Source organism: Sphaerodactylus townsendi, linkage group LG12, assembly GCF_021028975.2.
Source record: "Sphaerodactylus townsendi isolate TG3544 linkage group LG12, MPM_Stown_v2.3, whole genome shotgun sequence".
NCBI lineage: Eukaryota > Metazoa > Chordata > Lepidosauria > Squamata > Sphaerodactylidae > Sphaerodactylus > Sphaerodactylus townsendi.
Genome location: NC_059436.1, coordinates 36,332,125 through 36,391,542, shown reverse-complemented (window position 1 = coordinate 36,391,542; position 59,418 = coordinate 36,332,125). Strand labels below are relative to the sequence as shown.

The following is a 59,418-nucleotide window of genomic DNA, read 5'->3' as shown; positions in this document are numbered from 1 at the left end:
AGAATAGGGTCTCTGTGTTCAGAGGCAGTTTATAACAGCTTCTCTGCTGGGGCAAGCAGGCAGTTACTGACAAAGCTCTGTCTGACAGACCTGTAATCTCACAATTCTTACGTGTTCATTCAAAATGTGACCAAGTGCTTATTTTGCCACAAATACATAGACCAGAGAGCCATCAAATGCAGTGACTGCCAGATCCACGGCAAAATGCATACAAATGGTACTGCATTTTGTGTTTATGCTTTCATGTTTTCAGACTGCCTTGATGTATGGAAAACATCACGTATCAAAATGCCCTCGAATCATATCAAACCTCCACCACTGCACTTCTTTGAAGAACTCTTGGGTCATGACAGAACTTATCTGGCATTGTTTCCAGTGGTGCACATTAGACAAGACCGTATCACTTGATCACATTGTATTTAAAAATCTTCTGTACAATTATTTGCTCAACTGAGCCTGCAATAAACATTGGAGCCTTTTGCCTCCAGCAACAGACAGCAGCTACCAAAACCATTCCATGGGAAGGTGTTAGCTTTACAAAATAAGCTGATTGCCCAGAGAATTACAATTTCCCATTATTATTTCAAGTGACTGCCAATTACCTCTCGCTGAAGTGGATTTTTAAGGAGTAATTTTTAAAATGGTCTTCACTCAGGTGTTGTGGCAAAAATGTATATCAACCTACCAAGAATTAAGTCAGCTTATTGAATGAAGAATGCTGTTGGATTAAAAGGCTACTGAGAAAGACACAATGTAAACAGTTGGAAACTAGAAGATTAATTCTGAAACAAGACAGTTTTGACAAAAGCAAAAAAAAAAAGCTTTTAAAAGCTTCACAATTTTGGAATTTGGGGACCAAAATATCAACATTGTAAACTATGAAGTGTTAAATTTTAGTAACAACAATTTATGTATGCCAAATCATGAATCTCATTGTAATTCTCACCCCACACTGATTTAGAAGCTCAGGCAAGGTTTGTGGCACAGAAACAGACAATGAAAGTGTTAATGTTCAGCAGTCAGTGCTGGTGGGCTGGCTATCTATGGTACAAACAGCAAGAAAGTATGAAAAGCATTAGCACAATGAAGGGACCATGGTTATGGATTTTGATATAGTGGGTCTGTCACTTTAACACAAAGAAGATTCATAATGTATACTTGTTTTCACTTCACAATCTTCTCAGAAAACTAAGAATACAGGGAAACCTCCAGATTTGTTTCCCAAACATTTCACCTTTTTTTTGTCAAGAACAAACAGCAAATTCCCACCCCAAACAACCAGAAAGAGTACATCTGTCTAGGAGAGCACAGCCTCCACGGATATTCATGTCACCTGAACAGGAAGGTGACTACAAAACAAAACAAAAAAACCCACCCAATGTACCTATCTCAAAATATCTCCTCAAAAAGTGTTAAGCACAGATCTGGATCATCCAGCTACAATCACACACAGACCACAACCACACACTTGCTTTTTCTGGAATGAGCAAAGTTCACTGGCAAATCTTCCCGTCAAATAGATCACGGGCAACTTTTCCGTGCCAACACAAGAAAAGGGTATGTGGGGAAGTCACAACTCTCTTCATTGCTTCAGCACTACACATGGAGGACTTTCCCTCTGACATTAAGCCGCCATAGCTAATGTACCCAGCTCCCTATAGCAGCCAAAAAATTAACACCCGTCTTTCAGATTCCCCTCACTTTAACTCCAAAAAAACCAGCAAGATCAAAATCAGTAAACGTCCGTTAACATGGCTATTCACTTCTAGTTGGTTGTTATATATATTCATGAAAACAGACTGAGATTTCTTTTGGCTATGTTGCCATATTTCTAAAACTAAAAATGTTAAGACAAAACTCTAGTTTTGCCAAGCAGCAGATAAGAATGTGGATTGTTCTTCCAACATAGGAACAATCTCCTTAAGGGAACCTACAGTTAAAGTGTCCTCCCAAGCTAGATTGGAATCCAAATCAAAACTGCAGACATGCAGGTCTGCGAATTAGCATGTGAAATACCAATCCTGCTGGTGATTACATGTATATATAAATATACACACACGCACGCGTGCACACACATATATATGTCTACAGAAGATATATTACTATTTCAAATATATTTTCAAGCAGACCAAAAATATTTCCTCTATTGATTACTGATGTGTGTTTACGTCGATAACTAATTAAATATTCCTTCTATTCATATAAAAATTGCACTTTTTTCCCCCTATTAAAATGAGCGAGATTTTTAAAGTCTGAATTTCCTCTGATCGATGCGAAGGCTTTGGACCTGGCAGCTGAAAGCACGCAGGGTTGAGTATGGCGTTCCTTGCCTCCAAAATAGAGGCGGCTGCGCATGAAAAACAAGAGGATGTTGCACACGGATGCTCCCCCTTTATTAAGTAGCGCAAAGAAAAAGATTGTCATTTGAGTTCTTTGTAGTTAAGAAAACCTGAGCTTTAAGTGTCTTTTAAAAAGGACCTGCAGATGAGTTTGGCCCTTTGTGAAGTAAATCAGCTCAGTTCCATCCTGGCCCACTCCAGTGCTCCCTCCAACAGGCATACATGCTGCTCTGCCCAGTTGCAGTAGCAAGCCAACCTCTCCAAAGCTCTTGGTGTCCCAGCAATGTTCCCTTCTAGCTCTGCAGTGGCACAGCCACCACCAAGGGGCTCCAAAGGCCTCTCCGGTGCCTGTGGAAAAGGTCTCTCAGCATGAAGCTCAGCCACTTGGACTCTGCTGAACCCAACCACTCTTGGGTGATTTCTGGCTGCCCTCATAAGATGTCGTCATAGTCCAGCAGTTTGGAGTGCTGGCGGGTCTTCCAAAGGCGATAAAGGCGGAAATCAAAATAAGTTTCGATCATTTGCTTCCCTAGAAAAAGAATGCAGAAAAAGTCAAGTCAAGTCTGTGCAAGATAAGATGCCAAGCCTTAACCAATTGAGATGCAAAGCCTTAACATATTGTGATATTATATTCTGAGGTAAAATATGGATTTAAAAACAATATATATCATTGTTGCTTCCATATGGAGATTTTGCAGTTTAGCATTCAATACTGGAGTGATTTTGGGGAGAGTGGGGGAGGGGGAGAATATCTAAACTGCCTAACTGTCCCCTATCCAGGTTTCCCCTGTTTTGCTCCAATCTTTCCCAAACATAATTTGATATGATCTTTTAAAAAATAATAATAATCAAAGCATGTTTGCCTGCCATCTGGGTGGGAAGAGGCACATTTCTGTTGATCTCGCCCTTATCAGTACCATTTCCCTTGACTCAGTCCCTGACCATCTGTCACACCCATGGACCAATGGAGGAATCTTTTCCGGCTTTTGAAAAATCAGTAATGGCTATATTGCTATACTGTTAGCAATTGCCAATTTTAAAAAAAACTTGAAAAGGGTTTGGAGTGATCCAGAGGGGATGGCACTGAATCAAGAAAAACACAGGACAAACTGCCACATGGATGCTCCATTGCTAGTGAGAGTCCCACCGAAAATTGTTGCTGTGTGCAAGCAGCATACATACATATCTAAGGAGGAAAAAACTTACAGCAATGCAAGGAGTAGTGGGAAGAATGAGGGAGGAATGCATTACCTTACTCAGTTCTACAGGGCCTGCAATACAGAGATGTTCCACTGTGCCTTTGGTTTAGGCCACCCAGGCGTCCGTTTAATCCGACTAATAAGCTGGTCTCCCTTACCTAGCGCATTGCCAACTTGTGCAGCCCCTCAACCTTCCCCTTCCTGATAAATAGGTCAGGATAGGGGTGGGGGGTGGAATGATTCCTTAGGCTGGGATTTCACTGTACAGTGTGCCATCAAATGTTAGGTCTTAACGTTAAGTCTGTTTTTATGTTACTGAGATGATGTTTTTAATCTTATTGTAAGCCACCCTGAGCATGGCCTTGAGTGGGAATGGGTGGGGTATAAATATGAAAATAGGGAGGGAGGGAGGGAGGGAGGGGGAGAGAGAGAGAGAGAGAGAGAGAGAGAGAGAGAGAGAGAGAGAGAGAGAGCATGAAAATGACCATCCACTCTCTCAGAACAGGGACCAGTAGATTAAGAAGGCTCCTAAACTCCAATTGTGAATTCTGGTTGAGTGGAATTCATCTGCATAAGGAAGGGTGCGGTGGGCAAAATCCAGCAGACAAATCCTCTCATTTTGGTTCACTGTTACATATGTGTTCTTGCTCTGAATGATGTATCTGGTCTGCACAACAAAAGGGGATAATATGATGTAATGTTCTTAAGAGATCTGAAATGTTCTGAAGAATACAACTTTCATAGGCTTGGAACAAAATCCTGAGTACTACAGACATCCTTGCAAAAATAAAATCAGCATCACAATATTCAAACCCATAGCTTGCCTTTATTTTTTTTCCGAGCAAGGGGGAGTGAAGAAATTGGGACAACTAGGTCCAAGACACAGGTATGTCTGAGTAAGTTACCCAAACCAATGTGCTGATCTGAACTTTAAAGGGGACTGTAGGTGAACTAGCAATCACTGCTATGAACTGGTCAGAAATAAGGTGTACATTTGCAGAACTACAGCATACAGATGCATAAGATTAACCAAGCTGCAGCATGCATTTCCGAGCTTTTGGATATGCACCTTCCCTTCCTACTGCACATATTCTTTATACACCTGCTGCAGTATATAAAGAATAATCTAATTTTAAAACAATTAATTATGCAATCAAAGGGTGGGCTGAAGTCACACTGGAAGTAGCAGAAGGGTTGCACCAGTGTCCATGACACCACCCCTGTGCAAATTGGAATGGACACCAGTGCCAAGGGATTTACCGCTGCAAAACCTGCAGTGGATGGCTGTCACCACAAATCCCTATGCTGGCACAGAGGAAGGCATTCCAGAAAAGGTGGCATAATTGTTTGGGAGAATGGGCTACCTGAGGAGAGGTGAATGTTCTTTCCTCCTCTGACACTCATGCCGCCAATTCCCCCTTTGGAGGCAGTGCCGCAGCACTGTCCCCAAATGCCACTCTACTTCCCCCTTTGGATTGGGCTCTAACAAATAACTTACCTTGAGCAGAGAGTTCTAGTGGAGATTCAAAGGTAACTCGGCAGGGACTCATTAAATTTTTCAAATTTTGGAAAAGCTGAAATACAAAGACATCCCAGAGTTATCCCCCGGAAATGCTTGTTATCTTGGGTTTTATCTTGGGCGTGGACACTGAGATACATCACTTCACAAAACAGCTCTCTAGGTTACTTTCAACCATCAGGAAGAGCAGGAGCTCGCCGGCCAGAGATAATGGTTCCACCACTTAGACAAAGGGGAAGGCACACTAGCAAAGGGGCCCAAGAGGAGGAGATGTATCTCCTGATATGGTAAGACTCAAATGTCTCATATGATGTGGAAAAGACCGCATAGCTGGTTATTTAACACAAGGCACACCCCAGCCAAGGACTGCCTCTCAGCTCAAACAGCCAAGGGTCACAATGTATAATAGAAGAGGAAGAAGACAAAGCCACTTTTATCAGAAGGTTTGAGGGGAAGATGCAGGTGGGTACCAGAAACACTCCCACATATTCACTCAAGACCCACATCAGGATTCTACGTCCATAGGCTGTAGCATTTCAGTCACCTCTCGTTTTTTCAGTTGCCATACATTTCCAAAACATATGCATTTCCTCCTCACCAGGACTGTAGCCAGTGGTGGGATTTAAACAATTTAACAACCGGTTCCGGTGATGGGATTTAAATAATTTAACAACTGGTTGTTTACAAGCACCATTTTAGCAACCGGTTCTGCCAAAGTGGTGCGAACCTGCTGAATCCCATCACTGACTGTAGCCATATCTTTGAATCAGTTAGCTTCTTATCTAAACACAGCACTGGGCACATCCCCGTCATCAGTGGCAGAGGACATGAGAATTTGAGAAGTCTCAGGAAGGCAATAAATGAGTCAGAACTGTGCAAGATCATTCCCCCTACCCAACTGACACAGAGGACAGAATTAGTCTTCATCAAGAGGGCTTAAACAGCTCCTCTACAGTGAGAAATAATCAGCTATGGAGACCGGAAGTGGATCTCACCTTCTCTCCATTATGGTTTCCAAGTACGTAGCACCCCATGAAGTGAATGACATTTGGCTCAGGGTTCAATTTGCTCATCAGATGGCCCAGCCGCTTCCAGAAACTGAAGAACAAGATGACAGAATGCTCTAACAAACCCAACAAGAATGAAGGCTCAATGCCTCTTTCAACATGGCCTGAGCATACAGAGTACATACTGATGAGAGGTGGACATGGCACCCATTCACATTAGAGCTGAGCAGACATTCAGACTCCCCAGAATAGTTGTAGACAGTGGTGCCCTACACAGGAAGAGGTATTCCTCCATCAAATACACCTCAATTGATAAAATTACTTATTCTTGTGGTACCTTAGAGACAAACAGATTTATGATGGGAAGAAAATTCTGTGGTACAGGAGCAGGAAGTGAACTCTATGGAAGGACAAAGATTTCCAAAGAAATGGAGTGGAAAGTTCACAAAGAATGGCAAACTACCACCACATGCCTCGCTATCAAATTCTGGCATGGGTGACAGCTGTTCTTGTGCTTTTCCTTGATGGACCAAGTACGTTGGTTTTGAGTGTAAGGCAGCAGGGAAAATGGTTAAAAAAACATGCATTTGAAATTCCACTGAAGATATGTGGCGACTTAAATGGGCTTAAGAGGACTCTCTGAAAAATTTATTAACTTTAGTACAGGCTGGGTTTCCTGCCAAGGGAGACCCAGTAAACGGGCAGAAGGCCAAATTGCCACAAGGCGAGGTATACAAATCACAATGGAGGAAGATGGTTCACTCAAGGAACATAGCACAAAGAATAAAGCCAATCTTTTCAGCACTGGTGATGGCTCCAGAGGGAGTTTTGAAGAAGAAATGTTTATTTAAGAGTATTAAATCATTTATATGGTTCCTTCTCTGGTTCATTCTGTGTGTGATAATTATAAATATTGTCCTCCACTGTATGATTAAGATTGCTCAGGTTATTTGTGTTGGATTTTGTATTGGTGTTTTTATACTGTAGTTACTTTTTTCTCTTTTTATGTTTCTCTTTTTATGTAAATAAATATGGCTGTTTGTTTACATGGCACTTTTAATTTTAAAATCATCTCACTTACATTACCTTGATGTAATATTAAAACAGCTGGTACTGTTCTCAGCAAATTGCAAATGTGGGACTGAAGTATGGCTTGTCTAGGGTCATCCCAATGAGTTTGTGAGAAGAGGCAAAACCTGAACGAAACCTCAGGATCAGAGCTCATTCTCTTTGGGGTTTTCTGCATCGCATTATTCCATCAGTTCTGGCCCCGTACTGCTTCAGTTTCTCCCATGTCTTCCCTGAATTCTCTTCAGTCATTCGCTCCACCTTACATTTTTCCATTTTGTTGTTCTTGTGGACCTACTTTTACCCTGACCTTTTCCTAGCAATCAGATTTGAATTGCATATGTGTGTCCAAAAAACAAGAGTGACAGCACAGAGGAAGACGGCACACTTGGTCAAAAATCCTGATATTTAAAGGCATGTCTGTAAGAAAATAAATCAGTGTGACAACTGGAAAAATTAGGAAGGAGGGAAGATGGGTGGAAATCCTTATCTCAGTGCCATTCTGATGCTAGCAGATCAACTGTTAAGAAAGACAAGAATAAGCTGCGTGGAAATCCCTATGACTCTCCAGCACACACAAAAAACATGAATGCTCTATCATCAGGAACCAAGTAAGGAGCTTATATCGGAGAGCCACGTCCCTGGGACACCAGTGTCTGTTACTGGGATCTATCTTGTCAAGAGGTAAAATCTGTAACATGATCAACTAAAGGTTTTTGTTTAACACCATGCTAATTGAAAATTTCATTTCTGAAAACAGACTGCCCAAAGCTGTTTTCTCTGTCTAGACAGACACTTTTGCTGAACCATTCCTTGGTGCTCAGTATGATGGTACTCCAAGACTGTAGTGGTGCCATTCCCTACATACATATAAGACATAAGGTAACTTCCACACTGAGGTTGTGCTTCAGTTTGTCATCCAAACTGGAGTAGGGATTTTTTCCCCTTGGGGCACTCACATAATCTCACTGAAGAATTGTCCACTTCTCAGGTTTTCCCCTGCTTTACTCTGATCTTTCTCAAAAATGGTTTGATGTGATCTTTTGCAAAAAAAAAATTGCAGTTGAAGCATATTTGCATATCATGTGAATAGCAACGAGAACCAGTGCCGTGTGGAAGCAAGTCCATATTAATTCTGATTTGGATCTCACAGGGCCATGAAAGCTTATCCCACAATAAATGTTAATCTTTAACGCACCACAAGACTCTTTGTTTTTGCTGCAACAGATCAGCAAATTCACTTGTGAGATCACTATTAAGAGAGAAAGCACAGAATGCAAGAACCAATTCCATATGAAATGAGAAACTAACTACAAAGTTTTAGGCTCTCTTTGTGGTAACTGAGTGAAGGTAACCCCTGCCCTGTGAAGTCAACTGTGACTGGATGGACTTCTGATCTAACACAGATACTGACATGGGACAAATCCTGCCCTCCATATCAATTTCCCATCTATTCCCTTTGCATTCCAAGAACAAAAGGATTATAGGACTATATAATACTACCCTATACAGAATCATACCACTGGTCCATCTTTCTTATTATTGTCTGGCTTTCTGGAATCTCAGGCAGAGAACAAACTTGCTCAATATCTGATACCCAAGATCTTTCAGATACGGAGGACTGAATCTGGGTCTTCTGACATGCAATTCCACTGAACCTCAGCCTTTCAGAGGGCAGCAAGCCAGAGCCAGACACCCTTTTCTAAAAATAGTCCACTGAAGCCTCTCACTCACTGGATCATGTCTTCCTCCTTCTCCACTTTTGCAAAAGTGGCGACTTTGTTCTTCAGAAGGTACAAGTGACCTGGGCCACCCTGCAAGAGGAAAAAGGTAGAATCTGCAGCAATCAGGCAAAGAACTCCCATAGCCATTCTGGGCTGTGGCAGTATAATCTGGCCAACCACACCGCCCCCAACCTGGGCCACCTGAGTCATGTTACCCTGATAAATCTATACACACACAACCACCTCTGTCTCTGTTATGGCACACAGGACAAAGTAATAGTTGGATTGACTGGCAAAGTAAGAAAATCCAAACTCTGAATGTTTCTGGCGCATTCCCTGCCTGCCCCAATGACAACAGATGCAGCAATGTGTATAGTTTACAGCACACAAATGAGAGTTGGAACGAAAAATTCTACCATTAACCTAGGCTGCACCCTGCTGGATCAAATCCACAAAACCCTCATCACACTGCCAACAGATGTTCCCAGGAAGGCCACAAGCAGAGTATAAAGATCCTGCTTCTCTTCTCCCTGCTGCTAGACACCACCCTCTGATGTGTATACTGCCTCTGAACCACATACTAAGGCAGCCAATTCTATCAGTTAATCATGTGCTGTGTGAACAAGTGCTATCTTTGGTTCTACCTTCCTCCCTGTATTTTATGTTATCTGACATGGGTAGAGAGCATGCTACAGTTTTTATTAGAAATTTAGAAACAGGCTCAAGGAGGCAGGTCCAACTTTATACTAGAGAGGTCAGTGACATATGTTTATATTCTGCGATCCACCTTGTGTCTCACTAACAGAAATAGGCTATAGATGCATAAATAAATATAACGTAGAATATGAGTCTTACTGTGCAATCCTAAGGGGCGGGGGGGGGGGGGCTGAAGCCACATCAGAAGCAGTAGAAGAGTTGTGCTGGTGCCTATGCCACCAGCACCATGCAAAGTTGCATGGACGCTGGCACAGAGAGAAGTAACCTGGCAGCAGGGTGCCGCAGCGCAGGAAGTTCCATGTCATAATTCCTGCACTGAAGGAGCCTGCACCGGTGTTCTGGAAGCATTATGGGGCATTGCTGAGGGCAGGCTTTAGTCAGCTCCCAAAGGACTTTCAGCCTGGGATGTCCCCTACACTGGCAGCCAACTTATGCCACCAAAAAGTGTGACATAAGTTGGCCTTCCCTATGAGAGTCTTCAGATGGCCAGGATTTTTTCTATTTCCCCCTCTTCTTGCACCACCTGAAACCCCACTGGAGGTGGCGTGGATGCGCTGCTGCTGTGCTGTCCCTAGCTGCCACTCTACTACTACCACCCCTTTGGATTGGGCTGCCCAGCAGTTAAGGAAAAAAGCCAGTCCTGCATAAGTCAAAATGTTTAAGAGATATATTTGCAGAGGCAGCAAGTGTCGAAGGTAAGGGGGGAGATGTAGTCAACTCTCTGCTTGTACCTGCACCAGGGATCTGGCCACCTGGTGCCCCCTGTTGCCAGGGAGAGGGCACACACTTAGAAGATGGTGGTGCTCAGTGAAGCCTGACTCCTCATAAACTGCAGCGGGATGAAGAAGGAAACAGTTTATGAGAACAATCCATCACTATCTGCCACTTCAGCAATCCTTCGGGGAGGGTATGCTCAGATATCACAGCTGCAGGAGGCTAACGTCAGTACATTTGCTGCTCCAGAAAACAAAAAAACAGATGGCCTTCCAAGGGGTGCTTACATACCTGGCAGAAAATCAGCATCTTCCAAATTTTGCAGCCCTTCCGATAGATATTCAACTTCTTCTCAATTTCCTCTGCAAAAGAATAAAGGGTGGAGGAACATGTCAGCTCCCAAGGGGGAAAGGTAGGCATTCCACAAGGTCCCCCAACATGACCAGAAGGCCCACTACTCTGGCAATGCCCCCATTTTCGCTTGATATGAGGTCCCAAAGAAAACCAGAGGCAGTGTACCATTTGTGCACCCTTCTACTAAGTTAAGGAGCCCCTTGTACACAGCCCTGGAAGCGGGCCTGACTGTAACATCTGGAATGGGCTCGAAGCACTGGCCCCTTCCGCACACGCAAAATATTGCATTTTCAAACCACTTTCACAACTGTTTGCAAGTGGATTTTGCTATTCCGCACAGCTTCAAAGAGCACTGAAAGCAGTTTGAAAGTGCATTATTCTGCGTGTGCGGAATGAGCCACTGTCAGGCTATAAGTGCAAAAAAGCAAGGAATAAGTGGAACAATGTCTGGTACATTGGCCACTGGGGAGAGCAAAAAAAGGTGAGAGAAGGTCAAGATTATTTACTGGTGTGGGGGGGCAGCTGATAGCAAGTGACAGCCAGCGTGGCATAGTGATTAGGGTGCTGAAGTCCCTACTCTGCCAGGGAATTCACTGGATGACCTTGGGCCTGTCACTGTTTCATAGAGCAGTCTACCCCATCAGGTTATTGTGAGGATAAAATGGAGGAAGGGAAAGAACCATGTACTCCACACCCTGAGCTCCCAGGAGGAGCAAAATGTACAAAATAAAAATAAGTGGCCCTACTGTCATTTTGGCAAACTGGAAAAACAAAAAGAGGCTGACAAAAGCATCCCTACCAATCTGTCTTCTGTGTTCACCATGGCCTCCACTGTGTTTTCTCTATAGCACTAAAGCACAGGTGTCAAACTCATGGCCCTCCAGATGATGGGGACTGTAGTCCATAACATCTGGAGGGCTGTGAGTTTGACACCTAGGCAAGGGGTCCAGGAGTTGATCTTACATTCACCTACCACAACCCACCCATTTTCTATGAGGTTGTTCCTAATGACTCCAACCCCAAGAGGTACTAAGCCCCTCAAACCACCTCTGCCCCTTTATCTTCCTTCCAAAAGTTCACGTACCCAAAATGTCATCAAAAGTAGCATGCTCATGATCCTGAAAAGAGAGAGAGAGAGAGAAAAGAATGGTTAAAGTTCCACATTTTGTCTACCGTAGTTAACTGAAGGAAGATGACTGCAAATGTAAGATTCTCCCAAGAGGTTATACATAACAATAGACGACCCTGAATTTAAATAGACCCATCCTAAAAGAAGCAGCAACTTTTCTTCTCTCTTTGCATTGCAACTGTCCCCTTGTAGTTCTGGATCATGCCGTTTCAAAATTTAAAAAGGCAAAAGACTGGCTTTTTTAAACCACTCCCAAGAGTCAAACTACCAGGCAAAGGGACGGAAAAAAGAATCGCCTGGAAGGAGCACTAAGTAGAATGATATCCCCCATAAATCCACTGAAATCAATGAGTTCAGAAGGTGCAAAATCAGCTAGTCACCCAACTCCTTCTCTTCCCTTGAAATGCAAAACAGCTTGAAAGGCAGCATTTGCAGATTCAGCATCACCTTCACTGACCCTCTTCTCCTCTGGAGAATGAGTTGGCACGCTTGCTCCAAAGCTCTCCCTATTTGTGCAGTAAATCACCTCTCAGCAGAACTGAATAACCCAGTGGAAAATACTCTCCTGTTTTAAATTCAAAAAGTTAAAAACTGACTTCCTTTTGAATAAATATGGTACAAGCAAGGCAAACTGGTATTATGCTGGAGACAGATGACAGCTTTTAAGGGTTTAAAGAGGTGTGACAGAGCTACTGTGGTTTTTAACCCTCATTTCCTTTCTCCGGTTTATCATTTTTGGTCAAACAGGTTTTGTAGGTTTTTGAAGCACTACAAACACCTCAAAGAACCTACTTGACATAAAACAAAGGAAACCACAAAAGAGAGTTCGCTTTAGAGAGTAATAAGGATAAAGCGTGTCCCTTCTCCTATAATGGGCCATGGACACAATCAACAGCATTATATTACATGACAGTAGCTCTTCACTCAGTTTCCATTATGTTGGGATGCTCCATACAGCCTTTCCGGCCCTGGCTCCTACATGGTAGAACATGTTACCAGCCAACATCAGAGCTCTCTGGGACATTAAACAGTTCCAGAAAGCTTGCAAAACTGAGAAGTTTCGCCAGGCCTACAGCTAAAGCTTTTGTAGACCCCCGTGATTACACTCCCCCTTGAGGTGAAAATATAAGTTTATACGGTGGTATCAATTCAATGCCATCTGGGGAAACTTCTACATGAGAATGTTTTCAATTGTAATTATGTAATTTATTTGTTCTACAATGGGATTTTAATATGAGTGTTAGCTTCCCTGAGCCCAGTTTAGGCAAGGGACGGCAGGATATTAAGTTGAACAAAATAAAAATAAAACAAATACATATATTAGGACCGTGGTGGCGAACCTTTGGCACTCCAGATGTTACAGACTACAATTCCCATCAGCCCCTTCCAGCATGGCCAATTGGCCATGCTGGAAGGGCTGATGGGAATTGTAGTCCATAACATCTGGAGTGCCAAAGGTTCGCCACCACTGTATTAGGATAAGATCCTGTCAAAGCATCAATGCATTTAATCTAATGGTGCCAATGGATACCCAATGAAGGGTTGTTTGAAACTGGGATTTGCCTGAAAACCCACAGTATACAAAAATACATACATTTCATTTGTGCTCAAAACGGGTTATTTTGAAAACGCTAAACTAGAAGAGAAGAAGAAGAGTTTGGATTTATATCCCCCCTTTCTCTCCTATAGGAGACTCAAAGGGATTTACAATCTCCTTGCCCTTCCCCCCCTCACAACAAGCACCCTGTGAGGTGGGTGGGGCTGAGAGAGCTCCGAAAAGCTGTGACTAGCCCAAGGTCACCCAGCTGGCGTGTGTGGGAGTGCACAGGCTAATCTGAATTCCCCAGATAAGCCTCCACAGCTCAAGCGGCAGAGAGGGGAATCAAACCTGGTTCCTCCAGATTAGAATGCACCTGCTCTTAACCACTACGCCACTGCTGCTAGCGACTTTTTTTTCAGAAGCTGTTTTTAAAACTCTTCCTGCTCACTGTGCAGAGAGCTATGCAGACATAAAATGCTAAAGCAGTCCTTTTTGAAACATTTCCCAAACATTTTAAATGCACTGTGCAGAAAGGGCCATAGCCACCCACTCAACAAATTTAGTTAACTCAAGAAGAATAAGTATAGATTCTGCTCTTGCACAGGCCAGTGATTCAACAGAAGATATTATATCAAGATGATCCTAAGACAAAGGAAAATAACCAATACTGGTGCTAAGTTTCCTGTGTGCCTTCAGGTTTTATACATATACCATATAGCACCTGTTAGACCATAAGTGTCAAACTTGCGGCCCTCCAGATGTTATGGACTACAGTTCCCATCATCCCCTGCTAGCATGATGCTGGCAGGGGATGATGGGAACTGTAGGTCATAACATCTGGAGGGCCACGAGTTTGACATCTGTGTGTTAGACTATCCCAGAATCCACCAGCCCCTATGCCAAAGAAAAATTCATAAGAAAGGTCTCCCTCCCTGAGCTTGGGCATTTGGAGGGCACAGACAGACTAACTTACATAGAGAATGGGTATGATGGATGGGTCGTCTCGGCGGATGATTGTTGGAACATATTCTGCTTTGGGAACCTTGGAGGAAATAAGCTGGAAGAAAGGAAGGAAGCGGAGAGAGTGCATTACAATAGGATCAGGTAACACAGAAGGCTGAGGATGCCCGAGATGCCTTGAGGCAGACCACTGGTTACTCATCAAGGGCAGAACTTTTTTGCAGTCGTAGATGTGCTAGAAAATCTTCTTACCCATCAACTTACTTAAAAGATTGTGACAATCCAAAAATTAAAACTTGCGTACACCATGGGGCATGCTGAAATGCTGGAGGTCAAACCGTGGAAATAAAAAGGAACCCTTCCTTAGCATCAACCACTCCAATTAGCCTGAAGTAGGACACTCCACTGGATATTGGGCAGAGATTGGACAGCATAGTATAGCACGTAGAGTGCCATACTAGAATTTGGGGGAACAAGGTATAAATATCTAAAATAAATAAATAATGACAGGTCCAGTGCCTGGAGAGAGGGGTGGCATGCAAGGGAAAGGGAGGGGGCCTGGCATCTGGACATGGCCCACCCACCCTAGCGGAGGGAGGGGGAGGGAGGGGAGTTTTGCTACGCTGTCTTTCCACATACTTCATTTAGCACCCAAATAATATCAAGGCAAGGACGCTGCATGTCCCTCATGCCCCAAACTCTCTGTTCTTTTTACTTCTTTGGTCATTGCCAGAGCTGGCTGTGTGAATCCCACAAGTGTGCTACACAAGCGCAGAACATGGTGCTGATGCAAAATTCTGAATTTTAGCTTTTTGCTGGATTAAAGCAAATTTCTCTCCATTAAGGCTGAAAAAAAGTAAGCCTGAAAGCTAGGGCAATGCTTGGCACATTTCTTTTTGACACGGAGGCTTCAGTGCTCTATACTCCTTGTAGAATTAACATACACTTATTCATGAGTGGCACAATTCAGTTTTTCCTGGAATAGAAGCTGGGCTGCCTCTGGGGCCAATCTTTGTGTTTTTTTAAAAAAACGGAACATTCACAATGGTGGTTTTGTCTACTTAGGGTCTGCTGGAGAGTCTGATATATTTGTATCTCCAGGGAAGAAAGCAGGCAACCTGTGGGCTGGTGCTGCACAGATTCACAAAAGAGAGCACCTGTGCCCTAAGCCAACTAGTGCTTCTCCTTATGAATATAACAAAAGTGACAACCATAACACCACAGCTGGCTCAAACTACTTTGCTGCTGTGGTAAAAATCTTCATGTCAAACACGCACGAGAGAATCACTGTGGTCCCCTCTTGGAGAGTTCCTTCTGAGGACAACCTTTGTTCTATATTCCGTACATGAATGAGGACTTCCGCCCCATTCAGTTGTATGGAGCAAGGAAAAGATTGCTGCTAAAAAAATGAGAGAGAAAGGGATACACCTGCCCACCCCACCCCAGCCCATACTGGTCCAGAGGCATGAGGCGGTGACTGAAGCAGCTGCTGAAATTCCGCATGCATCACTCACCATGATTTTGGGTGGGATGAAGTCCTCCCCACTGCAAGCTGCAGCTTCAAGCTCCTTCTCTGCCGTCCAGTTCGAGTCAACACTCTTATCAAGTGCGCAGCAGGAGTCCTGGAGGTCATGGCCTGCAGGGTGCAAATCAACAGGAGTATTATCAGGGTCCTTAAGCAAGAAACACGCCAATTCTAAGTTACCCTAGTTAAGGTGTTGCCTACATGTGTAGTGCTTTCTTTACTAGACAAAATGGGGCAGTCTTTAAGCTGCCTTGTAGATGGTCAAGGATGCCTCCTGCTAAACCCAAAAGAACACCATGCGCAGCTGTGAAGCGGTGGCTACTGCCTTTTTGGAGGACATGGTAGGTCCAGGTTTATTCCCCGGAGAAAGCAAAGAGGCCTTTCCAGCTCTAGAGCAACAGTGGTGTAGAGGTTAAGAGCAGGTGTATTCTAATCTGGAGGAACCGGGTTTGATCCCCCGCTCTGCCGCCTGAGCTGTGGAGGCTTATCTGGGGAATTCAGATTAGCTTGTACACTCCCACACACACCAGCTGGGTGACCTTGGGCCAGTCACAGCTCTTCAGAGCTCTCTCAGCCCCACCCACCTCACAGGGTGTTTGTTGTGAGAGGGGAAGGGAAAGGAGTTTGTAAACCCTTTTGAGTCTCCTAGCAGGAGAGAAAGGGGGGATATAAATCCAACTCTTCTTCTTTTTCTTCTGTACAGACCACTGGCAAACATAACCCAAAAAGTGCCAAGAAAGTACTTATTTGCACAGTGCAGAGTTAATTTAAGGAATTTGCTGTCATGAGAGGTGGTAACAGCCACTGACATGTATGGCTTTAAAAAGGAACTAGGTCCACGATGGATGAATGAAACCTCTGTGGTCAGAGGCAGTATATGTTTGACTATGAGCTTCTGAAAAATAAACAAAGGGTGGGCCTTCTAAGGCATTTATTTGGCTGGAGTGGAAAACAGGATGCTGAAAGGCATGGATCTTTGATCTGATCCACCAGGGGCTCTTCTGATGCTAGGCCACAGCTCTTGCTTGGTTCATCATCTGCCATCCCTGTTCCCACCTACCCTCTTCACTTTACCACATTCTGCCTTTTCACATGTGACATTCAGCTATCTCTTGCTCCTCACTGCCTGCCTAATACCTAGTTCTATTTGGCAAGGAATCCCCCAGTTACCACTTGGCAGCTAACACTAGTAACTATCAGCCATGGAAGGAGATTTCTGCCTTACAACTGCTTCTAAGTGGGCAGGGACACCATCTTCCAAGAGCGGCATGGTTTATTATGAACGTACAGAGGACAACGCAGTATCCAGGTTGTGGGCCAACCCCTGCAATTCTTCCCTGACTAGCAGGCTACCACATTGTTTTTAAGAGCATAAGAATGAGCCTGCTGGATCAGACCAGAGCCCATCTAGTCCAGCACTCTGCTACTCGCAGAGGTACCACCAGATGCCTTCGGGAGCTCATTTTCCTTGCTCCCCAAAAACCAAAACCAACCACAGCTTCCTGAAAGCTTAGCCGCCGTGGCAAACTGGAGAGAACAGGCCCCTGGCTAACCTAAGCACCTGCTGAAGATATTGACTCATGCTGTCTATTCAAATCTCTTCCTCTGACATTGGCCACACCAAGTCAGCTAGTTTGGATTGGAGGATAAGGACACAATCACCAGGACATACTTTCTCGGGAGTCATTGAGGTTTTCAGGCTTAATGGGAGTCGGGTCGCTCCAGGACCGGCTGAAGCTCCTTTCTCGCCGCTCGGCAAATGCTACAAAGATTAAAAAACAACAACTATTACAGCTTTGTGACCAATGAAGACACACCGCTGGCTCAAAAGTTCATGCTCTAAACCAGGGGTAGGGAACCTGCGGCTCGAGAGCCACATGCGGCTCTTCTGCCCTTGCACTGTGGCTCCACGAGCCGAGCCGCCGGCCCCATCCTTGCTTGCCCTGCAGGCAGCAGGGCGGGCGCATCCATGCGCTTCTCAGAACGAGCGGAGTAAAAGGTTAAAAAAAACCCTATATATATAGTGTTATCTTTATTTTAAACGTCAAAAATTATTTGCGGCTCCAAGTGTTTTCTTTTCCCGTGGAAAACGGGTCCAAATGGCTCTTTGAGTGTTAAAGGTTCCCTACCCCTGCTCTAAACCATTCTGTTATAAATCTACCAGAAGGCAGAAAGGAAGGCTACATATAGGTTGATCCAAAGCAAGGCAAAAGCAAATGTCTCGGGGATGCAGGGACCTGAGAGACAGGTCAGCAGGGCCACCCACCTCTGAAGTTCCCGCACTCACTCTGTGCCTTCATGCGACGGCTCCCCACCATGCGCAGGTGCTTCCTGAAATTTCTGAAAGAAATGAAAAAGAGGAGGCTGTCAATACCAGGCATCCAAAAGAAGGTGAAGTTAATACGGGGAGATCCAAGTTGATTCAGGCTGAGTTTGCAGAAAGCAGAGGAGTCAGAAGAACACAGGGGTTTTTTCCCTCCAGCTTTCCAGCAGAAACATCTAGAACTGCCCGAGATCCTGATCAAAGACACTCTACACTTAAGCAGATGTCTGAGATGACAACCATTCATAAACACACTTGTGCCAACGTCCGAGCCAAACAGCGCAACCACAACCACAGTTTGCCATCCATTTCGCAGTATTTCTCAGAGAGAACGCCACAAGCAAACCACTTTGGCTGTGGCTGTTTCCATGCTAAGGCTTTGTTCCAGCTGCTCACCCAAACTGGAGCTATTTTGGGGTGCTGAGGGAGCCTCCATTTATCACTGTCCACCTTTCAGGTTCTCCCTTGATTTGGCTTGGTACACAGTTCCTATAAAGATCACAGACCAAGTGTACAGACTACTGCGTTATTTCCCCCACGTGGACCCCTGCATCTACTCATTCCAGTCTTCCCTGTGCCACTGGAGATCTTTTTTTTTAAGCAATTACCATTTTTAGAAGATTAAAAGAGCCCTCCAGCGATATGGGCAGGAGGCAAAGTCAGCCATAGGAACATCTGAGGCAAGGGAAACTGCCATGTGTGTATTTTATTGCCGCTGTCAGCAACTCTGCATTCACAGACGGAATAAGAGCTAAGCGGAAAATCACTGGAGTGTGGAGCCAGCCTGTCATGCGCTAGATTTATGTCCAGTTGCGCCTTAACAAACCAACAATATTTGGGGCGTAAAAGCTTTTGAGAGTCAAAAGCTCCTTTCATCAAATACCAAGCTTTCAAGTGTCAAAGGGAGATTGTACCCCCAAAATCTTGCTGGTCTCTAAGAATGGGCTTGAATCTAGCAGTTCTACTGCAGACTGCAGATCCTGAGCCTTCAATGTGTTAGTGAGCATGTTCATGCCAGCAACCACCACTAGAGGACCCTCCTTACTGTATCTGTCAGAAACTGCCCCATATCTATCAGCTAATCTAGGGATCCAAATTCTGTTTCAGAAAACGTTGTGCGATCTGATGGAGCAAGAAAGAATGAGCTTTGAAGTAGCTGTTCTGGTCTCATGGCATTCCTTGCGACTTACATAGATGCCAAACCCTGGCAGAGTTGATGCAGCATAATGACTAAAAAGAATAAGCTGTGGTTTGAGAATTCACTGATTAAAATAAGACCATGTGCATGAAGTGCTTTGGACACGGAAATTACTATACAAATGTTATTAAAGTTCAGAGGGACAGTTAAGACCTTCCTTGATGGGCTTCTTTTTAAATAAGGAAAGCAGTAAATAAAGAAGAAATAGTAATGATAACCTTGGCCCGATGGGTAAAAGTTTTGCTTTTATTTCATCCACTTTTTTTTTGTTTTGTTTGGCATTCCTTCAGTGATTTCCTCTTTCCTGACCAATGTTTTAATTGTTGTTTTTATAGGCTTTGTAAATATTTGTTTTAATGATGTCCGTTTGGAGAGATTGATTTGAATGGTTTTAAAATGTGATTTTATCATGTATTTTTAAAATTACTAGCCACCTTGAAGGCCCTTGTGAGAGCAGAAAGGTGGGATATGAAATTTACAAATAAATAAATAACTTTTTAAAAGCCTCTGAAGTAAACCTTAACAGCATTTCTTTAATTGGCACCATAATCACCATGCCACTTGCTACAACTTTGCTCATAAGCAAGTTTAGGATCTATTCATTGCTGAGAGAGAAAGGGAAAAACGTACATCACTCACAACATTTTCTGGGAGAGAAAAGGAAAAATGTACATAATTTTCAATATTTTCTGCTCAGAGATTAATACATCAGGATGGGAGGGAGAGCTTGATGTACCACTTCAAGTCCAAGCAGAGGGAGCCTTTATAATTTGAAGAGGGATCAGATTTTGGGTACCATTATGGCATAGGGTATTATGTTTTCTAACACAGGGAGATAATGAAGATTTTTTTACCTCAGGTACCAAAATGTTTTGGGCCATATGTGAGCCCAATAGTCAATTTAGACAGCATACCCCCAAACCCTTTCAAATATCACAAAAGATTCTGAGGCACAAATCACACACACACAAAAAAAAAGATCGGAGATACAAATCCATTTGAAATGAAGTACCAACAAATCACAAAATACATGAGAAAAAAAGATCGGAGATACAAATCCATTTGAAATGAAGTACCACAAAGCTAGTACTCTTCCAAGTAAATTGATACCACAGGAGGACATGAGTATGTTGACCGAATACAATTTTAATGGGATTCATTTGAAGCAGGAAACAGCCACGATATTTTCCACAGAAGGGACACAAGGATACTCTACTACTTCTCAAAACTAAGGTTTGTGAGAATATGAAAAACCTCAAATACTTTTGGGTGTTGGGATGCAGAAGAACAGTCAACCCAAACCCAACTTATTTAACTGTGACAGGAAGAGAAGATGACAGGAGGAGAAACAAAGCTACTGAGTTAATTTAACAACTCTGAATCAATGCAGGAATCCCTTCACTACGTGTGGGTGGCCGCATTTAAAAATCCAAGCTCAAAGAACAGACTTCAGTCAAAGAAAAGATGTAATTTGAGAACAAAACCAGCCCATTTTTCCAAAAGAACACAATACCCTACTACTGCCACATTCATGCTAGACTTGGTTACCATAGAGACACTCATAGGTCCCTTGTTGGGTCCAGCACAAGTTACAAACAGACCAGGATAGGATGAAACACGCTTGGATCAATCTAGCCCTATGAATAATTCCACGCCAGGTACAACAGGCATTTAAAAGATGAGCCATTCCCCCATCTTCTGCAGAATTTCACTGTACTGCCTTTTCCAAATCTCCCCCTCCATCCTTCAGAGTCACAGACTCTGCCCATCTCTGCAAGGAAGATACCAAAGAACATGATGAATGCAGCAAACTTATATCAACTGTGGATTGCAACTGGGAGACATCAGGAGAGAAAGAAGGATTCATACAGAATGCACAAAATCGCTATGACCTTTTCCACAGAAGTCACTGAAAATGTTTCCAGAATGTTTTCAATTCCCTGCCCCCTTTACCACGATGTTTATCTGCACTCACCTGTGAGGACTTTTTAAAAACTGATATTCTGTAACTCTGGCTCATTCCGCACATGCAGAATAATGAACTTTCAAACTGCTTTCAGTGCTCTTTGAAGCTGTGCGGAATGGCAAAATCCATTTGCAAACAGTTGAGAAAGTGGTTTGAAAACGCATTATTTTACATGTGTGGAAGGGGCCTTCGTTAATTCAACCAAAATAGCAAAAAAAGGAGGGAAGGAAAAGAAAGAAGTGAGGGATGAAAAAAATGGCACCGAAGGGGAAGTTGGGCGATGGCAGAGGAGTGGAAAATAGGGGGGGAAAGGTGAGGGGAAAATTAGTGAGTGAGGGACTCAAAAAACAAGCGCCGTGGGGGAGATTTGGGCGATGATTCTAAGGTGTGTAAAAAGGCAGCGGGAAAGATTAAACGTTGTAAAAATGATGACATAGTGAGGGAAGATGGCTTAGAAACACTTGAAAACAGTTGGAAAACGGGTTTCAAAAGAAATTGAGAAAAAGCTGCTTGGAAATGTTTTCAGAACCAAAAAGGGAAAAGCAATGAGGGAATGTTTCATTTCCTGCCTGAAAACGTTTTAAAGTTATCTGCGGAAAAGGCCTACCTTGGACTTTGCACTTGCCTAGCAAGTTGTCCCACAGAACATATGACATGTGCAAAGGAAAAGCTTTATCATCTGCCTGATTCCTTTCCATCTAGATACCCTCATAAAGCCCTTTTGTACAGGATTCCTGGGGAGTAGCAATATGAAGGTCTCTTCAATTCTTCAGAGAATAAGCTGCCATCACCCAGTTTCTCAGCCATGCTCCTCTCCCAATCTTAACAATGCAGGTGGAATAACCCCATTTTGCTTGCTCTTCTTTTTGGCACAAGCACTTCTTCAGAGCCAAGGAGATTGAGCAGGCCAGCCTAGCACTGGAATGGGGGGGCGGGGGGGGGGGAAGAGAGACAGCATGTGTTTTCAAGCTCACATCTGCTACCAAACATGCACTAGGTTCTAAGCAAGGATCTGGGATACAGAGGCGAAGGGAAGAGTGTAGCACTGCAGTTTGGAATCCAGCAAGGCAGCAGAGACCATTCAGCCAACCTGGCTTCAGAGTCAACCTCTCACAAGGTCTGATCTGCCGGACTTCAAGAGATGATGCGGGTAGTAAGCCCTTCCTCAGCACCCCAATAGTAGCATGCGCTCAGCCTCACTCCCTCCCAGCTGGAATGGAAAAAAGCAGCGGGAACTGAATCATTATAACCTTCTGGTTGCATCCTAAGTACAACCACTAAGAAAAAAAAGTCAAAACGGACTCAAAAAGGAGTCAAGACAGAACTAGGGTCATTTGGAGGAACTCTGCTCTCTCACAGCTTTCTTAACAGGACACAAGTCAGCTCTCCATCCTTTTATTTTTTTCTATTAAAAATAATAAAATTCCCCACCTTGCACAGCAAAACCAAGCTTGTCACGGCCCAGGAAAATGTGTGACTTTTCTCTTTGTAGAGAAGTTGGAATACAATGGTGACTTAGAGGGCATCAGTTGTGTCAAACCTTGTCTGTGCCACAAACCTGCTCACTTTATGCTTTAGGTCAGTGATGGCGAACCTATGGCATGGGAGCCCTCTCTGTGAGCACGCGGACAGAGAGTTCGTCATGTGGGGGTCGGAAAATCACACACACCTCACACACACATCTAGGCTGGCCTGGGCCACTGTGCACAACGGGCCTGGTGCCTGTGCTCCAGGTGGCTGCTGCCGGGGGGGGGGGGCGCAGAGGAGACAGAGATGCTAGAGAGGCACACGGGACTTGCTGGAGGCTAGAGCAGGCTGGCCTCTGCCCAAGCGGGTGGGACGCAGGATAACCTCAGCATTCAGGTTAAATTGCCGGGTTGGCGCTTTGAGATAAATAAGTGGGGTTTGGGTTGCAATTTGGGCACTCGGTCTCAAAAAGGTTTGCCATCATTGCTTTAGGCCATAGGTGTCAAACTCGCAGCCCTCCAGATCTTGCTGGCAGGGGATGATGGGAACTGGCAGGGGATGATGGGAACTGTAGTCCATAAGATCTGGAGGGCCGCGAGTTTGACACCTGTGCTTTAGGCAGATAGATAACTTTCAGCTTCAGCCACTGTATCAGCAATATGTGGATAACAGCAGCGACTTCAGATTAGGGTAATAAAAATATCTGAAGAGTTCTGAAAGGCTATAAAAATGTTAAATCTTTGGTTGGCTCTAAACCACACAGCTGTTGCCAAGTACTCTTCTGCTCACAGGAAGGAACCTATTGCTCAAACAAGAGCACTTTTAATCTAAAGCCACTGTAATAGCAACTCAGAAAGAACAGATTTGCAGTCTGGGACGAATGATTTCTGTACTATTGGGGCCATTGGGCCCCAGAAAAATGTCTCACAGACAGTCAGGGTCCATATTAAAGTTGGTGTTATCTAACTCATTAGGGCTTCACCAATATGGAGAGGATTTCTACTGCAGCCCTACACACCTGTCCTTCCTTCATGCAGCCAGAGAAATTAACCCAAAATGTCGATACAACATTAAACCATAGGATGACTGTTTCCCACAGCACAAATCCCTCCCCCCCCTCTTCTTTGGAGGGAAACTGAACATTTTATCACAGCTTAATTAAACATTCTGTCAGGTTGAAACAGATGAAATTAAAATAGCTTTAGAAGGGATAAATTCTGCCCACAAGGAAGAAGAGTTTGGAGTTATACCCCACCTTTCTCTCCTGTAAGGAGATTCAAGGTGGCTTGCAAACTCCTTTCCCTTCCTCTCCCCACAACAGACACCTTGTGAGGTAAGTGAGGCTGAGAGAGTTCTGAAGAACTGTGACTAGCTCAAGGCTACCCAGCAGGAAAGTAGGAGTGCGGAAACACATCTGGTTCACCAGATAAGCCTCAGCCACTCAGGTGGAGGAGTGGGGAATCAAACCCAGTTCTCCAGATTAGAATCCACCTGCTCTTAACTACTACACCACGTTGGTTCCCACATGGACTAACTCAATCCAAGGAAACACGTTCCTTTTTCACCTTGATTTTGTAAGCAATTGCAAGCGTATAAAAACATTGCTTAGGCATTTTTTACCGGAACAGCAAAAATGTACAAGTTCTATGATCAGAAGACGTTTGGCCTAAAATTCTCCCCAAGTTTGTTTGGAACTTCACTGTGAATTGTCCTGCTAAGAAATGGGAAATGCCCTACTTATTTCCCACAGCAAGTTCTCTGAAAAGATTCCCAGGACTCTGGGAATCTGCATCAATTTACCCGCCAGCTTAAAAAAAAAACAGCGCTGGTGCCCATGGCAGGTGACCCATGCAAATAACAAGGCAAGAATTGAACCCGTGCGAGGAAGAGATGCCCCCCTACCTCTGGATCAGAGCTGCAGAATCATTTTCCCGCTTCCGCCTCTTCCTCTCTGCGTAGCCCCTGAATGCCCTGGGAAACCAGTTTCAAGCCATTAAACCAACTAGAACAGCTTCAAAACTGGGAAACAACATGGAAAAAATAACACAGGACAGAGAGAGAGCGGGAATGCTCCCACTAGAGGCGACGCAGGCCACAAAATGATTCACAGACAAGGCGGGAGAGAGGCTGAGAGAACAGACAAGGTTGTTGAAGGCATGGCACATATTGGTCCTAGGGAAAGGCAAACCAGGAGATTGCATCTTGTCAAAACACAGGGAAAGGAGGTTCAAGCATAGCACGGACACATTGATCCTACATCTTTCCACACTCATTTAGGTACGCTCCCCCTCTGTGAAATATGCAAGGGAGAAACTTCCCATTATTCCTCTTCTACTGCACAAAAAAGCAAATAATCTAGAAGCTGGAGGAAAAGATTGTTAGTTTCTGTCCTCCCAGGCTCCTGGAACAGACTGCTAGCGAAGAAGGGAAAAGAGGCAGGAGTGAGAAGAGGTAGCACAGAGGGGCTGGCTGGACGCACAAATTGCGGCTTTTTGTTGTGAGCTGAGCCACAAGCTGCCAGTCTTCAATCTCTGATATGAAACAAGCTCCGCTAAACTGTCCTTAATTATGAACAAAACAGTGTGGAAACTGGGGTTTTCTCCAAAGACAAGTGATAGAGGGATATGTTTGGGGAGGAAGAAACAATGGCTGTACTTACGAGATGCTGAAGATCCCAAGAAAAGCAGCGGCAAGGAGGAGAGAAAAAGATAGGTATCAGTGAAGAAATTCTTCCAAGCAGAACTATTTTTTTTTTCTGCAGAAGTAACCCATTTTGAAATTAAAAAGAGAAGAAAAACCCTATACTATGGAAACACTATATTTCCAACACTGACCAAATTTGACTTCAGGCCTGTCAAAACTACAGCACATAGCACACATGCATCAATTCCCATCATACTGTGGCAAACTTCTGGCAACCAGAAGCGAATGGGCAGGTTGCTTTCCTGATGTAACTTATGGAGGACACTGCCATTCATGAAACATTCACACAGATGCTACCATACAAGAAAATGGTGGTCATACCACATATTGAGAGTCGAGAAAACACTGCTCAACAAACAGGAAGGGCCATAACAAAGGGAACAAAACATAGGGAAGCAAACACAACTAACGTTCTTGTTTCTCCCCTCTGCTTCTCCCTCCCAGTTGAAACTGACAATATGGGTTAGCAACCTGTCTTTCTTGTGATGCTAATCTGTAAATGCCAGGAATGTGGATGGCGCTATATAAAGAGATCGACTAAGATGACGACAAAGGGTAGGCAGTTGAGCATGCGGACTTGTGCTGCAAAAGCAGCTTTAGGAACCCCTCCCTCTCTGACCACGGTCTTCCTTACGCTTGCATAGTTGTTGTAGCTGTTTGGAAAGTGAACAGGTTCTCTTTGGGAAACCAGGTCCTGATTGGGATGTCCTCTGGAATATGGAGAGAAAAAACATTAGTGAACCCCTGGGAAAAGACAGGCGGAGGCCTAATCAGAAGAGCACTCAAAAGCTTAGTGTGCCATCTGGGCACTGCAGGGTATTTTATTTATTTAGACATTTACACTTCATTTTGTTCCCCAATGAAGAATCAAGGGCCCACTCCGCACAGGCCAAAAAGAATGCCGCTGGAACGGTAAAAACACCGATCCAGGGGTGCTGTTCGCACAGCTGCCGCCTCTGCATCGAGGCAGCGCTGTGCTTTTTCCCCAAAACCAACGCTATTTCCCAGCCAGTTTGAACGGCACCAGGTTGGAGGCGCCACTTTTAGGCACCTCTTGCTTTCCCCACACTTATCTCCGCAGGGAGAGAAGGTAAGTGTGGGGAAAGCAGGAGGCTGCCGTAGCCACTTTGGGGCCGCTCGGAATGGCCCCAGGGCCACACCGGCATCAAGGTCACCCAGCAACGTCACCCACACCCGGCGAAGTAGCAATTTGAACCCAGATCCCCCAGCTCCTAGACTGGCACTCTAATCACAACAGCATGCTGGCTCTCAGTGAAAATGGTTCAATACAATTTAACAGTATATTGCATAGTTGTTGTAACTCTAAGTTCTGTACTGAAAACAACTAGATATCTAGATTTTGTGGATGACCAGAGTTCCCCTATTCCATTCCTTTTATTGCGCCAGTCCCATGCTGTGCTCCTTGAAATTTGTGCCAGTTTGTACATTTCTGAAAGAACGGTCTTCTCTGTATTCTTTCCAAATGTATTCTTTGGGTTGGATCCTACCAGCTTTTCCACAGAGGTAAGAGGAAGAGGAAGTAGAGGCAGAATTCCTTCCTCACTGCAACATTTGTTCATGAGCATCTTACGACGCCCAGCAAAGAATTTTCAGGGGTCAAAAGGTGCTTCCTTCTCTCTCTGGTGGAAAAGCTGTTAGTGTCCAACTACTTAAATGTGTCCCTGTGGTTTGTTATGGGTCCCTGTAAAGACTGAAGCCGTTCCCGGTATTTTTAATCAAAAATTTTATCATGCCATATGGGGAATGCTTAAAAAAGTATACTAGCTTACATTCACACTGTATATATTATGTAAATTACATTAATATATTCTACATTTACTATCCAAGGGCAGAGTAATACTGGGCATGAACCACTACAAACATACCCAAGCTGACATGTGCAGGCTGGAAATTATGTCCAATCCCATAGTTCTGAAAATATAGATTACTAGAGTGGGCCGGCCACGTGTTGCTGTGGCTTATTGTGGTGAAATGGGAAAGGAACAGTAGCAGCAAATCAATTGCAGAGGCCAGCAGTACGCGCTCATGGAAACGCGCAGGCTGATACTGTGCGATGTCATTGATGTGTGTGACCGCATCCTCCCTCACTTCTCTTCCCTTGCATGGCACCCCTCCCCCTACCTACCTCCCCTTTCCCTTTGCTAGAGTGGGTGGGTTATATCCAGATGCTGTGCCCCCTCCCTTGTATGCCACCCCTCACTCTCTCCCATCCCTAACTTCTGTTCCCTTGCATGCCTCCCCCTCCATCCCTTCCCTCTCCCACCCTCTCTTCCCTTGCATGCCACCCCTCCCCCTCCCTCCCTTCTGTCTCCCTCTGCTAGGGTGGATGGGTCATATTCAGATGCTGGGCCTGCTCCCTCCCCTCCCTTGCATGCAACCCCTCTCTCTCTGTCCCCTCCCTCACTTCTCTTCCCTTGAATGCCTCCCCCTCTGTCCCTTCCCTCTCCCTCCACTGAATGTGTATGAGAGTAGGTGTGTTGTGTGGTAGTAGTGGGTGAGGCACAGAGAGTGAAAGATACCTGCGAATGAGGAGGATAACCCCACCTGACGTCTCACACGGCAACGTGTGTATGTGTTTCACGTCCACTTGAGTTATTGCCTATGTACTGTTTTCACTGCTCATATCTGGCCATCTGAGCGAACATTCTAAGGGCTCGAACATTCTAAGGGAGACAGTTACACACAGGTAGCTTCATGGCCTGGTGCGCCAGGAAAAAGATGTTTTACCTGGCTCAGGTGTGTTGTCTGACAGCAGGAGGTACGTAAGAGCACAGTCGGGGGAATGAGTAAGTGTCTGTGAAATTTTCAGAGCGTTTGGGCCAGCAGGTGCGGGGTTATTCTTGAAGCAACAAACACATGGTTCCATTTTTATATATATAGATTGCTTGCAAAGTATCTTTGTAGTCATCAGGGCTAGATACTTAGGATGTAATCCAAGGACACTTTCCTAGGAGTAAGCACCACTGACAAATATGAGCTTACTTCTAAGTAGACACACTTAGGAGTGTTCCCTTTTTAAAAAAATCTGCAGGCTGCTGCGTCCTGTGCATAGTAGTGAATTCACAGCCCTTGTAGTGTGATTATTAAATACAGGCAGTTCTACATGTCTCATTCCACTAAGTTTCTGGCACGATGACAAAAAGCTGATCTGGAAGCCATGTTGAGCTGAGAATGTAGATCAAAAGTACACAAACAGAAATATTCCACTGCTTATGACAATTTCAAACCACATAATGAAGCACTGGATCAGAAGACTGGAAGTCGTTCCTGCAGATATAGGTCAGACAACCAGAAAGAGGACCAACTCAGAAGCTCCACTGCTAGATAAGTGGTGGAGCAGTCAGAAAGGTAGATTCTGACCCATGCAGTAGCAGGTCCTAATTTGACCTTAGAAAGCACTTTAACAGAAAATACCAAAATACAATTCAGACAACCCAAAGATAACTTCTAAATACATCCTTGGTGGATCCCAATTCATTACATGGGCCAATGCAGGCCCTAGACTCCAAGATATGTGCTAACAGTCAAGAACCCTTTGGCTTATGACCAAGGGCTCAGGATTCTGCTTCTGCATAGACCAAGGACCTGTGAGCAAAGGAGACACACACTCTGCACAGATCTTACTCAGATTTTGCTAGCAAGGTGTTTTAGGCAACTGAGAATGGGGCGGGGGGGGGGGGGGGGGATCCTTGAATGATATTTTACAATAGGCACTGCTGGTATATTCTCTCCCCCTGAATGTAAATTTGACTTCTTTAAGAAACCTGGAACAGGACTGGTGAGAGTGCACATGGATTTAACTCCTGGATGCAGTGCCTGAATTTTAAATCCAAAATTAGCCAGAACATTTAACAGCCAACAGTGCTCACCAGCACAAGGATAGAATGAGCTGTTCAGTCCCACACACAGGGCGACAATTTCACTCTCTGCTCTGCCAGGCTGTGCCACTGCTGGCAGAATTACAAACTGAGTGTCAGAACACACAGCCCTGAAAAATGGACATGTTGTCAAGGAAGACACGGGGCCTCCATTAGGCTACTTTCCAGGTATTTACACGATGCTCAGGAGCCGGCATGAACCAGCTTAGAATACAGTAGGGATCCCTAAAAGGGAATCTAGCTGAGACAAAGCAGGAACAAAGAAGGGCAATACACATGGTGCAGGGGCACTGATCTTTCTTAGGAAGAACATAAGAAGTGTCTGGCAGAATCAGGCCAATGGCTGATCCTGTTTCCCAGCCACCAGTTGTCTCCAAAGGCCTAAATCACAGCATGAAAACACACCTGAAACTGCCTTACACTTAATCAGACCATCAACCCATCAAGGTCCACATATTGTCTATTCAGGCTGTTTGTGGATCTCCAGGGGTGCAGGAAGAGGTCTTTCATATCACCTACTACCCGGTCCTTTATAACTGGAGATGGCAGGGATTGAACCTGGCATCTTCTGTATGCAAAGCAAAGGCTCCATTGAGTCACAGCCCCTCCACAGCACCGAGAAAATATCCCAGTCGCTCCATGTACGCGCAAACACACCCCCATCCTCTGAACTTGGAGGCGTGATTTGGACATCACAGCTACCAGCCATAAAGGGATATCTTATCCTCCATGAATTTGCATTATCTATCTCAAGTCAGTTTAACTTTTAGCCACCACTGTACCTGTGGCAGTGAGTTCTACAAGCAAATTGTGTGCTATCTGAAAAATTATTTCTGTTTGTCCTGAATCAACTACTCACCAACTTCACTGGGTGATCCTGTGTTCTAGTGAGCAAATATATTCTAACTGCCTCTCAAAATGCATCTTAGGTCGGTCCACATTTACTTGGTGGACGAATGCAGGACCACCTGCATTGCAACACATTACAATATGGAGTGTCACTATGTTATTCTGGTTGTAAAACGTTTCCGGTTACAAATTGTTTTACTGTATGATGCCAATAAAGGCTTTGTGTGTGTGTGTGAAAATATGGAGTGTCCATGACTGGCAACTAGCCAACAGCAAACAAAAGATACATGTTCCATCCAATGCATAATTATCTTGTGGAATTAACTGCGTTACAGAACTGCCAAGGGTATTGATGGTTTTCTAAAAGGAATGGATAAAATTAAGTTTACCTGCAGCTGTCAGCCATTATAACTATATGGAACCTACTTGTTCTGTGGCAGTTTACCTCCAAGAACGGGATGCTGGGTAGACGTGATGGAGGATACGCTTCCAAGGGGCAGCTGGCTGCTCACTCTTGGAGACAGGGGATCCAAGGGGATCTTGGAAAATCAGGGAAGTTAAACTCATTTGTTACAAGGGCCAGATATAACATGAATATGACTTGGTTGTGTGTGGCTAACTTGGTTGGTGAGCCCTCAGTAGGCTCCCCAGTCCTGACTGGCACTGGAGTATGGCTAACCCCATCTTGCAAGAGCTTATCAAGCCCACAAGCCAGCTGAGGCAAGCCACCCCCCTTGCTCCTGATCTGGCCTTGTGAGCCCGGCCTCCAGGTCATATGTTTGACTCCCCTGGTCTACATGGTCCTTTGGTCTAGCTAAAACAGCAGCCCATTTTAATGATTCTTCGCTCACCGGACACACGGTCAATGCTGTACATCCTCTCCAACTTTTTCCGGCGCCAGCTGGCCTCACCAGTCTGGTGGTGATGGTGATGATGCTCCAGATCAAAGGTATGTTGCGAAGGAGAAGTCAACTGGGCACAGCCAGGACACTCCTTAGAGACCTGCCGATTGCTGGTCCAGCCATCTTTGCAATGCCTGCTAATGTTATGGGAGCTGCCAGCATTCTGCAAGGGCTGTCCCTGGGAGCACTCCTCCTCTTCCTCTTCAGTCTCAGGTCCTTTGATGACCACCAGCTCCATACTCTCGCTTTGGTGCTGCGACAGCATGGGCCGCTCGCCAGAGATGGTGTAAACGCGGGGCTTAGGGCCCTCTCCTGTTAGCTTCTCCCCACGCTCCTCCGAGTAGCTCCTTTCAAACTTGCCATCAGAAATGAGTGACAGTCGGCGCTTGTTCTGGGCAGCCTGGTGCATCTCTGGAGAGTCTTCTGGACCCACGTAGGATTCGGCCAACAGGTGATCTTAAAAATACAATCAGAACATTTTAAACTTAAAAGAAAACACTATGCAAAAGACAAGAGGTTCTGCAATGATACAGGCTGGATTCTGAGATCTGCATCAATCATGCAAACAGACAAGATTCACACACTTTTTTCTCATGCCACTTACACTAGTTAGAGAGAAGGGCAAGGAATACCATACCCAACCACTCAAAACTTTCTTCTAGCTTTCAGAGACCTCCCTAGGCATTGCTCAGTTATTTGCAAGCTCCTATCTGTCAGGGATTAAAACATATTTGCAAGTGACTAGAAGTTTGCTTTAACAATGCTCCCTCCCCTGTTGCCAAAAGCGCAGATCCTCAGAAAGCTTAATTATGCCTCTTCCCATTCTGCCTTTTTGCTATGCTCTTGCTGAATTACACCAAGCATCATGCAAACAACCGTGTGACATATTATGCAAATCAATCATATTAGGATAAGGTACACTGCATATATTCAGCTTCCACAAAGAACGAAGTGAGTGTTGCAGAAATCACCTTTGCATGCCAGATAGCAAAAAAACAAAAACAAACCAAAAAAACCCACACAGGAATGCCTTATATCAAGTCAGACCTTTGGTCTGTCTAAACTAATATTGTTTACTCTGACTGCCAGTAGCTCTCCAGAGTCCCAGGCAGAAAAATGTCTTAGTTAATTCCTATTTACTAGAGATCCTTTATATGGAGATACCAAGGACAGGAACTTGGACCTTTGGCACCATATAAACTGCAATCCCGTACCAAAACAGCCCACCCCATAAATGAAAAGGCCCCTGGTTGGCAGTGCCTCCTACCTGAGCCATTCCTGCCCTCAGGATGGTTTTGGGACAGGTAGTCTCCAAAGGCCCGTGCCGCTCTTTATGTAGTGAAGAAGTGCCAGAGCATGAAAAAGAAGAGAGAAAAGAACAACAGGGAAAGGTAAAAAGTTAGCTGCCACACCAGAAAAGTCCTGTTACAAAACTGGTTTCATTCCTACTCATCCAACATGGGACAATGTAGTAGATCCCAGCCTTGGCAGACCCAGACCCATGCCCAACAAATCTAGGTCCAAGTTTTAATTTTTTTCTATGTATACATTCTACTCTTGTCTTTCTTGAGGAATATGAACATTGGTTTAACAGCCTTTCCTTCTCCAAAAAGAACCCTGACAATTGTATACGAGTGTGTATATTGTGTGTGTGTGTGTGTGTGTGAGAGAGAGAGAGAGAGAGAGAGAGTGTGAGAGAGAGAGAGAGAGAGAGAAGAAATCTCAAAGGCCCCTTCCGCACATGCAAAATAATGCGTTTTCAAACCACTTTCACAACTGTTTGCAAGTGGATTTTGCTATTCCACACAACTTCAAAGAGCACTGAAAGCAGTCTGAAAGTGCCTTATTCTGCATGTGCGGAACGAGCCAAAGAGAATTCTTAGCATTAATATGAAGCTACAATTCAGAGGGTGAGAGTGTAGGTAGGTTGACAGTTAAACTAGAACTTGTAAAAAACTAGCAGTAGTACACATGTAGGCACAGCTGTAGGAGTGTATGTCCTCTTCTTCTCATTCTACTGTCTATGTATTTTATCTAAAACATTTATATCATGCTTGCTCCAACAAAGTTTACAGCGGCTGTCAGCCCAAGTTAAAAATAGCCATTACATTTCAAAGCGGGTATGCATTAAGTGCTGTCAAACAGCTTCTGACTGAAGTTGACTCTACGAATTGGTAACCTCCAAAACATCCTATCATTAACAGGACTTGGAAACTGAGAGACTCCGCTTCCTTTATAGAGTCTATCCAACTCCTGTTCTGTCTTCCTTTTGTTCCTGCTGCCTTCACCTTTTCCTAGCATTACCGTCTTCATTACTGTAATGAAAATATAATAGCCTCGGTTTAGTCATTTGAGCGTCGACAGAGAGTTCAGGCTTGATTTGGTGCAGAACCCACCGATTTGTCTTTTTAGGGATCCACGGTATCCGTAAAACTCTCCCACAATACCACATTTCAAAGTCTCACCCATAATAAGGCATCAAACCCACACAAACTTCAGGAAGATGCAGATTTGGCCACTCAGATAAACAATAACGCCCACTCGCTATCTAGCGCTGCCAGCAAAAGGTCCTCTGGTAATCCGGGACTTGTATTTTTTTCCTAAAGAACTGGGGCTGTTTCCATACAGCAGTGCAGTTTTCAGGAGCATCCATCTGGCACTGTCCTCTATCTGTCCTACTTCTCTGCTCATCTATTCCATGCCCCACTTTCCCAGCAGCTTCCCTAACTTTGGTTTTGTGTCATCTTTTGGCAGAGATCAGAGTCAAGATGTCTTTGAGCACCACATGGATGGGATGGTGAACATATCTGCAGGACCCACTCACATCAGCATAATTTTCCTTATCTCAGCCCCACAGTTGCCATTCCTACCCTGTCCAGGTTTTGGGTTTTTTTAAATAGTAATTGCTAGATCATCACAGCACTATAATGGACTTATACAATATTTAAAAAGGTAAAGTTTCCCCTTCAGTCGTGTCCGACTCTGGGGGTACCATTGTAAGCAGTGATTTTATAGGCTTCTGTGGGGTAGTTTGCCATTGCTTTTCCTGACTATTCTTTACCCCCTAGCTATGAGCTAGGTACTCAATTACCGGCCAAGAAATGGATGGATGGCTGAGTTGACCATGAGCCAGCTGCCAGGATATCTAACCCCTAGGGGACTCGAACTCCTGTCCGTGTGAGTGACAGTGCAAGCACTTAACCACTACGCTATGCAGCACTTTATACAATATAGTAGTTCCAAACTAAGTTGTTTTTTAGCTCTTTCCACTCCATGACAAAGATATTTCAAGATTTAATTTATTATTTTTGTTTGAAAAAAGAAAACTGGGAAGTAATAGACGGTGACAATGCACTATTAGAATGCTATAGCAATATAGCAATTACCATTTTTACAAAGAAGTTCTTGGGTGGAAAAGGGAATGATGATTGCTGGGGTTCCTTGTGTGCAAGGAAAACACCAGGAAAACATTGGGGCGGGTGCTCCAATGTTGCAAATGCTTCGGTATTTGTAGAAGCAACAAGACCCACCCAATGAACTGTGAAAGCAGACAAGTCAGAATTTGGCATATTACAGAAGGGAGGCTGTTCTGGAGTCAGGAGGCCAAGTAATTACAGAAAAAGCCCTGTCTCACACCAGCCATATTGCCTGATCAGAAGGAACGCTTCAGATACACCCACAAATCTACATCAAGAGAACTTGTCCCTCAAATATGTGGGCCCTAGGATTTGAATTTGAAATTTTATGCCAATACCGTGGGGCTAATGACATGCAAGTGGCATCGTAATGCCACTTATGGGCAGCATCCAGCAGGTGGCCAGAAGAAGAAGAAGAAGAGTTTGGATTTATATCCCCCCTTTCTCTCCTGCAGGAGACTCAAAGGGGCTTACAATCTCCTTGCCCTTCCCCCCATCACAACAAACACCCTGTGAGGTAGGTGGGGCTGAGAGAGCTCCGAGAAGCTGTGACTAGCCCAAGGTCACCCAACTGGCGTGTGTGGGAGTGTACAGGCTAATCTGAATTCCCCAGATAAGCCTCCACAGCTCAGGCGGCAGAGCTGGGAATCAAACCCGGTTCCTCCAGATTAGATACATGAGCTCTTAACCTCCTACGCCACAAACATGAATCAGAAATACACGTATGTACACACACACATGCACACACACTGACAGGGAAAGGAGCCCCCCCACAAGCTCCCCCCGTGTTTACTAGGCACATGGAGAATTTGCACATCCCTTCCATTCCAGATCCAGGGGGAGTGCCAAGCATGCTTCGCCAGTGGCCCGCAGAATCTTGGAATGAAACACACAGCCCTTTTCTCAGTCCCTGCCAGCCAGGCTGGATCAGAGAGAAGGAGCTAGACAGAGTCATTGCTGCTGCTGCTGCTGCTGTTCCAGCTAAATTGTCACGGCTTTCAAGGACACCTCTTGTTCTGTTCTTTTCAAACCTGCTTGGCCGCAGAAGTGAGCAGCACTGGCTTTTGCAGCCCAAAAAGAAGGTGAAGCTCAATGAATCAGGGGCTCTTCAGCTGGAAAATCGCATTCTTTCCATCTCTATCACCTACAAGTGGGTCACGGCGTTTTGCCACAGCCTTGCACCATTCAAGGTACCACTGATTCCCATTCACATCTCTAGGCAACAGATACAGTTGTCCCTTCCAAATCACTGGGGTTAAAATTGCAGCCCCCCCACCCCTCCGGGCAATCTAGAAATCCGTGTAAATTTTTTAACCCTCCCCTTCGTATTAGAAGTCTGATTTTTTTCCTTTTCTTTTAACGTTTAAAAAGAAATTGTGTATATTTATGGTATTAAAAGATAGAATAGGTTGATATTATACACCATTATATATCTATTTTATGCATTGCTGAGTTTCTAAACTTTTTCCTAAACTGTGTTGCCTGTTGGCCTTTGCATGTTGTCTGTGGCTTCCACAAAACTCCCCCAAAATTCCTATTTAGTTTCTTATGCTAAACCCGTGACGTATCAAAACCATGATGGGGAAAGTCGTGATGTGGAAGGATAACTGTATCCTGAACAAAACAAGAAGCTCAACATTTCCCAGATACAAAATCCTAGAACCACATTTTCTTACATCCCAGGTATTTGGAACTAAGCTATCAGTGATGACAGACAGATGTCACAGCCAGATCACCTTCACATCTAGTATCAGTGATGAGATAAAGGACCGCTAAACTGCCCTTCTCAAATGCAAGTAGTGGAAAAACCCCACCAAATAGCTCAAGAAAAAATTCTACAAAAGGTTCCCCGTCTGTCCAAAACTGTCCAAAAGAATTAAACCGTCTGTCCTTTATTTGAATTTTATCTCACACTTTCTTCAAAGAGCTACAAAGTGCCTGTCTTCCTTTTATCTCACAGCAACTTTGTGAGGTAAGTCACACTGACAGTAAGAAAGAATGCTCAGCTCAAGGAGATTCACTAAATTTCACATCTAAGTACAGATATGAACCCAGATCTTCTCAGCCTCACTTCAATATTTCTATGCATTGTAACCTTCCTGTTTTTCATGTTGGTAACTGGAACAAATTTCTTTGAAACAGGTATTTTGAAACAGGTGTGTAACCATTTCTTCACACTCTGCAGGTATGAGCCCTGCATTGCCTGGGGCTAGGCTGGCTTTGCAAACAAAGTCACAAGTTTGGGTGCTGTGTGGTTTCCGGGCTGTATGGCCATGTTCTAGCAGCATTCTCTCCTGACGTTTTGCCTATATCTGTGGCTGGCATCTTCAGAGGATCTGATGCCAGCCACAGATGCAGGTGAAACGTCAGGAGAGAATGCTGCTAGAACACGGCCATACAGCCCGGAAACCACATAGCACCCAAGTGATTCCGGCCGTGAAAGTCTTCGACAATACAAAGTCACAAGTGTTACAGCCTATGACTGTTTTTACTAGCCATGCATATCTATCAGTCACCATTATCTCCTGATATCTCCCTCGACTGACACTTCAATCATCCAGGGAAAACCTGCTTGTGCTCCCTGGTCCAAAGGAAATCTTAACCAGGGCCAGGGCCTTTTCAACCCTGGCCCCAGCCTGGTGGAGCACTCTGTCCAATGAGACCAGGATCCTATGGAACTTGATACAATTCTGCAGGGCATGTAACACAGAGCATATGGTTGAGGCAGCAACAGTTACCATCATAAGAACATAAGAACAAGCCTGCTGGATCAGACCAGAGTCCATCTAGTCCAGCACTCTGCTACTTGCAGTGGCCCACCAGGTGCCTTTGGGAGTTCACATGCAGGATGTGAAAGCAATGGCCTTCTGCTGCTGCTGCTCCCGAGCACCTGGTCTGCTAAGGCATTTGCAATCTCAGATCAAGGAGGATCAAGATTGATAGCCATAGATTGTCTTCTCCATAAATCTGTCCAAGCCCTTTTTAAAGCTATCCAGGTTAGTGGCCATTACCACCTCCTGTGGCAGCATATTCCAAACACCAATCACACGTTGCGTGAATCATGGCCTCTTCCCTCCATCCTTCTGTCCCCACCCATCCACATAATTTATTTTGTTTATGTTGCCTTTTTTTAAGATTAAATGGGGCTCAGTGATAGTGATATTTTGCCATCTTATTTTAATATACAGCTGTATAGTTTTAAAAGTTTTAACTGACAGTAGATGATAGGATTATTGTACTTGGATTTAAAATGTTGAAAACCACCCCGAGCGGGGAAGGGCAGTCTAGAAATCTAATTAAAAAAATTAAAAAATAAAGATTACTGCTCAGAATGCAAATCCAAATATACGTGGCATTTCACAGAATTTTAAAAGAAAGCAAAAATACAGGGCTGAGCTTACAGTGCAAATTGAAACCGTGGAGGTGGGAGCTGCAATTGGGTGGTGAGGAGTGTGCTAGGGAAAAACATGAGGAACTGTGGTTACCAGAGGTGTAGCAAGGAGGAAAAGTGCCCGGTGAACTTGTGCCTCCTCCCCCCTCGTCCTGCCCCAGAACGCCCTCGCCACACCCCCACAGGGGGGCACGCCCGGTACACACACACACCGGTGGTTACGTATGATTATGCTATAGCTGCGTTCAGATGTCCCGGACTGTGATTTCTTTAAGCCAGGGTTTGTGTAACTAACTCCAGTTAGTCTGGCAGAATCATGTCACGCATCTAAGTTTATGCACTTCTTGCCTCTTGTCCTTCCTCCCGACAGGGAGAACATTCTTTTTACGCTGTCATCTCTGTGCCCATTACAAGGGGCAGTGCTATGAACCAAAAACTGGTGTTTAACCACAAAGATCAGCTGCTAGTTGAAAAGTCTGACTGTTGTGTCTTAAAATCCATAACCTGTAGTGTTTCTTTTTTCTCCAAATCCACGAGTGTTCTGTTTACTTTGAAACTGAACATCCATATAAATGTTGGTGATCATTCAATGCGATGTTTAAAAAGTGTACCTTTTTGGGGGTTTTTAAAGGATTTATGTATTTGAATAATCAAGGGCCCATTAACTACCTGCGTGTGGCAAGGTACCGTCCAGTTTAGTAAGCGTTAACTCAATGTTTTAACAAAATGTCATAGGTATATTCTTGTATAGAATGATCTGAGTCAGTATTGCTGCTTTGAAACAGCTACGCTCACTGTTTGTTTGTTTTTTCAAATAAATATTGCAAAGCTGGAAAAGTGCAGACAAGGGCAAATAAGATGATTAAGGGGCTGGAGCACCTTTCCTATGAGAGAAAGCTAAAGAGGCAGAGACACCAGCCTAGAAAAAAAGGTAGTAGAGTTTTATAAAATTATGCATGAGATGGAAAAAGTTAATATAGCTTTTTCTCCCTCTCCCACAGTACCCAATGAACTTGATGAACAACAGATTCAGAAAAGACAAGAAGTACCCCTAATTTAATTGTGGCATTCACTGCCGGAAGATGTAGTGACAGTGACAAACTTAGATGGCTTTAAATGAGAAACAGAGTCACAAGAAAAAGATTAACAGAGGACTGGTTTATCAGGGGCTGTTAGCCTGTGACTAAAAGGGAAATTCTACTTTTAGAACAGTAAACCTCTGAATCACAATGCTAGGAGACAATATCAGGAGAAGGCCTTGACTTCTATTCCCTGTTTGCTGGAGTCCATCATAGCTGGTTCGGCCACAACGTGAAACAGGATGCCGGACTTCACGGACCATTGGTCTGATCTAGCAGGGTTCTTTCTCATTATGTTCTTCATGGGAGGTTCAGCCACCTTCTAACACAGGGGTTAAATGGGCAACAGAAATCTTGATTAGCCCAAAGTCTAAATGTTTTGTGCTGGCAATTTCCCCCTTGGAAGCAAATAATGACAATAATGCATTCAAAGGTATCACATGGACTTCAGAAGTGGGCAAATCCACCCAGAACGTTGACGTTCCATGATAAATACTACAGACATGAGGCCTAACAGCTGCTTGGGGGTGCCTCAATATGGAATGTAAACTGATGGTGGAGAAGGAAGATGTTAACTTTACCCCCTGGGGCCATGTCCTCAATCAAACATGTCACCACAGGCTGGGTCCTTTGCACAGCAACCTGGGTCTTTCTTGGTGGTTCCACATCCAAGAGAACTCAAAAGGGATAGCTGCCCAGCTAATCGGGAAAAGTGAAACAGACTGTACTTTTTTTCCACCAAAAATGACAGAATAGTATATCAGTCTGCCATTTCCTGGACCTTTGTTCTAGAATGCTCTGCTTGGGTTGGGTCCTAGTGCCTTGGGGACAGAACGAGGTGAGCACTAGGACCCATGCAGAGTATTCCAGAAGAAAGAAGGTCCAGGAAATGGCAGGCTGATATTCAATTCTACTGTCATCTTTTGGTGAAAAGAATATAATGAGATCTGTTTCATTCTGCTCAGGGAGGTGAATGGGAAGAATCACAAGTTTCAGATCCCCCCCCCTTCTGACTAGTTTTCCTTTGAAAGGCAGTTTCTCTGACAGTTTTGTGCAAACACGCAGCATGACAACTCAATGGTGTTACCACTTTGATTTTAAAATAAGTCTTTGCGGAATGCATCAGCACCCCTCCCCTCTCCCGAAGCTGCAGAAGCAGCTTGCTTGGCCAAGCAAATGGCTTGAGAATTTTCTATTCACAGGGGTCTGATCTCTCCTCTGAAGATAAGGCTTTGTTTCACATCTCCCTTGGCTATAGCAAGCATCCCGTTATAGCCGTGTGTGCACAATCTGTAGGTCTTGCTGCCGGCTCCGCTAATTGAGAAGGTAAATTATAAGGATCCCAGCGGTGGCCTGCGATCTTGAAGCACAGCGCCTCGGAGCCTGTCACTTCCAAGCCATGCTTGCTGAGAGGGTTTTCCATCTAAGCAGCTTTGAAATATAAGCATTTAATTAGCAGTTCACAAGCCACTGCTTCGCAAAAAGTTGTTCAGCACTAGCTGATTCCTGCTTGCCTGCATGGCAAGTCCTATTCCCTCCTCCTGGGTTAATAATGCCTCTCTGGTATCATTGAATATTTTGGGATGGCTCCATTCTCACCCAAATAAGGTAGTGGGGAGCAATGAGAGCAACTAAGGCAGGAACACAATATGGAAACGGGTCAAATCTGTAGATGTTTCCCCTCTTTCACTCTTATCTTATGGTTTCTGCAACTTTTTTTTGAAGGGCGGGGGGTTCTCTACTATCATTCTCATCAGTGAATCAGGGAAAGGACCAGCAAAGAATGTTGCCAAAAACATATGAAGATAGAAAAAGCAAATTGTCCCCAGTTCTTCTTTCCAAATAACCTAGTAGTCAAAAGAGATGCATGCCCTCCAGCTGTCTTGGTTGAAAAAGGAGGATAAGAGATAAACAAGCTGGCCAGTAGCAAGGTAGCTGCAGCCAGATGTTGACCACTGTACTGCCACTGTACTGCCAGTTGCCAAATCATGCACTAAGGATGCTGTCTGGAAGTTCCAGTGCAAAACTAGAAGCAAGGGCATGTCTCTTCTCTCTCAGCTTGGCCTGCGGTGACCTTCTCACAAGCTGAAAGTTTGATCCCTCACTTTCCCTTTGGGAAGTAGATCCACTGGAGTAGATATTATCACAAATGAATTATTTAAATCAAATCATCTTGGTAGGCAGAAATCCTCGCTCCAGTGTTTTCACAGATAAACATGTTTGGGGTTATCCCAAAATCTTGGCATAAAATAACAGTTCTAATTTTTTAGAAGTCAATGTTTGGACTCAAGCTGTTTCTATTATTGTACTTGGGTAAATTATATTCTTCATATTTATTGGGAATTTTAATCAACAAGTGTGAACAAGGTGATATTTTGGGCCAGGAAGAGACAGGATTCAGGAGGAACAGCTCAGCTCTGGATCACTGTTTAGTGTTATACGTCCGACAGAAAAATACATTCACTTCTCAAATGGTTTTCTTTATGTAGATTTTATTGATTTGAAAGGGGCCTTTGACACAATTCCTAGAAAAAGACTCTTGGAAAATCTGCTGCACTCGCCAAGATTGTCAAAAGGTTAATGTGGCTTATGCAGCAATTTCATGCAGACCTTCTAACATAGGTCTGCTACGGTTATTGCGGTGAGCTGACTGAATCATTCCACTTCAATGATGATGTCAGACAGAGATGCCTCTTGGTTACATTTTTTATGTAATCTATATGTGAATGATCTTTTGACTCATTTTAATGTGTCTGGTCATCCAGCTCATTGGGTGAATTGTAATATGCCAGTTTTGTTCTCTGCTGATGATATTGCCCTGTTATCTAAGATTGCAGTTGTTCTTCGGAAATCTTTAAAAACTTGTTTGCAATATTGTATTAGAGAAGGCCAGAGAATAAATTACCAGAAATCTAAAGAAGAAGAAATTCTACCATTTAATCATGGATGCTGAACAGTGGAGAAATCCAACAAGTCAGCAGTTTCCATATTTGGGTATTTCAAATATGAAATAGAAACAGGCACTCCATTAGTTGCTGATAAGAAATAAAGCAAACAGTTGTGCTAGCAGAATATTCATCTCTTTTTCTTTACTGGAGGAGGGAATTATGTTCCTGGTGCTGTTTAAGTTTTCAATCTAAAAGTTGTCCCTATCGTTCTTCATGAAAAAACCATAAGGATTGCTTCAGTTAATAAAAATGTCAATCATTTTCTCTGATTCTTTTGGTGGAATCTGTTATATATTTACGACTGTATAGCTGGCATAACTCTACATTCTGAATTTGGTTAACCTTCCCTTGAAGAAAAGCTTGGTTGCAAGCATTCAAACTATTTGGGAGGCTTTAAAAGGATTCTTATAGATCTACCTGGTTTAAGACTGTTCATGGGAAACTTTTGGCTGTCAATGTTATTTTAAACACAATTCAGGAATTTGGTTTCCATGCAACATTTGCTTTGGTGAACAGCTGGGTAAAATTAATTGATTATCACTACTTTTTAAGTACATCATACTTATTTCTCTCTGGGTTATTTTTGATGGGATTTTTTGCATTCTGTCATTTCGCCTCCAAAATGTCTTCTCTCTTATATTTCTCTATTTACCTCTCCAAGTCTCTTAAGAGCTTTGGCACTGGCCAGATCAAATGCCCACTTTGCGTAATTATGAGAGGTAGGTTTTGTTCTTATCTTGCTCAGAACAAATTTCCTCATGTTCTTCAGGAAAGACTGATATCATTGAATACATTCTCCTAGGTCCTTTCCGCACGGGCCAAATGAAGCGTCCCAGGGACAGCAAAAACGCCGTCCCTGGGAGAGCGTTCGATGCAGCAACGCCGTCCTGCCTTTCCCCGGGAGGCGTGAAGTCGTCCCTGAAAACCTCGCTCATTGAGTGAGGTTTTAAAAAAACTGTGTCTTCCCTGTGGCGTGGTGCGAACCGCACTGCAAGAAAGCCGCCCCTTTCCCCGTCGCTCCCACTCACCAACCTCTCCAGCATCGCTCAGGAGGACTGCAGGGACCCGCCCACGCTGTCCTCTGACCTCCAGGGGTCGGAGGGCAGCATGGGCGGGTCCTTGAAGCCCTCCTGAGCAACACTGGAGAGGCAGGTGAGTGGGGGAGGGCGACCAAGAGGCGGCTCTGTGCAGGCTAGGGAGGGAGCCGGGACCACTCGTGCAAGCAGTCCCCACACCTCCACCGGCATAAATTATGCCGGTGGAGAAGCGCTTCCGCCGCCTTGCACAAAGTGCCGTAGAGTGCCCAATGTATATAAACCTTAGAAGATACTACATTTCTTCACATTTGTCTCATCCCTATGAGATGGCTGCATCTCTACTTGCTGATAAGGACTGCAAAAAAAATCCCTAGCAGCTGCAAACTTTAAAAAACCCTCTTCTGTCTGTTGGTTGATGAATGATCTAAAATAACTATTTACTGCTCAAGATCAATGCTTCATAGAGGTTTTATCGGATGACAGCAAAGGAAGGAAAGATACTTCTCTCCCAGGACATCCCGGGCTCACTGCAAAAAGCCAACTGTAGCGAACACACATTGCTGCTGGTTCTTTTCGACTGTATAATGCGGCCAAAAACCAAAGCACCTTTTCTGAAAGCATCACAGTGATCAGATGCTCAGAAAAACCCTACAGATCTAAAACCAAGGATACAGGCACATGGACTCAGACCAGTATTATCTAAAGGTCCTTTCATGTGCACAGAGATATATCCTATCAACCCGGAGGAGAAAAGGGTCCAACAAGAGACCTGTTTGGTGTGAACTCTGTAAAGAAAAGTGATAACAGCACAGCGACAAACCTGTACAATCCCTGGGCTGGAATACAGAACAAGCAGGGGGAGACTAGAGCCCCTCTTCCTTCCATACCAAAATCCCAATCAAAATCAGGTCCCTTCAGAACTTTAGAACTGTGTCCCCATGAGAAATTCACAGATGGTGTCCTGCTGCCAGTCCCTGGTGGGATCACACGTTAAACATAGGCTCTTTCCGCACGGGTGGAATAGAGCACCTCAGGGATGGCAAAAACGCTGTCCCTGGGGAGGGGTTCGCATGGCCACCGCCACCACATCGCAACAGCGCTGGTCTCGCCACCCCCAAGCAGCGCGAAGACGCTGCTTCCAAACCTTGCTCCCTGAGTGAGGTTTTTCGGAAGCAGCGTCTTCCAACTGCTGCCGTGCGAACGGCAGCAGCTGGAAGGCGCCATTCCCCCCCCCCCCAACCCTGAACGTTGTACCTCGTTGCCTGGCTTCCGGCGCGTCGCAGAGGCCAGGGGACACGCCCCCCTGGCCTGTGACTCCAGAGCCTCCGCTCCAGCCTGTGGGGGGGGAGGGTGTCCCCTGGCCTCTGCAACACACCAGAAGCCAGGAGACGAGGTACAGTGTTCAGGGACGGCTCAACCTGAGCGAAGGCTGAACCACCACCTGCACCCCTACCGGGACCATCCGTGTGAACAGTCCGGGGGGGGGGGGCATCGGCATTGTTTATGGCGAAGCACCCCCGCTCGCGCCCATGCAGAAAGGGCCATAATGTGTAATTTGAGCCAAAGAAAATGAGCTGTAAACCAGGAAGTTCCCAGTTCAAGTCAAACCTCTACTATAAACGCATCAAGTGGGGAGCAACCAGCCTAGATTGGGGGTGAAACACAATATGGATGCAGAAACAAACTCTCTAGCTTTCCCCACAGGGATGACTTCACCTGCCATCTTGTTTCCTGGTATCTACAACCATCCTGTCAGCCTTTTTTTGTGCTGTGAGGGAAGGGAATGCTTCTCTTCTTCTTCCCAGGATCAGCCACCACACAACCATATGGGGATCATATCCATCCAGGTTAAACGGGCTGTTTACAAGGGATTACAGAGATGTGAAGTGCTCTGAGTACCCTGAAGTACAATAATAATATCTAGTGACTTTACAGACACAGGAAAGAGACAGCTGGGGGATTTGCTCAGCACCAACCAGTGTTTGTTCAACATGTGCCATTACAAAAAAGAAGGAGCAATCATAATTTTGCACACAGGCTATAGTTATGTAGAATAATGAAAACTCTGTGTGCAATCTTTTTTTTAAGGATATCATCTTCCATTCAGGGCTGCGTTTTCTTCATGTACAAATGGTGTAACTGGAACACGAGCAGCCCATAAGCCTATCCTGATGTCCTAATTAGTGTGCCACGTCTACTTTTCTCAGCATGTAAGTTAGAGCTAGAACATTAACTACTAGCTTTACTGCAGTGTACAATATGGGGATAGTTGCATACTGGTTGTAAGGCTCCTGGAAAGTACAAGATGAGCTCAACAGACTCCAAAGTGCTCCGTCGGTGATAATCATCATGCCTTATGTTTTGTCCAGGGCAGCAAATATTTTGCAAAGCGCTTCATTCCAGCCACGAACTGGTCCATTCATCAATTTTCATCAGAACAAAAACTCATTCCCTTGGTTATTTTTCAGATCCTCATATATGCTCCAGGTGCCATCCTTCCTGGATTTTCTTGGGATACTTGAACAGATTTGCTGGCAACTACAAAAGGGACAGCTGCCTCTGGGCATACTGAGGTTTAAAAAGCCGCTTTCCCCAAAAAAACTATTTCTAATCCCAAGAGGAAAATACAAGTTTGTGATGAAAGCAAGACAGGGACAAGATAAAGCCGAGCTGGTCAAAATTTTAACAATGGCGCTGATGGGAAGAGACATTTCCCTAAAGAGAATTGGACAGAAATCATCACTTTATTATGACAGAGTCATTAATTTGGCAAATGGGAGATGCTCTGCAGACCAGCTAGCCTCAGGCTTCCAAAGGCACTTTTGTAGCGGAGGCAATTCCGCTTACAAAACGGAGCCTAAGGGGAAGTAAAACACTTTGTACCGCAGCACTCAAAGGAAATGACAGAAGAAGAGAGATTGGGAGGGAGGAAGCAGGTAGGCAAAGGGGCCCAAAGGGCATGGGATTTAATCATGCAGAGGGTGCAATTGAGGCAGTTTTAGAGTGGGGTGGGGATTGCTTGGGGGTGGTGGTGGAGAGAAAGATGAGCACAAAGTTATTTCCAGAGACGTAAAAGTAGTGCAAGAGTTGTTTCAGCCCTGCATTTTAACCCAGTGAAATTTGCCATTTTTCAAACGCACAGTGCTCCTGTGCATATAAACACAGAGAATAAATAGCCCAGCTAAGAGATGTGAAGCTGCCCTTCGATAGAGGGTGCTTTTCAAAACAAGGACAATATTATGACCAGGGTTGTTGGGAACCTGTGTTCACATATTCTTATCAGCCTACCAGCATGGCCAATTGGCCATGCTGACAGAGGCTGATGGGAATTGTAGTTCCTGAACATCTGGAGAGCCGCAGGTTCCCTACCCCTGATTATGACTTTCACAAATAGAGTATTTGCACACTGAAGCATTCACGATCTGGGGGAATGCAACCACTTAATCTCAGCCTTAGATGCACAGAAAAAAAAAGAATCACTCAACATCTGGTTGTCAGGACACTACTAGCAGAGAAATGTTAAATATATTTCCCTGCCCTTGCTAGGAGGGTCAAAAGGCTTTGTAGTTTATCCCTACTTCCCAAAATCACTCACACTTCTGCCAAACTACACGATGACCTAAACCAGTGGTTCTCAACCTTCCTAATGCCGCGACTTTAATACAGTTCCTCACGTTGTGGTGATCCCCAACCATAAAACTGGTATAGATAAAATATAAAAAGACCACTTTCTGATGGTCTTAGGCAACCCCTGTGAAAGGGTCGTTCGACCCCCAAAGGGGTCGCGACCCCCAGGTTGAGAACCACTGACTTATACAGTCCAGATCATGATATGCCCTGAACACAGAGCAAATGCCTGAAGGAAAGCATCTGAAGAGCAAATTGTTCTAGGAGATACAAGCAAGTGAGACCTGCCATATGCTATAAAGGGGAAGGCAAAATAGGGTTGCTGCCAATTTGACATAAGGTGGAGCATTTATTTCCACCTCAATCTATCTCTATCCTAAAATCCCTGCTTGTGACCTTCAGTCTTCCATCCCTACCACTTCCACTGGTTGGAAGGACACCTGCTCCCTTAAGCCAACATATTCTTTTTCCTTTGGTGTCCATAACTATCTTCCCAGACCTCTTCCATCCATTAAACTTTCCTTTTCCACAAAGCATTTTACAAGGGTGAAACCCCACAGGAAAAGGTTTCTAGAAGTGAAATGCTGGCGGGGTTGAGGAAGAGAGATGCATCCCCATACATGTGGCTGAGGCAGTTCCATATCAGTCAAACAAAGGGAATGGGGGCCAAGAATCAAAAGTGGAAGATAAAAGATTGTTCCTTATACAGATCTACTAGCTTAGTGGTTCTCTTTCAGTGCCTTGCAGCTGGATTTCACTGTGCGAAATAGCAACATCCACTTGCAAACAATTGTGAAAGTGGGTTGGAAGTGCATTATTCTGTATGTGTGAAAGTGCCCTTAAAGTTTCAGGCTCCCCAGGTCTTCTACATGCGATCCTTCACATGGAGATGCCAGAGGTTTAACCAAACGCCTGTGTCACTGTACCACAGCCCCCCAGTTGGAGACTCTTTCAGGATCCAACGGACCCTCAACTAAGGACGCAAGGCACTGAAAGAGAAAGTCACAGTGGTTTTTAACCATTGCTGCTAACAGCTTAAAGAGAACAAGAGACTGCTACAGCTTGAAACCCCCTGATTTGGATGACCCAGGCTAACCCAGTTCTATAAGATCTTGAAAGTTAAGCAGAAGTTGGACTTGGTACTTGGAAAGGAAACCACCAAAGCAGAGGCAGGTAATGACAAACCACCTCCAAACAACTCTTGCCTTGAAAATCCTACGGGGACATCATACCTTGGCTGCAACTTGACAGCTCTTTCCACCACCACCAAAGCTAGAAACAGCCACTGCTCATATACACAGATTCACATCTGACACTTCTGTCTACTTCTCTCCCACTCCTCTCCCTGCATAGATAACCATGTTTTTGTAAAGACATAATTGCAGATGTCTGATTAATTCCTCCTCCCCATAAAGGGTACACATAATTTAATGATCGTATTCACTCAATCACTAGCACATACAGTTCCACAAATATGCACTAATGCACTTATTTGTTTAGTCCATTTTTATGCCACCTTCCTCCAAAAAGCTCAGGGTGGCTTGGGGTGTTCCCCTCTCCTCCATTTTATCCTCACAACTACCCTGCGAGTAGGTTAGAGTCGGTTAGCGTGTGTGACTGGCCCAAGGTCACCCAGCAAGCTTTGACACAGAGCGGGGATTCAAAACCTGTGTCTCAGATCCAACATGCTAACCACCAACCAAATGCTGGTATTAAGCTGTTGATATAGGCCTGGTTGAATTAGAGGCTGCACAAATGTCTCAGAGTTGGATATTTTTTAACACGCAAGGCTCATCAAATTGTTGGAATGTGCAAAATTAACCTGGGAAGCCCCGTGCCCCTCCCCGCTTTCGGGGTGCCCAACCCCGCCGCAGCATCGGATATCGGAGGCCCAGCATTCGGAAACGTTCCCTGCCTTCGCAAAAAATGATTTATTGGTGCGTCTCGTTTGGTTGTTTACAAGGGCAAGACAAAGCTGTGCTGAACTTAATTAACCATCTTGGGAAGGGCTCCCAACAGCTACACGGGGACTGAAAACTGAGCGACGGAGGGGACCTGGAGATTTGCAGCAGTACTTCTGAGCAGTCAGCTGATGTTGCCTCCCCACTGAGAGATGGGGCTGCCCCGGCTGTGGGGCAGGGAAGAAAAGAGACAGACCAACTGCCTGGGTTCCAGTGACTGAACTACTGGGCATCAATGATTGCTTATCTCCAGATCACTCCACTGCTATGATTTATCAACCTAAGGACTCCCATCCTGATTTAAAATATTTTTGCATAGTCCCAGGTTTTTCTCTCCTTCCTTGCCAGCACCCAACGTGCACCAGACAGCCATAGAAAAATAAAGGGTTCCATTCCCTTCTTTTTGCCTGCTTTGTCTTGGCGGGACGCGGAGCATTTCCTGCTTCACCACCTCCCAGATCTTTTCAGTGCACGGGCGGCAATCTGCACATGTGTCACGGAGGTCCCTTTCTGAGACCTGCTGCAGAAGACATTTAGGCTGTTGTCCTGAGTATCCCACCTCTCAGCATGGTCTGTTGGGGAGGGGGTGGCACCCTAAAGACGAGGGTCCCCATCACTTCTGGTAGATCATCACCTCATCCTACTGCAATTGTTGGACAAGACCCTACCGGATATGTTTGTGGACCCATTTTGGAACAGTGTTGCACTGAACTATATGAGTATCTCTAAAAACAACTCAGTTCCATGCATTTGGGGTTCCATACATCTCATTACTCTACTACCTACTCAGAAATATAGAGTTCAAGCCCCACCTTTACCAACGGCACACTGCCTTGCCTTGGACAAGCCGTAATCTGTCAGCCTTGGGGCCAAACTATCTTGGACTCTGGAGCTCCATTATGGGACCATCAGAAATTTGGCCCTAAAAAGCAACTGGCAGGGGAAGTGAAGAGGATCGGGGCTACTGCAGTAGAAAGAAAATGGACCCCCCCACACACACACACACACACAACACTCCTGTGCTATTGCTACACTAGGAAAGGGTCCCCCTCTGGGTTTTAAGAGGAAGACCCAAAATGAGATGGATTGACTCTATAAGACAAGCCACAACCCTCAGCAAGGTGGTTAAGAATAGGACATTTTGGAGGACACTGATTCATAGGGTCAGGATGAATTGGAAGCGACTTGATCCTAGTGATACATGCGCAATCCTGATTCTGCCCCCACAACAGATTTTTACAGATCAAATTTTGTGTCTGGAGTTCCCATCACAGAACTCCAGCAATACATCCTCAGTTTCTCCTTCTATACAAGAGGGATAACAGCAACCCACCTCTCGGGTCTGCAGCGAGGCCGACTGAACCGCAAAGCACGTTCCATCTTTAAACGTCATAGATTATCAAAGCAGCCATAGTTCTATATACTGTGGGCGTGTTAAAGTCTTCCTGGGGCTTCAGGTAGTTTGGGGCAATACGTAGCTTGCAGGGGGTTAATCTTGATTCCAACTCCCTCTCTTATATTTCTCAAACCTTTAATGCCCTGTTCACATGTGCACAAACACGACTTGACCGCTCAGCAACTGGCAATGGGTCCCACCTGTATTCCCTCTTTTGGTTCCTCTGCTTTTAAAAATTATTTGACAGCAGACAGCTGGTGTACTAATGTGTCACGAACATTTTTTCTGTGGTTTCTGGCCCATTACAGCAGCAAGTTGTCACCTTGAATCATGTGTGCACAAACCAGCCCTGGGACAGCTCTGTCCAAGATTGGGTAACTTTGGATTTGCAACAGTTCATTCACAGTCATTAAGTGATAAATCCATGTGTATGGTCACTCATCACAGAGTGAATCCTATGAGTATTGTCGAAGGCTTTCACGGCCGGAATCATTGGAGTGCTGTGTGGCTTCCGGGCTGTACGTGTTCTAACAGCATTCTCTCCTGAGGATGATCCTCTGAAGATGCCAGCCACAGATGCAGGCAAAACATCAGGAGAGAATGCTGCTAGAACACGGCCATACAGCCTGGAAACCACACAGCACCCCAATCCTAAGTGTTTCGCAGGATGGGCAAATCTGGCCAAAGAAACAGACAGACAAAAAACACCCTCCCAGCTCGTGGTTTGCTTTGTTTGGGCAGGCAGGGGATAGCTGCAATGAAAAATCATTGGAGCAGTTTCTTGGAAGATGGTGAGGACTCTACTGAGCATGGTACTGGCCCTACTGAAAGACACACACACTTATGGTATGACCACCTGCATAATTTCAGCGCTGCCCACACCTAAAAGAGGAAACAACCATAGTAATCCATTTACCAGCAAGAGGGTTCTGCACTCATGCTGCTTCACGACACAAACACATCTACGCAGCTCTTTGCTCCCCAACTCCTCTCATCATAGGGGTGCGCATTTACTTTTCCCAATTTTGCACAATGCTGTGACAGTCAAACTCAGAATAGACCTTGTGCTAAAATAAATATGCCCTAACGTTGCACCGAGGCAAGTCGAATTCTGCGCCATGAAAAGTCAACACCGGATATTGCAAGGTGCCTTACGCACAGGCAGTCCTGCTAACTCCTTCGGTGGGCAAGAACTCTCCAGGGTCTCAGGGAGAGAAATAAAGGTTTCCATCAACACCTGAAGAGCCTTGAACTAAAAGGTGCTTGGGATTTCAACCAAGGCCTTTCTGAATGAAAAAGCTTTGCTCCACCACTGAGTTACGGCTCTCCTATTTGCCATCCAGATGCTGGAAATCTGGTATGTCGTATGCTGATTTTGTCAGAATTGCTCTGCGGTCTTTGAGATTTCACCAAGTACCTTCCACATGTTTTCAAGCCTGAGAGCTAGAATCTTGTGGAGCTAGATTTTTAAACAGGAGAATCCTATGCTCTCATGCGTGATGAAAACCAGTGCCGTCAGAGACCTGCACTGCACGGACAAACGAGAGAGTTTTGCTTTTACAGTGGGAGAGATTACATCTGTTTGTGATCAACAGAAGATCTTACAATTCCGTGTTTTTTTTAAAAAAGCATCTGAGCATCACGCCGACTCAAGGGCCATCTTGCCCAACACCCTACCGTTACAGGACTCCTGCATCATGCATGTAATAAAGTGAGCTCTGACTCATGCAAGCTTTTACCATAACAAATTAATTAGCCCTTAAGGTGCCAAAAGACTCTTTATTCTTCTGGCTCCAACTGACTAACAGTGCGATCCTAAGCAGCAGTGCACCCTTTTAAATTCACTCGGTTTGGAAAGGTATAACTCTGCTTCAGTCAGCACTGTAACACATCTACCCCTCTGGAATTGACATAAGATTCCTGTAGAAACGCAACCTATTTTTTTTAAAGGAAAGAAAAACCATTCTCCCTGCTAATCATGTTACATGTACTAATAGCTACACACAAACTCCCACAGTGGGGCAGACGGCACCTCTGCAGGGCCATTTCAGGACAGACAACCTCTGCCTGTGGTCTTGCATTCCCGCTCTGAATTGCGCCCATGTGCAACTGGTAGGCATGGAGCTCCAGAACATGTCTTTGGAACACATGACTTGAGCCAAAGTGAACACTCCAAACAGTGAACACTCCAAACAGCATCCTTGCCGTTCCGACAGCGTTCCGGGTACCTTCCGCCAAAACCTGCGCTTCATCCTTTCACCCATTCGTAGCTTTCGTTAAAATAAAGCAACACAAACTTAAGCAGGCTGCGTTTGTACAGGATGAGTTTTATTTCTGATGGTGTCAATCCTCCTAAAGGTCACGTTTATATTTCTAAACCATCCTCCGCAGAGCTTGCAATTTTATTTTTTATCATTTCGTTTCGCCTGCAGATTTGCTAAGCTTTCTCCATACCTTTGGCTTGGCTGAACAACAGTGGCAGAAGGTGCATACAACGCAGCATGTGCTAAGAAAGCGCAGAACGCAGCAGTGATGGAGAGACCCTACCACCTCCCCTCCCACACACACATCTACCCAGGGCGCCTTTTGTAGGTGAATGTGATGAAGTCTCCTTGCAGGTGCGTTGTAGAAGACCGGCAGAGGAGATCCCAAGAGCCAGGAGCCAAAGCAGCGGCCGCCCTCTGCCTAGGCAGTGTCATGACTGCGCACTTCGCTCGCCCGCAGCCCTGTGCTGCATTCCCGGAGCTGGAAGTTCACAGGAGCTGCCAGGGGCTCTTTGGGACACGGCCAACAAAGGTCCCTGGCCGGCAGCGTGCCTGCCGCCTCACACCTCACGTCAGACGCTATTTCGACACAGATCCAAGCGATAGCTGGACTAAAAATACAGAGCGGCATGCACAACTCCCCGGCACAGTGGGAGAGCCGAGAGGGTGGCAACGGCAGCATCCACCCCGAATCCAGGCTCAAATTGGGAAGACACAATGTTCTGGGAATGGGCTCCACACTGCTGGGAGGACACTGTGCTAGACTTGGCATATGGGACATGTTTGGCTTCCCCTCTGACCCCCACCCCACCCCTACCCCAGCAGAGAGAGAGAGAGTGGAAGCTGGGTCCCTCGCTGCAACGATTCAAGAGTTTCTCCCGCCGGATGAAGGCACAAGAAAAGGCTGGTCCGTCCATCCCTCCACGACGGAGCCTGGCTGTGGCTGTGCGTGCTCTTCCTTGCAGGGACTTGTGCCACCTCTGCTATACCAACCCCAAGGTACAGCCAGTCCTGCGCTCCGTTACTAGCAGCGGGCGGGCAGATGCCTCCAGAAAACGCACGTGCAAAGCGTGAAGGCAACAGTCCCCCCCCCCCTTGTCCTTTGTTCCCAGCATCTGGTACCCAGAGGTGCACCACTACACCGCTTCCGTGCACAGAACGCAGAAGCACACTGTCCTTCGTTACACACACGCCCGGGTCAGGTCGCCCTCGCACCGCCCCCCTCCGTGAATAACGACCCTTTCGCTCCCCTCCGCGAACTCCAGACAGTCACCTGAGCCCCCCACCCCACTGAGCGCCACCACCCCTCCTTCCCTCTGTGTTCTTTTCTGCACGATCCGAACACCCACTCTTGCACACGCACACTCGCTTTTGCACACTCGCCCCCTCCGGTCTGCATGCAACCTCTCCCCCCCCCCCGCCCACGCGCCCTCGCCCACGGCGCGTGGGTTGGGGGGAGAGGTTGCGTGCAGAGGGAGACCGGCCAGCAGCCTCCCCATTTACGCACAGCTCCTCCTGCGCCGCCGCCCCCCGCCCAGATCTCGCCCCCTGCCCGCGATTCACCTGACTTTGGCCGCCACCGACGCCACCGCCTCGTTCCGAAGGGCGCGGCGCTTGGAGACGGCCGTGCCCATGGTGGGGGGCTCCCAGGCTCATCTCCCCCGGCGCCGCGCCGAGCCGCCCATGCCCACACGGCCCCGGCCAGGCTGCGAGCGCCGCTGCCTGCAGGCGGCTCCCGCCAGTGGCGCTGCAAGAGGAGGGGGAGGAGCCGAAGCGAGGCCCCGCCCACCCTCCGTCGAGCATCGCGGCTCCTCATTGACTGCGGCTCCGGCGCCGCAGGAGAGGCCGGGCGGCAGCATGGCTATATTTGGCCGGCCCAGAGACGCCCCCCGGCGCTGACATCAGGCGGGTGGGGGGCCGACTCGGGCTTCATTGCATGCCGGAGTTCCAAAAAGGTGTGCTCTGCAGTGTTTCTGAGCAAGTGCAGAAAGCAAGCGGTGGGGGGCGGGGGGGGGGATTTAAAACAGAGATCAAACCGGGACGTGACATTTGCACAGCACTGCGCTCAGTGCGCTGTGCTTTTCGTGCAGTTTATTAATCCAGCTGTAATCGTAGAAAGGACAAAAAAGCCTGAAGAGATTAAGTCGAAAAAGGTCGGGGGAGGGCGGGGAGAGAACCAACGGATCTCCTGAGTGATTTGCATGGCTGTAAAGCAGGGTTATAAAATAGTCTGAATAACTACAATGCTGCTGCGATGGCCAGTGCCACTTCCATAGAGGGTTGAGATCAGGACAGGGGAGGCACAATTGATGGGAGGAATTAGGCATCCGGTCATCCTAAAACCTCAGGAGGGAGTTTTGAGGAGCATACCCAGAATTTGCACTACTGTTAGTAGTTAGAATTTGTTAGTACAGTTAGAATTTGCACTACCTTGCCTATTCTCAACCTTGGTTGAAATAAGATAATTCTGCTCAGCAGCCTCCCTCTGAGTATGTCTAAAGCGTACTTGCATCTCACAGGACAAGTGACAACATTACAACAAGAGGAACGCCATCTCCACCAAAGTTCAGTGACCTTAGGAATAGATAACAGCAGAGGACTGCCATTCACCTGCAACATGCAAACGGCATCTCACAGCCCCATTAACCTACTGACTACAGTCAGCCAGTTCACAACCTAGCTTTGACTCAAAGGTCCCCTAAAGGGCAGGAGTGCCTTCTGTTCTTCCTTAACTGCTATCCCACAATTGTCACCATTTTTCCTTCACTAAAATCAGCAGATACCCATTAGAACTTTGCAGGAAGGCAACATCCTCTAGGAAGGTTTAGGTTGCACCATCCCTGGCCTGCAGGACTTGTAGCCAATTGCAGCCCATTGGCCTACTTAGAAGCACTGCATTTATACATCAGGGCAGTGGCAAAACATGTACTCCATATGCAGAAAGTTCCAGGTTTGATCCACACTGTTGCCAATGAAAAGGATTGGGCCGTAGGTGTTGTGGAAAACCTCTGCCTGAAACTCTTGAAAGTCTGCCTGTCAGAGTAGACATGACTGACCTCAGTAACCAATGGTCTGACTTGGTATAAGGCTGTCAGAGTAGTATCCCAGTAAGTGCCTCATACGGAATCTGATCCTCTAGCTCAGTATTGCCTGCTCTGACAGGCAGGGTCTCTGCGGGAGCTAGACCTTAAGAAAGAAAAATTGGGCATTAAAGTCAGAGAGCTGGTGAGCTGAACATGAAAGATTAATGTTTCTCCTTCCAGTCTCAGTTTGGCTACTGATTTGGACCTCCCCACATAGTAGCACCTGTTCTGGCTGAAGAAGCAACTCAGGTTCACAGAGGTAAGCCTGTTGGACCAGAGGCGTAAGAGGAGAAATGGCGCCTGGAGCAACAACTTCTCCAGGCGCCCTCCCCCCGGCCACTTACCTTGCCAGGGGGAGCCTGCTGCGGGCCGAGGGGCACCCAGCAGCGGCCCAGACAGGCTGCTCCTTTGGCAAGTGGACACTCCGCTGGCTGAAGAAGCAGACTGGCTGGGCTGCCCCTCGGCCTGCAGTAGCCCCCCCCCCCAGCAAGGTAGTGCCGCATGGGGGGTGGGGGACACTTCTTCCTCCCCAAGTGACCAGCTGGCATGCGCCCAGGCACATGTGACCCCGCGCATCTGTGTGAGTGCTCCGCCTCTGTGTCAGACCCAAGTGCCTAAGGGCTGCCATGTCAGGTGCTCAGCACAGGTACAAAAATAGAGAGGTGCATTCACCGTGTTAGTAACAGGTACTTCCTCAGGAACCACAGCAGAGCTCAAATTATTGGTGGTTTATAGTAGAGGAGAAAACTGGAGAAAGCCCCCTGGCCAAGGCAGCCCCCTCTCCAACATTTCTCAGGAGAGAATAGGAATACCAGAGTCCTTGTGGCAAAAATCACTGTCTAACCATTGGCCAAATATGAACGCTCTACACTGCCTTCTGCATGATTTATTTAAAAACTCTGCAACAGTTTCTTCCATGGATTTAAAAGACCGTACATTTTTTGTTTTTGTTAAAAGTATGTTAAAAACACACTGCTGCTGGACAGTATGCTATCACAGTGCAAAATATTTTTCTTCATCTACAGTATGTGAAAAGCTAGGCTACACACAATGTAGCATCTCAGCATTCATGCACCTGCATTCACATAGATGTGTGCTAGAGGTGAGATGTGTCCATTTCCCGAGCACAGATTTAACTTTTAGGGATGTTTGAAAGGGTATTGAGGCCTGAAGAACTAGAAAGGAGCATGAACCACATTTTAACAAGGCATCCCCAAAAGCCAGAAATCAGGACCAAACTGGAACAGAGGTTTGCCAAAGACAGGTAAGATAAAAAAGCAGAGATCATCCCAGGTAAATAGGGACTGCTGGAGCACATGCCTCTGATTAATGCTCTGCTGGCTGCCCCAATTATATTATTTAGGTGTACACTTTAAATGCCTTGAGGGCAGTGGTGGGATTCAGCCGGTTCGCACCACTTCGGCAGATGCTTGCAAACAGTTGTTAAATTTGGGTGCTGTGTGGTTTCCCGGCTGTATGGCCGCGTTCTAGCAGCATTCTCTCCTGACGTTTCAGAGGATCCTCTGAAGATGCCAGCCACAGATGCAGGCGAAATGTCAGGAGAGAATGCTGCTAGAACACGGCCATACAGCCCGGAAACCACACAGCACCCAAGTGATTCCGGCCGTGAAAGCCTTCGACAATACAGTTGTTAAATTATTTGAATCCCACCACCGGAACTGGTTCTTAAATTATTTGAATCCTACCACTGCTTGAGGGTATACACAGAGGTGGGATCCAACCAGTTCTCACCACTTCTCTAGAAGTGGTTACTAATTTTTTCTGAGTGCCGAGAAGGGGCTACTAAAGCAACCTCCCTGCCCAATAGGGACTGCAGGTGCGTGTGTGCGGCGGCACCACTGTTTGAATCCCACCACCATCAGAACCTGTTATTAAAATTTTTGGATCCCACCACTGGGTATGCACTAACAAATGCCACAGGAGAAGGCTTTCTAAGCAACGTCAACAGGAAAGGGAGGAGGCCGTAGCCCCAATTGTATCAGAACACTTTTTTGAAGACAGCGGAGACATGGTGTTGCTTGAGGATCATGTATCTTTCTGCAGCAGGGAAGATGAGCTACAACAACAGACATATCTCACTGAAGGGTAGCATGACCAGAAAAAAAAAAGAAAAAATCACTTTTATTTCCTCCAGCAGCGTGAGTTCAGATATTGTAATTTTTTTTTTAACCTGGAAGCAGCAGTTGTTGCCGTTTCACGCTGCTGCCGAAGCTAAGAGCTCCAATTTGTCTGCCTCTCCACCAGAACTTCCTGGAAAATTAATCTTGCCGGGGCTATAATGGCAGGGATGTTTGCTCGGCTGCGGAGCTCTTTTTTCCTGTGAAGCTCTTAATTGACCAAGCAGCTGAAAACTGCTGGCTGGCCAGCCGTCTCCAATTTCCTCCTCTGCAGCAAATCACCATCAATTTGGACTCTGAACTCTAGCCCCCCCCCCCGACAATTGGTGGGGGGTGCACAAAAGGGGACACCCCACGTGGAGGCAGAACAATGGAACTGGGGCCGTGGCAGGTAACACACCAGCCGAGATAGAGACAGCAGCCCTGCCAGACAAACTGGAAATGATTCGGAAGGGACCCACAAAGGCCACTAAAAGCCTAGGGGACAAACTGAGAATTACTAAAGTGCCTTGTAGAAGAAGTCTTACTTCAGCGGTTATATTATAATATGGGATTATGTTTTCAATCCTTCTCTGCGGAGCCCCTAGGGAAGGGATGAGTCTGCACCAGAGCGCTTTGACTGCTTTTGGTTTTGTCTGGAATTGCTCCACCTTGGCTCTCGCGGTCCCTGTTTGATCATGTCCTCCTTTCGTGCGTTTTGTAGCGTGCACGTACAAAAATCCACATCGGAGCAATGTAGGATAGCAGGCTACCAGTGTAGTGTTACTGAAAACTGTGTTCTCAGGTGCCTACTTGAGAATATATCTGCTTGTAAGCCTTTGCCATTCAGATCAAAATGAGCCCTAACAGATGACCAGAGTACTGAGTCATGCTGGTGTAGTGGTTAGTGTGTTGGATTAGGACCTAGAAGACCCAGGTTTGAATTGGTGCAGCTTGAGGGGCGGAGCCAACAGTATAAAGATACAGCTCAACAGCACCCATGCTCAGTCTGATCCTGGTCTCAGCAAGGTTTGGATTGAGCTCTAAAATGCAGCCCTTGCTACGCCCAATCGCCACATGGAGGTTGGGGGCAGGACAAGCCCTCCTTGCCAGTGTTCAACTGCACCCCTATCCGGAACTCCACAAAGAGTTCTGGACCAGGGTGCAGTTGGGGAGTCGGAGTGGCCCTGCAGTGTTCCCCAGTAAAAGGTGCCCAAGGCTCCAGCCCTTATGCCCCCTCTAGCTATGCTGTTGCTTGGGCCAGTCACACTATCTCAGTGTAACCTCCAGAAGGTTATTGCTATGAGGATAAAATGGTGGCAGGGAGAGCAACAACATGAACTGATCTTGGATCCACATTGGGGATATACTGGGCTGCAAATAGCCAGACAAATAACGTCCGAGCCCTAGCTTTGCTTGCTGAAGATCCCAGGTTCAATCCCTAGTACCCCCAGTTAGAAGGCACTGGGAAAGACCTTTCTGAGCCTCTGAACTGTTTCCACTCAGAACAGGCAATACTAGGCAGGCTGTACCAATGGACTGACTGTTTCAAGCAGCTTGTTATGCTAATTCTACCAGTAGCAATTTCATCCTAGCCCGACTGCTAATGTATGATAGAACAGTCACGTGTGTGGTCTGAAGGTTTCTCACAAATGTCAGCCCAATAAGCTTTTCCCCATGCGGATAATGTGGGGCACTGCAATAGAGGTGACGCCAAAGTAACACCAACCAGAAGTTTGAAATTCACACAGGCATACTTACCCCAAGCCTTGCAGCCGTGCCAAAACTTCTTATCATCTCAGGCAGACGGTGCAATCAATCAGAGGCCGACGCGTCTGTGCTCAAAGCCGCTCATTACAGAAACTCCAAATAGCGTAATTGGGGGGAAAATTATGCCAATCAGGAAATGTTACATCTGCTTATTCCGAATGTTGTGACGGGAAGCCAAAAAAAAAAAAATCTGGGCTGGTTCGTGATGTGTTGCAAGCACAAAGGCA

General features: G+C 45.6%; 1 protein-coding gene across 11 annotated transcripts; it reads right to left on the bottom strand.

The window, feature by feature from the left end:
• Positions 1 to 400: 400 nt before the first annotated feature.
• Positions 401 to 53,963, bottom strand: NSMF (NMDA receptor synaptonuclear signaling and neuronal migration factor). 11 transcript variants are annotated; one of them, XM_048512297.1, is made up of 16 exons: positions 53,785 to 53,963; positions 32,370 to 32,431; positions 31,052 to 31,558; positions 26,087 to 26,162; positions 25,409 to 25,414; positions 24,652 to 24,720; positions 18,062 to 18,135; positions 17,468 to 17,557; positions 15,785 to 15,906; positions 14,284 to 14,367; positions 11,726 to 11,759; positions 10,579 to 10,649; positions 8,867 to 8,946; positions 6,053 to 6,155; positions 5,037 to 5,112; positions 401 to 2,868 (listed from the first exon to the last, which is right to left on the bottom strand). In XM_048512297.1, the coding sequence occupies exons 1-16, from the start codon at positions 53,853 to 53,855 to the stop codon at positions 2,771 to 2,773; spliced, it is 1,623 nt and encodes a 540-aa protein (XP_048368254.1). In that variant the 5' UTR covers positions 53,856 to 53,963; the 3' UTR covers positions 401 to 2,770. The 11 variants fall into 11 exon arrangements, with proteins under 11 accessions (XP_048368254.1, XP_048368255.1, XP_048368259.1 ...); XM_048512298.1 differs by having other exon boundaries at positions 18,083 to 18,135; XM_048512302.1 differs by lacking the exon at positions 17,468 to 17,557.
• Positions 53,964 to 59,418: the final 5,455 nt, after the last annotated feature.

What these genes read in the sequence shown, in the direction of transcription:
- NSMF (XM_048512297.1), bottom strand. Translation starts at nt 53,855, where the DNA reads ATGGGCACGGCCGTCTCCAAGCGCCGCGCCCTTCGGAACGAGGCGGTG. An exon ending in CCTCAATGACTCCCGAGAAA is followed by an intron (nt 15,907 to 17,467) that starts GTATGTCCTGGT and finishes TGCACCCTGCAG; the next exon opens with GCCATGACCTCCAGGACTCC. An exon ending in AGATGCTGATTTTCTGCCAG is followed by an intron (nt 8,947 to 10,578) that starts GTATGTAAGCAC and finishes TTCCTCTTGCAG; the next exon opens with GGTGGCCCAGGTCACTTGTA.